At 44.6% G+C, this 72,089-nt stretch overlaps 2 long non-coding RNA genes across 2 annotated transcripts; both read left to right on the top strand.

The window, feature by feature from the left end:
* The first annotated feature begins 21,510 nt into the window (after nucleotides 1-21,510).
* On the top strand, nucleotides 21,511-24,008 carry LOC144180753 (uncharacterized). Its single transcript, XR_013324539.1, has 3 exons — nucleotides 21,511-21,566; nucleotides 22,892-22,968; nucleotides 23,774-24,008. It is a non-coding gene; the product is annotated as an uncharacterized LOC144180753 (long non-coding RNA).
* Nucleotides 24,009-46,085: 22,077 nt separating this feature from the next.
* On the top strand, nucleotides 46,086-50,387 carry LOC144180752 (uncharacterized). The gene is made up of 3 exons (XR_013324538.1): nucleotides 46,086-46,831; nucleotides 48,425-48,547; nucleotides 50,256-50,387. It is a non-coding gene; the product is annotated as an uncharacterized LOC144180752 (long non-coding RNA).
* The last annotated feature ends 21,702 nt before the right edge of the window (nucleotides 50,388-72,089 follow it).

The raw sequence follows: 72,089 nt of genomic DNA, 5'->3' as shown, positions 1-72,089 counted from the left end.
TCGTGGTGGCAACCTTCTCTAACACATGTTATAGGGCACACCGCTCCCTCACTAATCTATCCAGCGGTTCCCTACGACACCTTCAGCAGTTGCTATGACGCAAAGGTGGCTGTGAGGGTCAGATGTCAAACGTCGGTGCCTAGAACGCACTTGAACTACCTCCAGCGCTTCATCTAGGACTGGCTAGCATCTGCGATTCGCGCGCTTCCAAGCTAATGAACAAGACCAAACGCTGTGGTCGTAGAGCTGCACTGTTGCTTTAAAATGTATTTTTCTTATTTATTCATTTACATGCCTATTCAGTCTCTACATAAAATAAGAAAACCAGAAAAGGGCGTAAATGCCAGTAATTCCAGAATTGCCAGAAGTACTTGCCAGAAATCGCGACATTGTAATTACTGGCACTGCAGTGGATAAAAAATAAACAGCATCTCCCACAACTCCATACCTCCTTTGAACAATTATGGCCAGAACCAGACAACCAATAAAAAATTTCGCAAAGAAAGTTGAAAAACCTTCCCAAGTATCTAAGTGTGCCGACATGCGCAATGAGGAACACTGAAACATTTCAGCTTACGTCCCCATATTATTCCTATCACAGTTAAACAGTCAGCGGCGACAAATAATACAGCACAAAATGCTAAAAAACGACGTGAATTCACTTGACCCTCGCTATTTTTTTTTTGTTGTTTGAGTTGAAGGTTAGATTCTATATATTCCCTGGATGCACCGCAGTACGCGACCATGCAAGTCGTACCGCTGTTCAAAAAACGGCGTGTTTCGGCGGGAAATATATAAAAACAGTCGCTGACCTGTGCCTGGTAAACCAACAAATAGGGCACAGAGCGAGCGTAAGGCGAACACTACTCTGCAGGCACACAGGCGGAACAATCAGTCTGAAACTTGAACTTATTGCCAGGAAGGCACGTTTGTAATTTTTTACAAGAACATGTTGTGTAAATACCAAGGAATTTACCGCGTAAAACCTAACAACCAAAAATTCTTGGTTTGTTTTTTTTTGCATTTTTTTGCGTGTTTTAAAGGAACACTGAAGTGATATGTAAACATTGCGGGATTACTAGCGCAAATTGTAGTCCGGAGTCCCCAGGCCATGTTTCGACCACTCTGGGCGCGTTTACGCGGGTTTATTTAGTAGAAAAATTAATTCGAAAATGCTGTCCTCCTCTCTTTACACTCGCCCATTTTCTGGGGCGTTTTCGAGTGACGTCAGGAGGTGCCGAGCTCGCAATTGGGTGCGCTACTGCACGGCTCGCCGACCTTCCGCGCGAGTCAGTCGGCCCAGCGTTTCGTCCGCCGGCCGCCGACGGGTCGTCGCAATTCGTTGGCTCAGTTGAAACGAAGCCAGGACACGTTTGTGAATGGAAGAATGTGCCTTTCTTAACTTGGTTAGTTTGTACACTGTATCTGGCTCCAAGTCAACGTCGCTTCACACAAGCGCTGCACAAGCCCACATGCGACGCTTCGCTGACTGGTACGCCAGTAGGAAAATATAAGGCCTCTTGAAGGCGGGAGAAGAGTCAGCGAAGTCAATATAGCTACTAATGAAATAAAATCAACTAATATTTTTACCGTACAGCGTAAAACTAGGGTGCGGGAAGCACTTTTTTGCGCTGGGCGAACAACCACAGCGGTCAGCAGCACGACTACGCATCTGCGAACGCTTTTCCGTCTACGAAATGCAATTGCTCGACGTGAGCTATTGTACAAACTCGGGGTACGCTTACTGCACGAGCGCAATACAACAAATAGTCACCTAAGCTGCTTGAAATGCCAAATATAAATAAAAGTGTAAACGTATTGTACACTATATACCTTATATAACCAAGGTCGGCTGAGCCGGTCTCGTGGCCTAGTGGTCTGGGGCGCTAGGTGTGTTGTCGCAAGTGTTTTGCAAGTCACGAGTTCGAGTCCCCGCGGGTACGTGCTTTTTTTTGTAAGTTAACTTTTTAGTTTTCTGACGATGTTTTCTACATTGAGTTCACCTTTTTTTGGGCCGCAACGTTCATGGCTCCACGAACTAGTTCACAGAACGCGCGCAGGCTGGCACTGGCGCGCTAGCGAGTTCTCGTTGGCGTGCTGTTGCCATAAGCACCGACTGCTTGCGGGCAGTGGGCACAGGCCAGAATGAACAGACCCTTGGCCTGGTGCGAACACGCTTTTTACCGTACAGGCATAAGTGAGGCAAGCTCCAAATATGGGGAAAAGCGCATGACATTTGGGCGTCTGCGGGTACGCGGAGGGCGTCCATGCACTGCGTAGGCCTCGGCTAGTGAATGCTACGATTCCAAGCCGTCCTGGGAGGCTTATCTTTATGCATTTTGACAGCTGACAACATGGCAGAAGCGCGGTACGATGATTACTGAGTTATTGAGAATGCCCATCCAACAACCCCACCAGTTGTGTTTTACAGAACCGAAACCGAAACCGAAACTTGTTTGGTTGCTCACCTTGGGCATCGTCCAATCACGGTGCCCGCTCCTCCTAACGTCACAGCTTTAGTTGGTGCGGCCGCCGCAAACCGCGCATGGTAGTTTTTCTTCTTTCGCGCTTTGTAAAATAATTACCGATTTGTCAACCAGATAAACGATGAAAAGTGTGCTACTATGAGCCAGTCTACGCAGTCCAAGCAAAAACGGGAGCTTGACAAATTCACTTCAGTGTCCCTTTAACACCTAGGTTTGTTATGTGTTCTATGTACCTGACTATAAACTATGGTCAACAAATCATAAAATAAAGCCCGCAATTAGAGTCCTAAATTTTCCTGCAAAACACCAATTCGACAAAAATGGTTCGCCGTGCTCGTCTTACTGTGGGCTGCTTGTAAAGAGTTCTTTGTACTGGAAAAAAGATTTATTTACTTTCAACAAATTCGTGCAAGGCTGTCATACCTGAATCTTGTGATGTAATACGTCGTGTTCGATTCATCGGTTATTAGACCTTACTTTCATTCAAGGTTACTACAATGAAGCTGCAAGTGGTTCTCCTTGTGCTGCATTTCCGGTCTTCTCCTCGTGTCGGGTGAGAACGTTTACAGAAAAATGTTTTTTTTTCGTTGCCCTAGGTATCCTAAACCTCCTGCTAAACAGTTTAATTATGGCTTGCGGCGATTGATGCGAGATTTCTAAACAGGAAAAAAGGGTATTCAATTACACACTTGAAAACATCGTGGCCTAAGCAGGTACTCCTGAGAACCACTTGTTTATATTTCAAAACAGTGGGATTAAACGTTTAGACTCAAGGTGCGTCAAATATGTACATTTAAACATTCTTTCATGAATAATGATTTAATTGGATCGAAGAGCTAACTGGCGGCTTTATTATTAAAGGAAAGGAAATTTCTGAATCTCTCAATAGGGGCCCCTAACGTATACGTCAACTCAACCTTTGGAATTCAGTTTCGCCTAACGCGTCGTTAAGTTCGCCAGAAAAGAATATCCGCGAAGAATCAACAGATAAGGCAAGCTTTGCCGGCTATGAAATAAATCTACTACAGGTTTTATATATTTGCTATTTGCGGTTACTCTTCCTTACTGCACTCGATTGGTAGATTAGTATTGCTATAGTGTACGCTAGATACTTAATGCGCGCAGGGTCCCTCGAAGGACGTGTTTTATAACAGATGAGAGTGCAAACCCTCGAAAGTCTCATGCCGTCCACATCGAGCATCTGCAGGTTGACGACGATATTTACTCGGATATCTGCTAAGGTAATTCGAGCTTCTTGTAGTCCAAAGGAAGCCCTGGCATACTGCAACAAACAGATGGCGTGTTTTGAATTTGCTGCTGTAAGTAAAACAGGAGATTGTATTCGAGCTAAACAAAGTAATCTATAATTTTATCTGTGTGCAGATACTGAAACATAAACCTTGGTACCGTTGTAAAAGAACGTTACTCCATTAGCTACTGCACATTTAGACAATATAAAAGGCGCACACGACTTCAAATATTTTAGCGCTGACGGCTCTTCTGGAGCACTTTGTTTATGCCTTATCATGCTCATTACTCGGCACTAAGACGCGCATCACTCACAGTTTGCTGATATCGCGCTCTCTGTTCTGTTCTTCTTCTTCAGAAACTGCAATGGAAGCTGCTCGGAAGCCGGGATCTGCGAGCCCAGCCATCGAGTGCTCCGATTCAGTTGCATCCATCGAGCAGGAGTGGGCCCCTCTTCCAACGGGCTGCATTCAATCCCGGGGTGGCTAGAACAAAAAAATTTCTAGATGCAGTGCTCTGTGCGCGCGCACTTCCCTCGTAATCGCCCAATTATGCTACTGTTGCTGCTAAAATAAAGCAAATACTGCTTGCCTCAGGCTGTTCGCGGCCAGATAGTTGTCATCCCGCAACAATTACCATGATAGACCTTTATTCCCTGAAAATATGGGCATTAAAGTGTTGTTATCAGAACTTCTAATAGCGCAAATTGGTCCACTTTGCGCATCGTGTTGTCACATCGTGAGAGAAGCCTACAGCATATATTTTTGCTTCTCTTGAAAATGATGATGCGCAGCAGCGAAAAAGGGTTAGAATGTATGCGACGACTTTCATGTTAGGCCTAAGGATACTGTTTGAGGTTGAACTTCGTCATTCCGTTCTTTCAGCTAAACACAGAATGGGTGTGAAGGTGCGTGGCAAAGTATACAGGATAAATTTCAACGTTTCCTAACGTTGAGATAAAACTCCTCCGTACTCCATGCTTTCAGACTTTAGGCGCCAATGATGCGAACCAGTAGCCGTAGAAAAGGTATCCATTGTACATGTCGCGGTATATACTAGAGGCGCCGTTTTACGGCGTATGACTTCCAGACCCAATCCAATACTAAAGCTCGTGTAGGCCATTACCCTTTTTGTCCGTACTGCAAGTTTCATGCAGTGCTCTCCTGTTATGTGACGGAGCCTACCCTCCTCATTGGCGCCTCTTGCTTGCGGTGAGTGATGCCGTTGCAGCTAAAAACACTAAGCCAACAGATATTCACGTAAAGACACATCCCGATGAAGCGGACGCTGCAGCTTTGATCTCTTCTTCCCTCTCTCAGACTCAACCAGCGCCGCTACTGCCCGCCCCTTGGGGACCCGTGAAAGAGCGTTGTGTGTGTCTGTACTATTTTCGTACTGAGAGCGCAGAACGTACGCGCAGCCGTTACGGCTTCTGTGTAGCAGCGCTACTGCCGGCCTCATGAACTCGGAAAGAGTGATGTGTGTGTCGCTAGTGTTTTCGAGGCTTTTGCACATAATCGCTGGGTTCTGTTTGTAAAACAAGCTGTCTCGGTGAATGCCGCTGGCTACCAGCCCACCTCACATGAAGGAGGCAACATAGCACGGTTCGGGTCGATACCCCGAATGTAGCACTCGTGAACCCCGACCTATACGTACACCACCACTAGTTATTCTGGTGTTGGTGCTACTAGTTGACCTCTTACTGCTGCTTTAAATTTAGAAAATCCTTTAAAAGCGGCAGTGTATACAATTGGAGCACGCCTTATTTGAGACGTTGCTGCCCGTGTCGAATGCTGTGGCTTGCACAAAGAAATCAATGAATAAATCAATCAATTGCTCTGAGAGCACTGACAAATGAGGCCGACTGCAGGAAATTTTTGCCCAAATGGCAAAGGCGGTACTCACGCTATGAAGCATAGCGAAGGCTTATGGACCGATACATTAACTCGTACGCGCACTCTGGTATTATAACAGTTTACAAGCAAGAGTGTACATTTTTGTCTCATGTAAATCATTACTAGAATGTGACGTTTCGTCTATTTGAAATCATTACATCAGGTTTTTGCCAAAATTTTGCTTCGGCATTTTTTAGCATGAGTCATTTTAAACTACGCCGAGAGTAGTCAGCCCAAGAACGCCCCACCACACACAGTGCGGGTAAAGGCGAGTGAACGGACATTGTTAAAGTGAGAGTGGAAAGAGATTAAGGAGAACCACTCACTTACAAAATATGGCTGTCGTGTAATGCTCCTTCTGGCAGCCCGTAAAGTGGGCCCCGATGAGATATAAGCGCTACGCCTTCAGATCGCAAGCCACTTAGATACTGTTTGTCTTTAAAGGAGCAGTTCTAACCGTAAGCTAGGGAAAGCTCAGGGTTTATTTTAACACGGGTTTTTACGTGAAAGGCGAAAACCTTGTTTGATGGCTAAGAAGTAAGGTTCATGGTGTTCCAGTAGTTATCGCTGTGGGTGTAGTAGGTCTAGCCAAGGAAGTCTTTAATAAATAAAAAGGAGGCAAACTTCAAAGAACTTCGTTCGGGCACTGAGGCCATCTGATGAGCACTAAGAAAGAAAGCCTGGCGACACTCTTCTAGCATCTTCACTGCTTCTTCGCTTTGGTTTCTTCGTATTTTTTATAAATACTTCAGCCGCCAGACTGGTAATGCTTCACGACACAGCTTTCCAGCTTCAACTATCTCAATGGCGGAGAGGCACCTGCTTCTCTAATGAACTGCCGCACTTACGTGTCGTACGTGTCGAGCGGAACGCACTAGCTTTCTTTTTTACCACGTAGAACCTCCACCTTCCCTTATTTCGTTTGCCATAGCAAATAAACATTACCAGATCCCCGACCTGTAGCCCATACTCAACCTTGTACGCCGTACCCAATGCAACGCCAATGCCCTGGATGTTTATTAGAGTATCTTCTCCGCACGCCTATTCTGCGAAACGACCTCTCTATTTTCTAATCTCTGACTATTAGCTTAATCATTCAACTTTACGTGGGTCATTGGCCGATGTAATTTACTTTTCAGGAACGTCAGCAAGACTCTTAGCTTCCACCTCCTATGTCATCACTGGAACAACACGTGTATGCATCCGTACTTTTAGCTGAAAAGCTGAGTTAGAGCAAAAATTTTTAAATCGTTCTTAAGTGATCCCAGCCATAATAAACTGGTGCTTTATATCGGGTATAATGACGCGCCCCTGTGGCTCAGTTGCTATGCTGTTGTGCTGCTGAGCCCAAGGACTCGGTTTCCATTCCTGGCCGAGGCAGCCGCTTTTACGATGAAGGGGAAAAGGAAAAACTCCCGTGTGTTCGAGTTATTAACCCGCTTTTAAAATCCGCAGGTGGTCAAAATTATTTCGTAGCCCTCCCCTACGGCGCATCTCATCATCTGTGCAGGGTCGGTGCGTTAAACCGCAGATTCAATCAACGAATCGATCAATCGGTTACCACGATTTAGTACCTCCCATACATCTGGGCTGAGGGAGTTATAATACTCTTCGTGCGCTGATTATCGATTCGCGGTCTTGTAAGGGGGGCGTTTCGCGAATTTCTCTTTGACGTCTTCTTGATTTTTTCAAACTCTGTTGCAGACAACTTTCCGTAGATTCATCAAAGCTATTTGCGTAAGTGTTCCAGGCATACCTCGGCAAAGTTTGCGCGGCTCACTCAAACTCACTCAGATCTTTTTTTTTCGAATCACCATTCACTCAAACTCAGCCTGAATGCTGAGCAGCCCATCTGCGCTCACTCAACTTAAAACTCACAGTGAGCGAAAAAACAAAACTCACTCGGAATGAAACCTCAAAAAGTACTGAGAACTAAAATTTACTCGAACTTGAAATGTACTCATACTCAAAATGTACGCAGTACTCAAAACGTACTCAATCACAAAATGTACTCAAAACATAATGTACTCAAACTCAAAATGCACTCAGTACTCAAATTGTGCTCAAACTAAAAATGTACTCAAACTAAAAATGTACTCAGCACTAAAAATGTACTAAAGCTCCTCTCTGCTTTCATCTAATAAAGAGCTCTCTCTCTCTCTCTCAATTTGTACTCAAACTCAAAATGTACTCAAACTCGAAATAGACTCAAAACTCAAAATGTACTCAAACCTCAAAATGAACTCAGAACTCGAAATTGCCTGAAAACTCAAAATGAATTCAGAACTCAAATGAACTCGCAACTCTCTCGTGCTGGGGATTTACTCGGGCTCAGATGGACTCTGATTTCTTAAGCATTGAGAGTTTTAAAATTCACGCCTGGTAAAAATATTACGTGTGCACATTCGTGAGCTCAAACTCTTGCATTCGGTTTGACATGACACATGTAATTTCTGTGAGATCGGAAACACTTTTCAGTACAGATTCAATACAGCTATACATGCTGGCAATAACCATTAGCGCTGGTTGCAAGCAATGGTACGTATATATTGGATACCATACTCTTGATGTAGGCCCCGTGTTCGCGTTCATGATGGGGGCGGTCCAGACTGAGATAGTGTGCTGGTGCCCTGGGGCGAAGCAAACAGGATTGGGCGAGGGGACGCGCGATGACTGCTCAGATTATTTACATCGAAGCTGCTTATGGTGACGGTACCGTGCATTCTTGCTCTGCATGCTGAAAAACGCCGTGTGTCAAAGCAGACTGTCCCAGCGAATCTCTGCAACGCGAGGCGTTCATGGACATGCCTCTGCTTTTTTAATGCATTTATGGCCGAGTACCCCCCTGTGATTCCCCTGGCCAGTATCGTGTTACTCCCTGCATTTCCACAAAGATGCAGATATCATGGAAGTTCAACCTGTAATTATTATAAAAGCGTAAATGTTAAACACAAAAATTCACCAAACAAAATTTTTAAAAAATTAAAAAGAAATAACAAGAAAAAAATATCGAAAATGGCGAACCGCGTAACACGGGAGTCATGAATAGCCACAGATTGGGTTAAAATTCAAAGTGATATGCCGCTTGGGCGTGCGTCGTATCAAATTGAAGGTCTCGAGTAGAAAAGTCACGAGGTACAAACAAAAAATGCCTCGTGGTCATTATCATGACTTTGTTATCGTGAGTTATAATTATACAGGTTGGACTTCATAATGATGACCCGTAGGTGTATCGTGTCTCAAATTAAATGTTTCGATTAGGGAAATGACTTTGCACAAATAAGAAATACATCCTGGTAGGAATAATGACATAGTCACAGTGAATCGTACAATGATTTAAAATTCATTTGGAAGATCTCGATGCAGGGATTCACGTGGGACAAAAAAATGCTTCCTGGTTATAATCGTGACACAGCCACGGTGAGTCATAAGTATGCATAACGTTCAAAGTTATTTTGCGCTAGGGTGTGTGGGATGTTAAATTGAAAGACTCAATGAGGGAAAACACGTCAGACAAATCAAAATTCCTATAGGTCAGAATCATGACAAAGTCATGGTGAGTCATCAGTTGGGTTGAAAATCAAAGTGATGCTGCCGTGAGGTATTGGGTATCAAATTCCCTTCATCAAGTCTTCATGAGGGGAATCACTTCGGATAAATAAGAGACGCTTCCTCGTTATCCACATGCGATAGTCATGGTAAGTGATAAATTAGGTTAAAATTCAAAGAAAATCTGGCAAAGTGTATGGGGTATCGAATTAAAGGTTTTGATGAATAAAATAATGTGGGGCAGACAAAAAGGGCATCCCGCTGATCAATACTAGTTAGGAGTAAACAGTGCCAATTCATCGCGGATGCTAACATGGTAGCACAAAAGGAATAATGGTGTCAAAAGGATGGGTTTGAGGGGGAAACTTTAAACCGGGCAATGACCGCATCGTAAGATCATTATGTGCACTCACTGCATAAGTAAAAATTCGGAGTTGTGCCGTAAGCTCATCGGGACTGAACAAATATTGGTTTCCGTGTCGGGATTTGCGTGTAGCTAAAGCGAACATAGGCTACTTAATAATGGCAACTCCAGTTTTGAAGGACGGCAATATTGTAAGCGCGAAGCTCCGAAGCGTGAAAATTCATTTATTTCACTTTCACATTATCCTCATCATGAAACACTTTTAGGAACACCTCGCCTTCTAACGGGCTGATCATCATCATCGTTGGTACCTGGACCGGTATTCGGAGATGGCTGTGTCGTGGAATAAATGTCCTACATCACAAAGTACCCGAGGCCCCTGCAATTCAAAAACCCTTATTTCGTGCGTCAGAGGGATCAATCGTGCTTGCGGCATTTTACCAGGCAATCTTTTATTCGTGGCTTGGTCGACACCCTGCGGCTCCCAGTGTCTGGAAAAAAGCCCGCGTAGCCACCAAAACGACGCTAGTGAACAGCCACAGAACAAGATGGAAATGGAAATCGAGGAAACTTTTTAAATGTCGGGAAGGGTCAACAGCCAAGTCAACCACTGCTCATTGTACCCCGCTTCTATAACTTGTATAGACTAGAATTTTGCCGGGTCGGCCAATTTCTAACGATCAAGGCACCACCTGGTGGACATTTCTTGAGGACTGTGGGGCGAGCAGACGACGTTGCAGTCCCACACTGTTGCTTCGTGCCGCGCGTGGATATTATACTTGCAGGCGGCATCAAAAATCGGTAAGTGTCATTTATTCGGTACGTAAGTAGCACCTAATTGAACAGGGCTTTAAAGAGAACGTTCAAAGCTCCCCAGAGCTGTCGGATTTGCCCATAAATTCTGTCCCCAACCCGCTAAGGCGGCGGGGCACCATACAAGGGCTTTGTCCTGACGGAGGTTGCCTGTGAGGCTACGTTTAACCGTGGAAGCTGGACGTCCAACTTTTCATCACTAAGTGATGTTTATTTTTTTAATTAGGGGAAGGTTGCCGTCATTTTTTTTTAATTGAAACGAAGTTTATTACATCCTGGTGAATGTCATACAACACAATATACAAAAAGAGGTCCCAAAGTAAACACTTTAGTGGTACCTCTTGTTAGTAAACGTGAGAAGTGATATAAAAAGGTACAGAAAATGCAGTCGTGCGTACAGTAGATAATGTGAAAAACACGGCAAACAAGTCCAATAAAACAATATACGTTTGTGTGACAGAAGTATTTTCGAAGACAGAATACATAATTATACATGCAACAGATTTAAAGGTTGGTCATGAAGAACATAGGCGTAATAATGAATTTTTTAGGTAATCACAGTAAAAAACACACCACAAGAATTAGCGGGATAAAAATGTCCTGAGTGAGTGTTTAAATGAAGAAATAGGCAACAGATCTTTACGTTCAAGAGGGAGGCTGTTGCAGTTCTTTATAGCAGCAAATTCTACCGTTTGTTTTCCATAGTTTGTGCGCACTCTTGGAAGCAGATAGTTGTGTTGAAGTGAGAACCGTGTATTTTATTTATTTATTTAAACATACTGCCAATCTCATCAGGGATTTTCGCAGGAAGGGCTTGAGACATAAAGTTACAGAGTAGGTGTACAATAAGACACACACATTAACAATTGAAATCTAGTAACAGAATCGGTTTAACAAAACAAAATCGGAACAGGATTCACACATGTGGGTTACTAATAACGTGCAAGTACAAAGCAAATTCACATACTGAAAAATTGTATCAACTATTGATAAATGTAACGCAAACAATGATAAGCAAGAGTACTGCATGGGTAAAGAATTCAGTAAGAGAAGTTTAATATAAGTACATAAAGAACATGATCTGAAAACAGAGTATTTGAGCTCAGGAATAATTTTTTAAGTGCAACGTACAATACTGAAGGGTATTTCATCTTAAGCGTAACTTAAGAGTACATAATCAGGGATGTAAAATATACACACAAATACACAAAACGAATATCACCTAACTGTTTCCCCTTGCATTTTGTTAAGTTCGTTTTCAACCAGTGTTAAAAATTTATCTAATTGGGTACTGCTCGAGATATTCGGATCTAGTTGATTCCATTCAGTAATTGCTAACGGAAAAAAGAGTACTTAAGCAATTTGTGTTAAATGAATATTCGTTAAGTCTCATTGAATGTTTTAGGCGTGTCGTTCTACTTTGATCAAACGTGATGTAGGCAGATAAATCAATGTTGAAATAACCGTGAATCAGCTGATGCATAAATTTTGCACGTGCCAATCGCATTCGATTCCTTATGGTAAGTAAACCAGCAATTTTTAGTAGTTCGGTGGGTGAATCTGCAAGTCTGAACCGATTGTATATGAACCTAGCTGCTTTTCTTTGTATTCCTTCGAGTTTAGTTATTTGTTGTTTAGTGAAGGGGGACCAAATGATATTACCATATTCTAGTAATGATCGCACAAGCGAAGTGTATGTCAGGTGCTTCAGTGGAGGCGGCGCCTGGTGGAGCCGATATTTAAGTGTGAACAAGCGCCGCAAGGCAGCTGAAGTTACATAATTTATGTGAGAATCCTATCTTAGTTCTTCAGTTATAATTACTTCAAGATATTTATGCTGATTTACTCTAGCTATGGGAATGTTGTCAATAGTGTAATGGAAATTTGACCTTGTTTTTTTTCGGCTTACCGACAAAATGGTACACTTGTTTATATTCAGGGACATTTGCCATTTACGACACCAGCGGGACACGTCTTTTAAAGCTGTATTTAAAGGTGCGTGGTCGTCGGGGGAGTTGATTTCACGATACAGTACAGTCTGCAAACAGTCTGCAAACAATACAGTCTGCAAACAGTTTGACTTTCACATTAAGGTTCGTAGGCAGATCATTAATATAAAGAAGAAACAAAACGGGAGCCAGGACGCAGCTTTGCGGGACTACAGATGTGACGGGGAGTCTGCAAACAGTTTGACTTTCACATTAAGGTTCGTAGGCAGATCATTAATATAAAGAAGAAACAAAACGGGAGCCAGGACGCAGCTTTGCGGGACTACAGATGTGACGGGGGTAACATCTGAAGTCTTATTGTTAAATTCCACGTATTGAGAATGGTTAGTCAAATAATTATCGATTCATTTAATAACGGTTGAATTTCCTAGTGCTACTTCGAGTTTTTTTAGTAGCTTCTTGTGTGATACTTTATCAAAGCTTTCGCAAAATCTAAGAAAATCAGTTCTGTTTGCTTTTGATTGTCAATATTATAGGCTACCTCGTGTTAATTCTAGTAATTGAGTTATGGTTGATAGACCTCGACGAAAGCCATGCTGATAGGGAGATAATATACGCTGTTCTTCTAGGTAAACGGTTATGTGTTTAAGGATGATATGCTCCAGGATTTTACAAATTGTACAAGTTAAAGAGATTGGTCTAAAATTACCAATATCATTTTTGCACCCTCCCTTATGCACAGGAATTACTTTTGCCTTTTTCAATCCTCGGGTAGCGAACACGTTAACAGTGATTTGTTATATATGAGGCATAGATACTTAGCCAGTAATTCCGCATATCTGACAAGAAAAATGTTGGGAATGTTATCGGGGCCTGCTCCTTTTTTCGTGTCCAAGTTTAGCAATAAGTTAAGCACTCCCGTCTCAGTTACGATGATAGATTCTAGGGTAGCTTTCACGCTAGTGTCGATGGCCGGAATGTTTCCGTCATCTACAGTGAATGCCGATTGAAAGTAGCTGTTCAGAGTGCTTGCATTGATCGGGTTTTCTTCTTCCAGGGATGTGTTGATCCTATTATTTTTTGCTGGTTTGAGGTAGTTCCAAAATTTGCTAGGGGAACTTTTTAGAAAGTTAGGTAGTGTTTTATTAAAATAATTGTTCTTAGCTGATTTTACTTTCCTTTTTAAATCCTTCAGTGCAGAGTTAAGTTTATTTACAGCTCCTGGTTTCTGCTTAAGTCTCTTTCTTGTTCGCTTTACTTTGCGTTTTGCGTGGATTACCTCGCGCGTAATCCACGGGTTGTGTTTCTTAATTTTTTTCACTCGAGTAGGTACATAATCATTAATGCACTGATGAATAATTGTTTTTATTCATGCCATAATATTTCGATGGTCGTGTAACTATCGTTTGACAGCACTTCGAAGGGAGAAAACTTGAGAATTAGGTGTTTAACTATGCTGGTATCGTCAGCAGAATTAAAATCTGGGTATGTAGTTTTCACGTTTGACGGTTCCTTTCTTTCTTGGAAGGGTACAGTGCACAATGCAAGCTTGTGATGTGATATGCCATCCATTATTTCTACTTTAGTTTTATCGGCTAGGAAGGGGTTACTTATGAATATAAGATCAAGAATATTTGAAGTTGGTCCCTGAACACGTGTCGGTTGATCTATGACTTGGTGAAGATTAAAGCGCAGCATTGTGTCGATGATAACCTCTGAGCATGCGGAATGAAAATTCATAGACTGCCAGTCGATATCGGGAAGGTTAAAATCACCCAGCAAAATGAATCTCGTGTTCTGTATATTTCGTTCAATATAGTTGTAAAGGGATTGCAGGGTATCTTCGCCAGTGCTAGGACTGCGATAGCAGCATCCTACAATTATGGTATGAGGGCCAAATATTAGCTTCGAAAATACTGCTTCAACACCCTCGACATCTGGCAGCGCCGTGAACGGTATTTTACGTTTTATCAGTAATCCTACACCACCGCCTCGTGTCGGTCTGTCCTTTCGTATTATGTTGTAGTTTGGGGGTGTTAGTTCACTATCTACAATGTCATTATTTAACCAAGTTTCTGTCAGTGCAGCGAAGTCAGGCTCGATGTCGAGGAGTAGGCATTCAAGAGATTCTAATTTATTCACAACGCTTCGACAATTCACATTTATAAATCTTATTTCTGGCGATTGCGAGAACGTGTCGCCGTTCCTGCGCTCTGATGGTTTTTTTTTTATCGTGTGAGGAATTTGTTGTCTTGTTTACTAAAACTTTATCGTTTATGGAATCGTCCCAGCGGTAAAGAGTACGATCTATACTTATTTTGTCGTAAACTAGGTGCACCTTCTGTCCGGATTCCTTGTTTGGTTTGGCCGAGTCCCACAGTTTTTTTCTGATATGGCGTACGCGCTGCGAAAAGTCTTCGCTAATTGATATTTCAGAACCCTTTAGTTTGTTGCAGTTTTTCAAAATCTTTGTTTTGTCGCGATCATCAAGAAGTTTGAGGATTATCGGCCTGGTTTTATTCGGGTTAGGTTTTCCGAGTCGGTGTATCCTTTCGATTGGAACGGGTTCCATTTCTAGAATAGTTTTAGCAATTTTGTCATTTATTACTTGTTCTAAAGATTCCTCATTTTCTTGCTCATCTTCAGGAATGCCATACCCAAGCAAATTTGATCTTCGCGACCGGTTTTCTAAGTCATCCAGCTCCAGTTATAAGTCTGACACGGTTTTTTGTAAGGCGGAAACTTTAGTGGTACAATCCATTATTTTTTTATCCATGGCAGCCAAGCTTTCTAGTTTTGCCTCGATAGCCGTTAGTGGTTCTTCTTTGATTTCTTTAAGGTCGGTAGCAATTTGCGTCAGTTGTAGAGAAATTTGAGCTAAGTCGGGACCGGGGTTTGTCTCGATATCACCTCCCAGCAACAACAGTTCCTTCAAATACAACGCCAAGTTACACAGTGGTTCACAAAGCGACCGTGGGCACGGCAGCACAATCAAGCAGGGGTAGTCAGACCTAGTGCATTCGCCGTAGCGTTTTTTCACCTGTAGAATATACAGGAACGGATTAGCGTTCTGCATCCTTGCGGTGCCGCCGTGCCCGTTGATCGCCGTGGTTTCGGGAGCCGTAATTATGTCCAAAGGTGTCGATGTTGAGTGGAATACCGCGGGGGCGCTGAAGGCTGCGTCGGCGCAGTACACCGCAGGACCGAGGGGATCCAGCTTGTAGGGCCGAACCATCCAGACCAACCGGAGCATTTGGCACGTGGCGGGCTTTCTCGTGGTCTGGATTTGCTGTCCACGCTGTCGTCGAGTTGCCCGCTCCTTCACGCCCCGCCGGTATCAGCAGCAGAAAAGTGCCGATCTGTAGAATATACAGGAACGGATTAGCGTTCTGCATTCTTCTTACGGTGCCGCCGTGCCCATTGTTAGGATTGATAAGTTGCTTTCTATTGATTATGTATAAGTATTCCGAACTTTTGGTTAAACGGTAAGCAAATATTCCCCGGTTACACAGAACGAGTTTGTCAACAGTAAAAAGGTTTAGTTTCCGAAAAAGTGGGGGCACATGCGCGTTGTACTGGCTGGATGTTATCAGTCGAACCGCTTGGTTTTGAATGTGCTGAAGGAGGGTGAGGTGCGAATGATAAATAAGACCCCAAGACACAATACAGTAGTTGATGTGACTATGAACAATTGCACTGTACAGTGAAATGTGCGTTGATAAGCTAAAATATTGACGCGCTTTTAGCAAAACTATAGTACCATATGCCGTCTTCTATTTTAAATACTGAATGTGTGCAGTGAATTTAAGGTAGCAGTCCAGTTGAACACCGAGAAACAAACATTGGTTGCTTGGGAATATGGGGTGGGAGTTAATGAGTACGGTCACATTATCGTGCCTAAGCTTAGGGGAACTAAATAACATGAATTGTGTTTTAGATGGAATAATTACTAGCTTATTCCTGTATCACCACATGCTAAGTTTCGTTAGGTCGTTATTTGGCTGCTGTGTTATTTCATGGATATTTTCGTGGGCGGCGTAAATGGTTGTCTCATCAGCATAAAGTAGGCAGTCGGCTGGAGTTGTTAGGCAGTTTGGGAGGTCTATAATGTAAATTAAGAATAAGATTGGACCAAAGATAGACCCTTGTGGTACACCTATATTTACAATTTTTATATCCGACATTGCACCTGATAGGTTAACGGTTTCTTCTCGATCGAGCAAGTACGTCCTAATGAGGTTTAAAGGGGGACCAATTATACCGTATGAGGATAATTTTTGAAAAAGAATGTCATGATTTATGGAATCAAATGCCTTACTAAAATCTATGAAAAAGGATCCGACTATTTTAACTTCATCGATTGCCTTCTTAAATTGATCAGTCAGGGCTATTAGAGCAAGAATAGTGGAGTAACTGGGCCGGAAACCGAACCGAGGTAGTTTAAAAGATGTTGTTCAATTAGCTTTTCAATCACTTTACTAAAAAATGGAAGTATAGAAATTGGTCTGCAGTTATTCATGGCAGTCTTATCCCCCTTTTTGAAGACAGGAATTAATTTACTTCTTTTCAGCTCTTGTGGGAAGACGCAACTTTTGAAAATTAAATTTACAATGTAAGCGATTGTATCAGATATAATATCAACAGTATCCTTGATGTAGCGCGCATGAATGTTATCAAGGCCGGCACTGGTTGTTGTAAGATTAGTGATAGTAGAACTAACTTCACTGAATGAAACTGGGAAAAGGAAGAATGATTGGGAAACTTTTCGTTGTGCAGAGGTAAAGGAGGGTGCATTCGTTACATTAAATGTTGTCGAAAAAAATGAGCTGAAGGCGTTAGCGATTTCTTTGTTTGTGGTGAGCGAAAGACCGTTGTGTTGTATTTCTGAGATAACATTCTGAGGAGCATTGTTATTCGGAAATTCGTGAATGATACGCCACTGCTTTCCGAGGTTACTACCGGTTTCACTTATTCGTCGTTCGTAATAATTCTTTTTAGCGGTTTTTAGCAATAGCGTTAAAGTAACAGAATATTTTTTGTACCGCCAGAGAAGCGCGGCATTGAATGGTTGCCGCTTAGTTTTTTGTACAGGTTTTCGTTTTTACGCATGCTTTTGAGCAATCCGGGAGTTAACCAGGGGTTCTCAGGGAATTAGTAGTTTTTATGACACTTCACTGTAGATGTAGACGACGTTCTGCACTTGTTTATTATCGCGGTAAATTCACTGTACGATGACTGAGCATCTTGACACGACAATATTCGGGACCAGGGAGCGCATGACATCAACTCTCGGAATTGCTGTTTGTTGAATATTGTTCTGTATGACTGATCTTTTGAATAGTTTTTGCACAGTGAAAACGAAGGGCTATTGGATAATTATCAGTAATGCTTGCTCGAATGATAAACGCTTCAGGTGGGGTAAGGGCATTTGTTAGCGCATGATCCATAAGTGTCCCTGAGTTGGTGCTCGAAGAACGGGTCGGTGCGTGAATTAGTGTCTCATATCCATAGCAAAGAAAGCAATTATTGTATTCATTAACATGCGTGACCGAGTCATCTAGAAGGTTTATGTTTATATCCCCTAAGATCACGACGTGTTTGTTTTTGTTTGACAGAGAATACATGAGTGAAATAGAAGTGGCGAACTACTTCAGACATGGGGCAGCTTGTCTTCTTCACGGTTGCTTTTATAGTTCTGTTATTATATCTCCCCACGGATGCACAACGGTGGTCTTTATTGTGGTAATAATACGAATACTCGCTAGGCATAGCAAGAGGAGTTCGTCTTTTTTCTCGTTGAAAAATGTGTTTTTGAAATATGTGAAATCAAGGGAGGAGATAAAAGCAGGTAGTAGATGCAGCTTCCTTTATAGGTAATTTAGTTCTACACTTTCTACTGTTTGATAACATTTCAAAAACTATTGGTCACTAAACAAAAAAATTATGGATCATTTCATCTTTGCCATCATCAGTGTCTTCAGCCCACCCAACACACACACACGCAAACACGCGCACACAAGCAAGCAGAAAGATTATAATGCCGCATTTTACCGTGTGCCACATGGCGTCGCAAAAAGGAATTTTATTTTATCTTATGATATCCTAAATAACTATTGTTGGTTAGTGTGTGCGTACAAGATAGCATGGTGGCCAGGGCTACAAATGGCACGCTTTCTACTGTGGGAAAATTTTGCTTGTGTAACATTGCTTTCACAAGGTGAACAGTATATGGGGTACAATGGCAGGTTAGGTTTTCGGAGTCGGTTGACGCGGTGGAGGTCGGTAGGCAGTCTAGTGCTTTGCTAAGTTCCATATTGTCTCATTTCGCAGGGCTTTTCCTAAGGACGTGGCTCTCGGCCGAAGGTTCTGGACCTGTACCACTGAAGAGTATCTTCTTTTTAAATGATGTCAAAAAGCATGCCACATCTCTTCGTGAATGTGTGACGTTATCAGAAAATTGTGGAGTTATGAAAAGATGTTGGAGTGACAGTGTTTTGCAATCTATCAGCAGGATCTGCTTACTTGGCAAATTAAATGACGTGTTCGAGGGTGTCTTCCTGCTAAAGTAAAGGTGAAAATCCTCAAAAGCGGTTAACCAATTTTGCCGCACCAACAACCAAACGAACATAGAAAACGAAAATACTAGCTGGAAAGTACAGGAAAATGCTTCCTCGAACTTTTCTTTATACAAAGTACTAGCGCATATGAAATACAATAACCCAGTGTTTTGTTCGAAAATAGGGATCTGAAATATTTTGTGCAAAAAAGGAAGTTATGGGCCAGCATGAGTTCAATCAAAAGCTTGTTTTATGCACATCGGGAGAAATAACGGAAAGCTAGAAGTTTTAGGATGGTTGGTGCTGGGGATGAATGGATTATGAAATAACGGCCATGAACATGCGCAAGCAATTCGAGCAGTAACAAATGCATCGCTTTCACAGGGTGGTGTGATATCCACGGGGCAGGCTCCGCGGTGAGCAGCAGGGTGACGTTATCTCCTCGTCTCACGGCATCGCTGCGGTAATTTGGCATTATATGCATACTCTGTACAGAAAAATGTGCTAGTGATCAAGTCTACAGAACTGCTGCTGAATGCATATTGATACTTATGCCTACATTTATTCAAAACTTTTCGCCACGACCTAGCATATGAGAAGTCAGAGGTTGCTACGATGTAATCTGTTTTTCTATTGGCGTTATTGTGCCAACGTTTCGTAGCATTCGTTACTTTTTAGGTTGCACTTCTAAACCCTTTTGTAAAAATATGCAGGGTAAAATTGACGTGAGGATTCTGAACCTGGCATCATGACGTTGTTTAGCAGCATCAATAAAACAAAAAAAAGTTTTTACGTTGGGCCAGAACACGATACTCCGAGCTGTCGAGAAATCTTTTTAGGTTGTAGGGTACAGGCGTGCGATACGTAGATGAGACATTTGTGATAATGAAAGCGCTATTCATATTGCGGGAATAATTATTTGGACATGGTAGCAAGATATCCAGGGGCTGTCACGAGGCACAAAGAGACAGCAGATATAAAGAAAAGGGAACTACAAATATTTTCACATATTTACTGCAAACGTAACAAGAAGGCAATGCGCGGCTGTTTTATTATTTGATTTCGAAAGGCACGAATGCATATTAGAAACGCTGAGACAAACCATCTCCCAACATGTCAGTACAGGCTATGTTGGTACATGAAGACGCTGTATAATAGCCTGTTTGGTATAAATGGAAACAGCTTCACTGAAAACGTTGGCAAACAATTGTGTTAAAGTTCAAACGAGTCCAAATAGTCCAAAGCTGCTTCAGCGATTCCAACAATTTCCTATCTTATAACTGGCTCAATTCGTTCTGATCGTACCTGCATATAAGCTGAACGATAACTACAGTAAAACATTCGCACGGTCTTCGGATTGGGTGTACTGGTGAACCGCTCAATTTACAAGTTTTTTCGGTTGAGCCCAGTGTTCTGTTGATTTATCTATCGGCATGTTGACAAAACAGCGTCTGCAATTGGCTCTTACATTGCCAAGTGCACATATGTTTGAAGGAAGCGGAAGGAAAAACGAAAAGAAAAATGGGTGATGGATCTTCCTGTTCGGGCAGATGAGTTTGTTTGATGGCTGAAGAAACAAGGTATAGTATATTGATGTACCGCGATACCGCTAGTAGTGTGCTGTACTATTTACCAAAAGGAGTCCTCTACTCCAGCGAAAAATGTAAATTAAGCTCACTTGACTTTGTGTGCACAGGCTGGCATGGCTATTTGCCGACAGGGTTACTCTGAGGCAGGGTTAGATCCGCACGGCTGAGAAGTGCTTTGCTTTTCGAAATTTGAAAGGAAACGTGATACTTGATTTCTTTACTGAAACTCTTGACTGCCAGTGTTCAAATTCTTAATTATTTTTTGTCTAAGCTAACACTGTCTGACTCCGCAAACAGTAAACAACATTCGGACGCCCAAAAAGATGAAGTGAGCTTGGTTATAAATTAATTTTGCAATGAAATCAAGACTCTTGTACAAATACGTGATGTTGGTGAAGAACAACGTGTCCTATATCGGTGACCTTTACTGCCAGCCGAAATTCCAAGGGTACATTACTTCCTGTTAACCGACATACAATTTTTAAAACACAACTTTTGTTTGTTACCGCAAAGCTGGCGCACTTATCATCCGATACAAAACATCACAAAATGTACAAAGTTTGGTGCGTGTTCAAAGTTATATACATGGCTTAATAAATGGTATGGTTTTGTTTGTAAAAAAACGTCGCCGTAGATACTTCCTTTCTTTGACATGTTTTTGTCGCAAATGTCCCGCGGGCAAAATCTTACTAAAATATTTCTGGTATTTGTGTGCCCAGCTCGGTGGAAGATAAAGCAAATGGAAGATAGATTTCACTCATTCTTCACGGCGTACAGGGCCTTGAAAAATAAAGGTACAGCTGCTTTGTTCATAAGAGATGTCAAGCCCAACTTTGTGATATGTCCGTTTTCAAAACATCATGGCATTATGATATATTAGTGATTTTTTTAAAATACGCTAAACGAAATGTTTTGTAATCTTGTCCGCCCCGGAAATATTCTGTAATTTGATGTAAGGGTGATATGTTGTCACTAGATGAAAAAAAACATCAGGAATTTGGGTTAGTCACGTGTCTCACAATGCGAGAAATAAAAGAGTGCCTCCACTCTTGCTTTCCTCGTTGAATTTTAGGCCGAGCCTACAGGCGACGAGAAACCTATCTTCCTTCGCCGAAGGTAAGTTTTGGAAACCTATATGAGCAATGGTCATTCAAAAACACGCATTTCTTGAGAAAAAGCGTCCGATTCCAAGAACGCTTTTCGAGCTAGTTGTTCAAACCTAGGCTTGGGTAGTTGTAAGTAGAGCAACTCTGTCTTTTTACAATATTTTTTGTAAAATTTATTTCCGCACACTACTGCATTCACACAAATAATGAGTAACAAACGTGTTTGTATTTCTAAAATCGTGAATTGGGCGTAAAAGGCAATATTACTGGAGGGAAACTCAAATATTCTCACATGGGTCTTAGTGGATCTTAACTCAAATTGCGGTACGTAATTCTAACAAAACGGATTATAACGGTCTCAGCATTCAAAATAGATCATATTTTGCCACGTTGCTTCTAGCAGTACAACTGTTAGGCGATATGTCGCCTGAGACTCATGTGCAGCATTAAGGGCTTAACAAGTAAAAACGAAATACCTTTGCCAACTGCCGCACATTTTGAAATTTTGCTTACAAAATATATCATATCACTGCAAAAACACACCACAGCTCTTTTCCATGCTCAGGAGTTTATATGAGCAAGTCTGTGCGTCCGGTACTACTTCAATAAAACAAGCGAGCAAATCAGGAGCGTCTTTTTTGAGATTTGCATGTGGCAAGGTTGAATCTTTGCCAACCTCGCATAAAAATGTCAATTATAATAAAGGACGGTAGTTTGCAAGCATTTCAAATGGCCGTTGGGCTCAAACCGGAAACAGTTGGGCGCACGCGCTCTCGCAATGAGCCAGTTGCGTCGATGGCAGGAATTGCAGAATTCGAGCACCCATGAACGCGGCAAGCCAAAGTTCAATAAACAGTTGGAAACAGAGGTGGAATAAACAGTTCCCGGCACAAACGTGGTATATACAGTTTCATGCCAGTGCCGTCCGTGCGTGCTTCCTTCCCCATTGTGCAGCGTCTTTGCCACTGGCTCTCTCTTCAAAAACATGAACCAACAATTCCGGCTTTGATCTTTGGGCAACGTATACATCTGTACCTTAGCTGGAAAGGGTAAAAATATGTGGTTGTAGAAGGCTGCACGAATCTTCTGCCAAGGTGCCTCCAATAAATAAAATCAGTGGAGTTTAAGTGTACATTTTTCTTGCTCTTTAATATTCCCGGAACCACTTACCACAAAGCACTGGCCGCTAAAAATTGTTACATAGAATAAAAATTGGAACGCTCCTTTTCGAAAGGGACAAATATTGTGTTTAAACTATAAAAGCTATATTTAATAGTATGTTTTTAAAAACTTTTAACTGGTATAAAAAACGCGAATGCGTTTTTTGCACTGCAGTCTTTTCCAGGTTGTCATCATGAAGCTGCAACTCTTCATGCTTCTTGTGGCTGTTTTGGGCCTTCTGCTTGTGTCCGGTAGGAAGTCTTACAGCACACACTATTTCTTCAATGCATTTTCTTCATAACCCGCGTTGTGAAGCGTGCACATCTAGCTTTAAGCGCCAATGTTAAGTTCTCTCTAACAACAGTGCTGTCGATCAAACATGTACACAATATTTTTATTACAGTAAGTTGTCTAAAATATCAGTTTCTAGAGTGAGCAATGGCGACCTTCCCCAAGGAGTGCCAATATGCGGAAATAGATGTTGTCTTCCATTTATTATTAAAAGAATTGAGCTTTTGAATTCTTGCCCTCTACATAAGACGAAGCGAACACTGAGAGAAAGATTATGTGTTTAATAGTAAAGCGATGTTCGCAAATCAAAAATGTTTACTTTGCTGCGCCATTCACGTAGACAACAAAATAATGTATTTGTATTTAAAAAATGGGAATCATGCATATTTCGGGCTTCCCATTTTTTAACGCCCTTCTTTGGGGTTTCTGTGGTTGTAAGTGCAGCATGGATGCGCGTTTGTCGTTTGGTATACCCTGCTATACATGATGTAGTAATATTGTGATGTAAAATAAAACCTTCGTTTTCTTATGTTTTGAAAAAGTAGGAGAGTAATGGTTGGTATAGCTTATGTTGAAGCGTTCCCGTTTTTTATTCCCAAAAATTTTCTTACAGTCACTTTCCTCATTATGGGCGGAATTTTGGGGTGACTATTTAATTGCCTCTTGAATTCTTCTATTTTTTTGTAGGGTCGTAATCGGTACCTTAGAATGAGAGGACGCGAAGCTTATTAGCTCCGTATTCTCCATTTCCACCCATTTTTTCAGGACAACCCGTACTGAATGATGCTCCTGATGCTAGAGCTGACATGCAAGCCAGCGAGCGGGCCGATGGCGATGTTGCTGAAGAGCGACAGGGTTTTGTACCCCCGGAGTGCCTTGCATCTCTTTGTGGCTAGGGGGGTCAAGCTGGACAGAAACAGAGCTCAACCATGGCAGTCTTTGTTCGAGAATGCCGGGTATCTTTGGCTCTTGATATAAAGCTTGTACCCTCTACTTTACCTTGCTGAATATTTGGCCTCAAATTACTTAACCACTTTTATTGGGTGCATGCATTTTGTGAGAATGTGTGTGTATCTTTTCCTTTTGTTACGGTTAGTAAAAATGCTTTCGGATTTTATGGCAGAATGTACCATTGCTTAGATTGAATAAGGCCTCAGTGTAGGTGAGAAAGCGGCATGATAAAGCAACGCCCTATTAATCTTTTATGCTCTCATTTAGCTTTTAAGGTATCTTAAAAAAATAAATTACCCGCCCATTGTTTGAACATGTCAAAAACTGTTGGGCTGGAATCTCTGGGTTCACCGGCTAAGAAGCTCAACAGCGGGGTTTAAAGAGTCTTTGTACAGCGTGCTTCTAACGGTAGGTTTATCTGTGTGGTGGTATCCACGTACTTGTACATGCTATTTACGTTCTTGAACTGAGAGGCCAAGCCAACGATTGCAAAGGACTTCCAATTTGAAGGGAATATTAGATGCATAGTGTGTTGTTGTGTTATGAAATCACCGTTTTTCCTCGGCAACGTCATGTCATCGGCATAAATAGTAGTCCTTTCTACGGAACCTTTTGAAGAGCCCATAAAGATTACGCAATCGAGACATCAGTTAGTGTCGGGCTTTAAACGGCACAATGCGGCGTTTCTCGATGTGCCACTCAAGGCGTATTGAACTCCTCATCCGCTGAACTGTTTTGCAATGCTCGAGCAGAAAACCCCCCAGAAATGGCCTTAGCTGCCAACTCGAGAAGACGTAGTATTTTTGGCCAGGCAGTGCCGAAAGATTTTTCGATGTTCACAACAAGGAGAATACTGGTCACCTGGCTAATTAGAACCTTCAAGATCATAAGTCATCATTATCAGGCTGTCCAAAATTGAAAGGTAGGACAGAAACCATGATTCAACTCAAGTGAATGCATGGTGTTTATACAATTGTGAATCCTTTATTACGCGTGCAACCACACGTTCGAAAGGTAGCCCCATGGTGAGGGTCAGATATATGGGATGAAGTGCCGCCGGACCATTAGGTGATTTTCCGGGAATAGGAATTGAATTGACCCATGTTTTTTCCACGCCACTAGGAGGTCTGCTGCTATCAAGATGACGGTATAATAAAGTGAAAGCTCGTTACTTCAAATTTTATGGTTCCATCTAACGAGTTACAATTAACGGATATTCGAACAAACAAAATGGGGTAAGACAGCAAAACTGGAAACCGAAATTGAGAGCGGCCCCATGGGATACTTCTTTGGGAAATGAATTCGGTGAATTTTCTTTGCTTTTTTTCTAAATCCCATCGCCTTTGTTTGATCTTCGAGAACTCTAATGGGCTAGAACATGTCTTCTTCCCCATTCTCAAAGCTTAAGAACAGCCGTTCGTAACCGAGGCTTCCCATTACTATTGACAATGAAGGTCTTACCAATGCTTCATGTTCTTCACTCGCGTCGTCATCGTCCATGGCAAGTTCGTCTTCGCCGAAGAAATCCGCGATAATTACGTCTTTTGTGACAGCCCCGCACACAGCCGCGCAGTTGTCTACAATCATTAAATCGCCGAAGTCATTTCCCCGAGCTCAGCTCGGACATGAAAGGGAACCGTCCCTGGAATTTTAATGGTGTTCGTGTCAGCGTCACTGGAGGCGCAGTGGTGGAAACTATTTCTGATTATAGCCGTTGTAACAAGGCCCCAGGCGCGCACGAGTGGGCCCAGGTTGCTGAGAAGCGCAAAGAAGCAGTCCTTGTTGTTCTCGGAACAGGTAATCACTCGAACAATTGGCGACGATAAAAACTTTCTACCAGCGATACCTGGTCGAGTTTTTATCTACCCAGCTCCAATTTTCGACAGTGGCTGCAACTATGGCGATTCGCAGTACCAATTATTAGAGGCGGACTAAATTGGCGTCAGTATTACAAAATTTTTTAACATCGGGCTTTATAGGGCATCGCGGCACCGCGCCATTAAGTTTGAATCATCCGAAAATACAAATAATCTAAAAATTCTAATTAGTTGCTCTATGCTACCGTTTTCCGTGGTGTTCGCGTTAGTCTTATGTTGTGGCTTTGTGGTCGTGTTCCTGTTTCAATCTTTTCGAATAAAAACCCCGCGGCCTGATAATTTCCCCTCCACTACAATGCTGCTGCTGTTCGCTCCGCAGTGAACAACAATAAAAACATGACCTCCTGTGTTCAGTCTCAGTGCCAACGGCTCTTTTTGAAGACTTGTGCGAGACGCGGGTTGCATTGTTGAACAACGTATACACAATGTAGTGTCTACTTTGTCACTCATGTGAAAAAGAGGTGGAATTTCCATTAACTTCTCGAAATATTCACGCCAGCTATCTTCCCTGGCATCGACACCAAAGGCACCTTACTTCGTTGTTTATGAGCGCGCAGCAATAGTGTCATTCGGGGAGCCCCAGTCCACTTGGCTCAAGTGCACTCAAATAGACACGTTTCACAGGGGTACTAGGTTGTGAATTAGAGTTCTAACACTCTCCTCGTTCTCAACCGTTCATGAAGCAAATTTCACCTGAAGGATTCTGGTGTCTTAGCTTTACCTGACTCAATAGTGAGTTTTTTACGTTTCGCTTATTTTCGTCTTCGTCTTCAGAGATTAAGCCTCATTTTCACGTGCCTATCCTACAATCAATGTTGGAAAGCTTGCCTAGTACCTCCATGTCCCACACAACACATGAGTTGACAGTTAATATTAAGTAGACTTGGTTATTTGACATTCCGTCGAAGCTTTTTATGTCAATTTTCTACTCCTTTGTTTTCGAGAAAATGTGTTCCGCAGCCTCAGAGTATTTCTGTGCCCATATCTAATCAGTGGTTCTCTGTCGCGAGTGCATATTCCAAATATCTCATTGATGTTTCCCCTGCTGTGCTTCAAGCTACTTTTTGGTAAATTTTCTTATTTATATCGTGTAGTGTGTTGTTTCATTATTTATTCCACACTTGACATTTCGTAGAGACGGTCTATGCCCTCATCTTCGTAGCTAGCATTTGGTGCATAGGCTTGTAATGTATCTAACCTTTATTGTTTTTTGAGCTTGACTCCCGCGAGTCCGACATGTTTGTGTACACTGAGTTATTGTTCCACATTTCCTTCTATCTCCCTGTGAATGAAACATACCACCCCGTCGTCTCCTACTATTTTCCACAATATCGCTTGTTTAGGTTGATCCCAAAGACTCTGATTGTTTCCTTGGCGCAAAGGAAACGAAAAGGCTTAAAATTGCCCAAGTATTAGCACTACAAGCCGTAATCCCGACAATACTTGTGCAGAATACTCGATAGGCTCGAGGAAATTCAACATGCACATTCTTCGTGGTCATGGCGGAATGTCACTTTTCATAGTGCGTCTTAATATTTTTTTTATTCATCTAAGCTTGTTTCCCAGCCACCGAATGACGACAGTCACGTGCATAGTATTACTTTTTGGCACAACTCATTTTTAAGGATGCCAGTAGAAGCTGGTCCAAAGCCCACAGACAACGATTGCAAATCACGTTGGCATTCACAAGTATCGACACCTGCGAATGAGCAGAGAGGTCTCAGATTGCACTTTTCGTAGCGTCTGTGTTTGGCCGGACTAGGAAGCTCGGTGAAGAAATCCCCACCAACGAGCTGTTCTCCCTTAATTGCTGTTTTGTTTTGGTGGCTAAAGAAAAAAAATCCTCTGTATCATTCCCACTTTTTGACTCAATGAAATTCTTGTATTACCTCCAAATCATGCAACCAATTTTTTCGCGTGGAATAGTACCGAAACTGCATTACTAAATGAATAATAATTGTCCCACTTAGTGTGAAAAAACACAAAGTATTACAGGTGACAATGTCAATCATTTTTATGCATGTTACGAACTCTGAAAGAAGCAGTAAACAGTCTAATAATAGTGTCAAATTCCAGTGGCGGGTCCAAATTACCGTACCAATTTAGGCATTTTACGTGAATACTCACATTCGTAATAATCTAGAACACATGCAAAAATTTTCGCAAGAAAAAGTTTTGTTACGTGTATTACACTAGCGCATTCGCCACAAAGTTAGCGTGGAGAATAGTGAAATTGTGAGTGTTCTTCCGGGGTTGGCATTAGGTGCTCTATAAAATGTCTCTGCGCTATTGTTGATAACCTCTTTCGATCTTTCTGTTGTCGTTTTGTATTTTTGCTTGTAAGCATTATTTGATGAGTTCCCCGTTCCCCCAAACACCTGTTCATCGGTTCGTTCGTTCGCCTGCTTTAGTACTCTCCGCGAAAGTATGGCATTTATGGGAACACAAAGCCATCAGCATAAAGGAAATGTAATGCGAAGTGCATGACCCGCAAGTTTGAAAACAATTTATTACTGGAACTGCTTTGTCTGATGCTGGCTATGATTGTAGACAAAGAGACGAGCCGCCGAGACCCCTCCTGATGATTCATTTAATCCTGTGAACTCATCATGATGATTATGGGGCACGAGAGAGGCAGAGCTACTTCTTTTAAAACAACCTCCCCCCGCGCAACCGAACGAGCATAGTCCGCGTCCGAATAGTTTAGTCCATGGAGAGATCCTTCCATGTCCATGCTATCCAAATGAGTTAGACATCGTGTGGCTTCCATCTCCATCGAGGTTAACTATGCCTTGGGGTTGGTTGGTTCATGAACCGAACTTCTGCGGCCCCTAGAAACAGTGTTGGGGGGACACCAGTTGAGCTTGTTTTCCCGGTCTTGGTTGCACGAATTACTTGCTGTTTCCACCCTACGTCATTTTTCTTTGTGGCAGCCGGATGAACGTGGAACGCAGTGGACGTATGCTGGCTTTCACAGAAAATGAGGCGCGTCCTGGTGGCTAACTCATCTCTGTGTCTTCGCTCGCGGTGGACTGTACGCCCTTTCGCTGAAAGCTGCCGGTGCCAACGGGTATTTTTCCAATCCGCAACATTTACCTTGCGGCCACCATACTTTCGCAGTGGGGTTGAAATGAGATTTAAAACAGCTTCCTGCTCCTCCATCTTCGCACGTTTTCTCTTGGCAGTTTTTGCTGTGCTAGTCTTGCGGACCTTTTTTTCGTAACCATACGTGTTAACTCTGGAGGACAACGAAGGTCACGCAATAACAAACATTTCCTTCCGTCTTCGACCGGCGAATAGTTCGAAATCACCCTGGGGTCTCTACTCGCACATTTCCGCGGTGGTCACTTGAGGTGCAGGAAAACTATAAGGCTCCTTGGGTGTTGCATGTGACGGTAGGTCGTCTATGGTAGAGTCGTTTCTTGTGTCGTTCGCTTGCGCTTGTCCAGCCGTGGAAAAAATCCGTGCCCGTTGATCTGATACCTTATTGCCAGCGGTAACCTTGATGGATTTAGTCTTTTCACCATTAGGCATGAAATCGGCGGTTGTCAGTGTTGCTGCACCTTGCCAATTCACGTTTGTTTTTGTCGTAACTTGGGCCTTGCAATTCACTGCTCCACTACTCTGATTAGTGTCTGAAGTATCGCTCTTTCTAAAGTATTCTTCCGTATTTTGTCGGACGTCCTTTAGTAATTCGTAGGTTCGATTTCTGTAGGAAGCAATTAGGTTTTGTCGGGCTCTCTGTGCTTTGAACATTTTAAACTCAGTCCTTGCCTTTGCCGTACAAACTTTGCCGCTTCAAACAAGTTTCTTCTAATATGAACAAAGACTCAAAGTTCCTGCGAATTCCTCATCGGGAGTTTACTGTACATATCGGGAAGATAACAAGTGAACAAACGAATAAACAAAAGGCAGCGAAGGGATAGAAAGCACAAAAACGTAATAGAAAGCACCCATTTGAATGAACAATTGCGACAATTTGGGGCCAGAAAAAAGTTGGAAATCCTGCGGGAGTTCTGGTAAGTCCTTGTTGCGCGCGCAGTCGTGCTGCACTGAATACAAATGCATTAATCAATATTATAGTATGATAATAGAAACACAATTTTGTGGAATAATTGCAAAGTTGGGTGCAAGACACAATCAATTCTGCAATCAAGCATTTTTTTAATTACTTCTATTCTGGGTTCATTTGGGGCACTCACACATCGTGTAAATGTGGAGGTTTTGTTTTAAAGCGTGTAAAAATGATGATGATGATGGTTTGATTTTATTGGCGCAAGGCCGACATGGGCAAAGAGCGCCAAACACAAAGTGATTTGATGAGGAGAGAACAAGAAATAAAATCAGTTAAAAGCTATGAGCACGGCTGGTGTAAATGGCCAGGGTGAAGAACAAGAGTGGTTAAAAATAAATAAGGTGGCTGGTGTATAGGACCAGGGGTAAAAGCTATGGGTGGTATGAGATGAGTTGTAAAAAGTGAACTTCTGATAGGAACTGAAAGGTGCGTTGAACAGAAAACATGGCATCCTCTCCTAAGAAGTATGACGGGTGTGGTGGAATATGTCGTGTGTGTAGTTGAGGGAAGTGTTTGCGTCGTGTAGGGTCGAGTGCCTTACATTGCATGAGAATGTGCATCACGGATAGGGCCTCTCCGCACCTGCTGCACTGGGGTCTAGATGATCCCGTTAGCAGATACGAGTGCGTCGCATGGGTGTGCCCTATCCGCAGCCTACCCAAGGCGACTTCCGTGTGTCTGTTGTGTGAGTCAGTTGTGTACCGTCCCAAGTGTGGCTTTATTACATGTAGTTTGTTGTCTGTCTGTTCGTCCCAGTGTGTTTGCCATGTTCTGCGCAGGTGTTGTCTTATGTGTGGCTTGAGGTCTGTGTAGGGTACCGTTGTAATGTCCACAGTGTTCCTGAGTGCAGCCGCACCGGCCCTCTCGTCTGCCAACTCGTTCCCAGAGATCCCTGCGTGTCCTGGGACCCAGCAGAGGACCAGCTCATGCTTTTGTGCATACACGGACATGATAGTGCAGAATACAAGATTAACTATGTGGTTTCTGGGGGGTGTATGCGATGACAGTGCGCGAACAACACTCAAAGAATCTGTATATATGATGGAATTGGGAATGTGATTTTCAAGGATGTGTTGTACAATCAGTAAAATTCCATACGCTTCTGCTGAAAAAATTGATGTGTGCATGCTCATGGTTCTGGCTGCATTGAAATTAGGACCATGAGCAGCGACGACACCATACTGGAGGTTTTAGAAGCGTCACTATAAAATTCTGCACATGTGTATTTAAACTGCAAAGACAGAAAGTGCTGCAGTATTGCAGCTCGTGGTACACGATTTTTGTCAAGTTTCATAAAAGAAAGGTCGCACGACACAGAGCGAACTTGCCAAGGCGGTAAACTGTTAGAAAAGGATGACCTGTACACATCTAAAAACGAAGCACTGAGATCCGAGGCTCGCTCTCTCACTCTAAGTGAAAAGGGCAGAGGAACGGATGGGCGATTTGCAAAGAGCAGAGATGTTGATGTATCGTTAAAGACAGGATAAAAAGGATGACTATTCAGTGATGAAATTTTAAAAGCATATAGCAAGTCCATGTACGTTCGCTGGTTCTCAAGGCTCCACTTATTACATTCAACATATAGACTCTCGACAGGGCTAGTGCGAAAAGCACCCGAGGCGAGACGAAGCCCCAAGTGTAGCACTGGGTCAAGCATTCGCAACGCTGTTTTAGTCGCCGACCCATATACCACACTGCCATAGTCTAAACGAGACCCAACCAAAGCAGTATAGAGCCGTAGTAGGAGTTCTTTGTCGGAACCATAAGATTGATGGGAGAGAACCTTAAGTATATTCATTGTTTTAAGACATTTATGTTTAAGTTCCTTGATGTGTGGAATGAATGTGAGTTTGTGATCAAACACCACACCTAAGAACTTGTGCTCCTTGTTCACAGGAAGCGACATGTCATTAAGAGTAATGTCTGGGTCCGGATGGACCCCGCGCTTCCTGGAGAACACAACGCAGGAGCTTTTGGCAGGATTCAATTTAAACCCATTCTTGTCTGCCCAGCCGGCAAGCTTCTTGACGCCGAGCTGGACTTGACGTTCGCAGATGGACATATTACATGATTTAAAAGATATCTGCACGTCATCTACATACATGGAGTAAGAAATTGTAGGCGGCAGTGCCTTCCCAAGGGAGTTCATTTTTACTATGAAGAGAGTGCAGCTTAGAACTCCGCCATGCGGCACGCCATTTTCTTGCACGTGTACCTTTGACAGTGCAGAACCAACTCTGACGCGAAAGGTTCTCTCAGACAAATAGCTAGCAAGGGTGTTAAACATATTACCAGAAACACCGAATGACTTCAGGTCAGTAAGGATCCCGTAACGCCAAGCGGTGTCATAGGCCTTTTCTAGGTCGAAAAACACAGTTAAACAGAACTGTTTATGAATGAAGGCATCCTTAATATATGACTCTAGTGCCACAAGTTGATCATTCGTGGATCGCCCCGCGCTGAAGCCTGCCTGGCAGCTCTCGAGAAGGCCGTTATACTCCAAAAAGTACACGAGCCTCCGGTTTATCATCTTCTCGAGAAGCTTGCACAGGCAGCTGGTCAGGGCAATGGGTCGATAGCTAGCGGGAGAAGAAGGGTCCTTCCCTTCTTTCAAGAATGCTACAACTATGGCATCCCTCCAAGACTTTGGAATGTGCCCCGAAAGCCATATCTTGTTGAAAAGCTGAAGAAGTGTTACAAGAGTGTCTGCGTGTAAGTTCTGTATCATTGTATATGTAATGTTGTCTGGGCCTGGAGCTGAGGGTTTACACGTGCTCAGAGCACCCCTCAGCTCATGAAGCGTGAACTCGGAGTTATAAGAGGTGGCTGACCTGTCATCGTCATGTAAAGGTTTCTTTTCGGCCACGAGTTTGTGTTTCATGAAGGTGTTTGTGTAGTGTGCTGAACTAGAAACGTGTTGGAAGTGTTGTGCGAGTGTGTCAGCCTGGTCTTCGAGTGTGTCCCCTGTTGTACTGACCAGAGGCAGGCTGTGTGTTTGATGTCCCTTGAGTTTGCGTATTCGTGTCCATACTTTCCGTGTGTCTGTGTAGGAGTTTATTGATGTTATGAATGTACGCCAACTCTCTCGTTTTGCCTCACGGCGCACACGTTTTCCTAACGCCTTGGCCCGTTTGAACAAGAGGAGGTTACTCGACGTGGGGTACCGGCGAAGGATACCCCACGCCTTGTTCTGGGCCTCTCGCGCCCGCCTACAGTCCTCATTCCACCACGGCCTCCGCTGGTTGCGCGGGGCAACAGAGGCGTGGGGAATGGACTTTTCGGCGGCGTCGAGGATGTGCGCCGTGAGGAGTTGGGTAGCTTCCTCAACGTGTAGGTGTCCTATGGATGTGTGGTGTAGTTTGGATGTCTCTGTAAATGTGTTCCAGTTAGCTCGTGCTTCATTGAACCTATTATGGGAAGATGGACTGCTCGGGCCTTTACCTATATACGTTAATGAAGTGGGGAAATGGTCACTGCCATATGGGTCCGTGCCCACACCCCACTCGAGAAGAGGAAAGAGAACTGCGGAGCCAATAGCCAAGTCAAGAAATGAGTATGTGTTGTGACCTATGTTATGGTATGTAGGCTGTTTATTGTTGAAAAGGCATGCTCCAGAGGATGTAAGAAACATCTCTATCAGGCGACCTCGGGCATCCGTACGAGAAGAGCCCCAAAGAGAATTGTGAGCATTAAGGTCGCCTGTTAGAATGTATGGTTCGGGCAGCTGGTCAACCAGCGCCTCGAAGTCAGAACTCAAAAGTGTAACATCAGGAGGAATGTATATGGAGCATACCGTTATCAACCTATTAAATATTATTAAGCGTATTGCTACAGCCTCAAGGATAGTGTTTAAAGTGACAGGGTGGCATGCTAATGATTTCCGGACGATTATGGCCACACCGCCAGAAAAGTGTGTGCAGCCATCCCTGTCTTTCCTGTATACCAGGTAACTATTCAAGAAATTTGTGTGTTTAGAATTCAAATGTGTTTCCTGAACACACATTACACTTGGCTGATTGCTATGCAGAATCTCATACACGTCGTCAAGATTATTCAGAAGGCCTCTGCAGTTCCATTGTACTATGTTCTCTCTTCCCATTATGAAGTGTTCGGAGCTACTGGAGTGTGACTATTTATGTAGGGTCTTTCGGGGCTTGCACTCTTGGAAGGGGTTTTCTGACCTTCTCTACTGACCTGGACGTCGCAGCCCGTTCCTTCCGCTGCGATGAAAGCCGGAAGGGCTCGACGTCCATGTCGTCATCTGAAGGTAAGGGGGTGCCCAGCGGACTGGGCCCCCTTGACATGGTACCCTTTCGGGTGTTCTTTGCCTGCACTGCCAGTGCCGAAGGCGTGGGGAGCACCCCAGATGGCACAGGCAGTGAGGAGGGGGAGGGGGTCGCTGCGACTGCCTCCGTCTCCATCTCGTCCGGGCCCTCGCGTGTGCTTCGGGCCGGTGGAGAGGGGGAAACGGTGGGTGCAGTAGCATCCCCACCGGACGTGGATGCCACCACAGCCGCTGCTGACTTAGCAGGCGGTGCGGTGGCGGGTTGGGCTGCCAGAGGCAACCCAGGGGGGGGCGGAGGCGGGACCAAGTCCGACTCGCGGTACTGGGTCCCCGCCGAAACAAGACGCCGCTCCGCCCCCCGGCGAGCTGCGTCGGCGTACCTCCCCAGGGGGAAAGAGGCGAACCTCTTCCGCGCCTCTGGGAAGGTGATGTTCTCTGTTACCTTCACATTAATTATCTGTTTCTCCTGCTTAAACTTTTCACATTTTCGCGAGTACGCTGCATGGGATCCCTGGCAGTTGGCACAGTTGAAGGTTTCGGATTCACAATTTTCTGAGGGATGGTCATGCTGACCGCACTTAGCGCAGGTAAGCCGGCCACGGCAAGAGTTTGTGCCATGCCCGAACCGTTGGCACTTGAAACAGCGCCGTGGGTTCGGGATGTACGGGCGGACATTGCAATGTATATACCCGGCATTTATAGATTCTGGAAGGATGGATCTATCGAAGGTCAGGATAATGTGTTTAGTGGCTATTTGTTTGTCATCGCGGCGTATGAATATGCGCTTTACAGCCGTGACGCCCTGATCCCTTAAGCCTTCCAAAAGGTCGGCATCGGTTTCAGAAATGAGATCTGCCTCAGAGATCACACCCTGAGAGCTGTTGAGGCTGCGGTGGGGTGTGACCTTGATCTCCAGATCTGCCATGCGGGTTTGTTTCAAGAGGATTGCGGACTGCTGCTGAGTTTTTACTTCAACTAGTACTTCGCCTGTTCGCAGTTTTTTTGCCTCGAAAGATTTGCCAGTGATTCCTTCAAGGAACTTGGAGACAAGGAATACAGACTGGGAGGAGACGGGTTTCGATTTATCTACTGATTCAAGGACCAAAAACCGGGGATAGTTGTCAGGTTTCGGAGTGTTGATGGTTGGTAGGGATGGAAAAGAAACTTCGGTGCGGCCCCTTTTCGGGGGCCGATCACGTTTGGGGGGGGTTTTGAATTATCCATATGGCATAGAAAAAAGCAGGGAGACGGGGGTACTTTCTCCTTTGACCTTACCCTGGTAGTCAAAGAGGTCCCGGAGCTCCCTGCCTGGTAGACAGACAGGGAGCCCATCGGCCGGAGCTTGACCAAGGCTCCGACGGCCACCGTTTACGGCTTCTACCCTTCACCTTTAAACACGTCGCCACGGTTGGACACGGCTTATGTTGGGAGCTCGGGGTCCGCGGTGTCGCTGCTCACCGTCACCATGAATACTCAAGGTGCCCCGTGCGGGGAAAGCGTGTAAAAAAGTCACCATAAATCGAGTGATGAATACACATATTTAACATCTAAAATCCATAGAATAATGCGCACAAAACCGGCATCAATTCAGGAAAACTCCATATTCGTGTATTTATTTGCGGCGTTTTGCGCAGCTCGCAGTTCTAACTTCTTTTCTGTCTTGAACAATTAGGTGTTTATATTTTCTATCGAAGGTAAACTCCTCTAAAGAGGACTTTTGATTGACTTAGGCGAGCTCTTTTGAGCTATTATTATCATTGCTCAAAAATAAACAATTCTGGAGGTTTACCCTTAAAATGGTTCTTTAAATTTGGCCCCAAAGCTATTACGAAAGGAGGCCGGATATCTAGTACTCCGTAATTTGGTGTCGTTGAATTATTGATTGCTGGGGTATAAATCGACGCTTCGACGCAACGCAGTCGATGAAGAGCGCCGTAGTGGAAGGCTCCTGATCAATATTGACCACCAGGGCATCTTTAACGTGCGCTGAAATCTCACACGCACGGACGTTTTCGCTTTTCGCCTCCATCAGAAAAGCACCCGCCGTGGCCGGGAATTGAACACCCGTACTCGTGCTAACAAGCAGAACGCCTTAGCCACTGAGCCACTGCGGCGGGTAACTTGATGTGGTACCTCTAGTTGCTTACGAGGTCCCTTCATAGTTAGCATATTTAAAAGAGCCATTGTTATAATGGATATATTTACTAACTTTTACAATTGCACGGCTATTTCAGCCGAAAAAGCTCGAGGCCTCAAAAAAAGTTTGGGTAACAGGTCCTGGGGAATCGAACCTAGGACCTTTACGCCGTGAAATCGGCAACCAAACAAAAGGGTCTCCCCAGAGCCTGAAGGGTATGGTTGGTTTACATGTGCAGCCAATTGGAAAAAAAAATGTTTCCCGTCTCTGAAATGGAAACAGGATATCTGGCTTTAGGATACAGGCGTCTAACTGATTCCGGACGAAATAACATTCCATTGGCTTCATAGCTTGGGTACTCGAGCTAAAATTGGCCGCGTCGTCTACCGCGTGCGGGCGCGGTACACTTTGGGAGTTGTCTGCAAGTCACGAATAATTTCCAGCGACGAGTTCAATAATAAATTGGAAGGGCAGCAGCCGTGTCTCCAACGAAGTTGGGATCCGAACCGACGACCTCCAGAATAACGGTCTCGTGTGATGACCACTACGCTACTGGCGGGGCTACTTTAGCCTCCACTTTCTGGGGTATTTATGTTCAGGTGTTTTTGCTTCCTGCGCTTGGGGGTGGTAGCCAGCGCCACTCGAACTTAAGGCAGTTCTGCTGTTTCTACAGACTTGTTCCACTAAAGCAAGATGCGCCAATGTTTCTGCAATAATGCAAAGTAGTGATTTTCTATTAATTCCGCAGTCATCCGGGTAGACATACGCAAATTTGTTTTTGAAAATCACTTACAACGTCGATTCAAGCTTATATCATACACAATTACTTCCACCATGCTTAAAATATTTTGCATGAAGTAGATGGAAGATAGTGCTTTCCAACCCAGACCGCACTAGATATGTTAAAAACCTCTATGGTAGGAACTTATGAAATATTGCCCCGATATATTTGTCGGTCCTCTACCAACCTACGGATCGCTTATAAGAATGCCTCTCACAGGCCACCGAGCTTCCCCAGAAATGGTACCGCCAAAACTACACGCGAAAAACCGTAACAAAGAAAGCAAACCATTAAGTAAACCGTAAAAATGGGCTTCTCTTGAGTGAACGTTACTTTGGAATTGTTGCCGCGTCTTAATCCTTGTGGTTGACACAACAAGGAAAGATATGTTATGGTGTTGAAACTTTCTAGGTTAGCTATTTACCATTTTTTGATTATAACAAAACGCATTCAAAAGCTAAGACGTATTCACTTGCTGAGAAACAAAATAGGATCCGTATGCCCCGCCACCAAGTAGGGTCACTTTGCTCAAGAGGGACCCATTCGTCCCGCTGTCTCCTTGGTGCAGGTACCATGATGCGAATACTCTCCCACACAGGGAACGTTTCTTACGTTCAATGTAGGTAGCGAGTACTTGTTTTTGCTGGTTGAGCACAAGCTGTCCCATCAGAAGGCGAAGCTCTCATTTACGGGAGCAGGCGTGCTACGTGTCACCTTATCTGACCGCAGCTCTTCCATTGAAGGTATTTCTTGGGGCGGTGCATATATCTTCTCCCTTTTATACAAAAATAACACTAGTGCAGTAGGAAGTCCCCGCAATGTCAAAAAGCTAATAGCAGTTCACGTAACGTTATTTATTATTTTTTTATTTATTTACATTACCCTCAAGGCCATAAGGCATTGGAGAGGGGAGTGGTTTAGATACAATACAGCAATCACAAAAGCAGTAAATGGCAATTAAAAGGTTACAAAATAGCCTTCTCAACATACAAATATAGCTGACGCATAATAAGGCGAGTAGGGAAATCAGAAATTTGAGTCTAATTATACAGTGTTAGCTAATGCGCGATGAATGGAAATGACAACAAAGCAAGCTTTAAATATACAATATTAGCTACAACATGTTCGAATAACTCATGATCAACAATGGCAGCTATTGTGAAGGAAGGTGGTTCCATTCCATTCCATCCCATTTTTGTTTATGTATCTACGCTCACAAACCACAAAATGTAGCTATTGGTGGTTTATACGTACTAACTGTGGGCAAGGAAGAGAATATTTGTTTAACAGAATTTTGTTTCTCATGCTTCGTCGTAGATAAAAATAACACAAACATTGAAAAAATGAACAGAGAGAACCAACGGATTTTGCTCGCTTTGCAGCGTGTTTCCATTCAGCAGCAACATTACCAAAATCCATGTGGAATGCTCTGCTACAGTCGCTAGTTGTAACAAGTGACCAGTACGCAATCATGCGAGCTTCCTCCCGGAGCAGCAGTGCAGAAAACATGAAATAGAAAGTGTGTCGTATATTGTCCTAATGCCCAACCAAGGGTTAAAGGAGCTTTTATTGCTTCGTCAATTTCTTCACCGTACCTCCATCAATGCGTTGGTTATTAGGTTAGACATTTGTCATTATCTTCTGAGTGGACAGTCAGCTTTAGCGGAGGGGTATTATCCTCGATATACAAGGAATAATAATAATAAGTAGAACCTTAAGGTCTATCTCTCGTCCTTCTTGGCCCAAAACAATTTTACTTGAAATATCCAAGAATATGCAATTCTAGATGTTACTGGTGCATTATCGACTGATGGTTGATGTCAAAAGAAGCACTTCTATATAAAAGTATCCATAAAATTTCAATTTGGCTTCTATTTCTCACGCTGGAGATGCCTTAACACCCCACAAACTATCGCCAACCACATCTTCCTTGCGTTCTAGCAGTTGGCCTAAAATGATTTGCGGAGCTGTCATTTTCTGCGTGTGATTACTAAGAAGCTGATGATGCTAGTCGCCCGACACTAGAATAATGCATAAACAAAATTCGAATGCTCCAGCTCTTTTTACATACTCTGGCATAGCACTTACCTGATAAATGGGCGGTTTATATGCCCGTAGAGTGTGTAAATTGTAGACTAGTTTTAGAAAGCAGACAAGGTGCGAGTTCTACAAAATGTTTATACTTCAAAAAGAGCGGTACTCTCCAGAAGCATGTCGACACGCCAGAATAAAGAAAAGAATGCAGACGCAGCACATCTGAATAACAAAAGTTCAAGCAGCTATATGGACTGCAACAAAGCGTTCAACATACTATAAGCAGGTACCGAATTTTATCTTCCTATATTCGGGAGCTCGCAAAACGTTTCTATGCACTACTATATACTATGCACTACTATATACTATGCACTACTATATACTATGCACTAATATAAAAAATAATCTTGTTGCGTAAAGTTTTTAAGATTACCCTATCTACTCTGATCGGACAAAGAATATCAGTGTCTTCCATTCTGTGACGATGGATGACCTGAAAAGGTAAACGCCGTGGGCGTAAGACACTAAACAAACAACTTTAGTTTGCAATTCGCGACTGAGCATACCGTCGATCCATTCAGCTGAGTGAAACTCAGAATGACTTTAGCTTTACAACAGCAAACTACTATGGGGCTCTCTACTTCTCTCGCGCGTCGTAGGCGTCTTAGTTTCTATTTAACGCCAAACACAATCCATTGGACTAGTGAAGTCACCAGACAGGTGGCGTGCTTGACGTCCACGTTCAAGCATCCCGCCAGCACAACGGACATCAGTGACGGAAAAACCTCTACCTTCGTGTACCTGCTCCCGCTCGGGTGCTTACATGTGAAAGACAATGGAAAAATAGGGGCCGCTCTGTCGAAATGGAACGAAGGAGAGGCGACTAGTAAAGCGGCTTCAGCAAAATGAAAACTGTATAACAGACATAAACTTCATCACAGTAAAAGACTTCGCAAGCTTTTTTGGTGGCCTATTCCGCCAACGCAGAAGCGGTTTTTGCATGGTGGCCCGTGGGCACCCTGGGAACCCTCTGTATTTATGCGTGGATTGACCTCATGAAGTAAGAAAAATTGGTGAATTTTAAAACCATTAACCAGAGGATGGCATTGATGAATCCTGCAACGTGTTCGGGCGCTGCTATTATGGGTAGGTTGCTATGTATTGATCAAGTCTACGAACAAAAAAATGTTCGCCAGCCTTCGCAATAGAGATTCCAAGAACAAAGAATCAGCGTAGCCGGGGATTTAAATATCTTGATCTTCGCTTTGTTAGGTACCCCCATAATGTCGGTAAATCAGACACTGATGCCGCCGAGCACACGCGGTCTCTCTCAACAAAGAGCGCAACTGCACGTCAGAGCTGTTGCGACAGTGAGGGCGCACCAGAGCCGAGCTCCGTCACCTCCGACATAGGTGTGCTAGCGTGGTGTAAAGCGAGGGGCCAGCCGCTGTTGCAGCAGTGAAGAAGTCCAGAAGGCCTGGGCTTATGTAACTGTGTACTTCATAGCGAGAGGTGAGCCGAAGCCAAGGAACAATGCCCCGACGGGCGAGGTAACACTAGACTCGAGCAGAGTGACAGCAATGATTCGCTGCTCAAACAAGAACGGATGTAGCGCTTGGGCTGGGTCTATTTATACCCAAACGCGGCAACGGACAAAACAGCGTTCCCTCTAAAATCTGCACACGCCACGAACGTCACAGACACACACAACGCTTTTTCCAGAGTTCGTGAGCAGTCGGTAGCACAGGCGCACGTTGAGTCCGAGAGAGGGGGGAGAGAGGATTCTACTGCAGTAGTGGGGCCTCTGTGTCCTTGGGCGCGTCTCGATGTGTCGCTGGTACCCACCGGAGTTTGAAGCGCGCCGAAAGCGAGGTGTCCGACCCAAGCTTGTCGAAACGTGAAAACCTGAGTCACCGACGCAGTAGGGCTTGCGTAAAAGGCGCACGTAGTGGAGGCTTCGCCGCACAGCCGAGAAGTGCTGAAAGAAGCCCGTCGGCAGGCCCATAGGTAACAGCTTCTCCGCCGGGGGTCCGAGATCCCGATGAATAAGGGCCTTCAACCATTGTCCGGACTGATGCTTTCGGAGAGAAGTGGTCGCCAGATGCTCGACTCCAGGCCTGGGCTGTACGACACCGTGCTCGGGCTTCACCGGCCGATCACTGGACGAATGCTGGCTTGCCAAGAACGTTTCTGGCTTGGTCAGGCAACCAAGCGAACAACACAGGAAGACACAACCGCATCGCCGGCAAGTGCGAAGACAAATACACACTGAAGCTGTAACAGGCCTTTAGTTGCGAAAAAATACGCTAATGCACTACTTCGCTAACTGCACTAGTTATGTCTTAGTCCAGAAGTACTTTAGACAAGCACACAAACCGGAAAGGTGATCTTTCGCATGATTGGAAATGTCCAACACAAAAAGAAATGTAATAGTAAAGGGTGAAACCTGCTTCAGGAAAACAATGAAATCGAGCTCTCATGATTGCCCTGAGCTCTCCCCAATTTAAATCGCATATTTGGTGCGCATGCTCTCTGAAAGCGACTGCGACCGGTCGAGAGGACTTCGGTCTTCTTCCGAGACGTATCTCGAGCGAGCGGAGGACACTGCTCTAATTTCCACGGCTCGATCAAGGCGTGCGCTTTTGTTCTCGGTCGCTCCAAGATCCGTTGAGACACGGCGCAAAGAAAGCGTGCGGCGCTGCGACTGGGCAGGCGCGCATGAGACCTCTTGTTATATTTGTTTGCGACACTTTCGGCAAGCGAACACCAAAGGGTCTTTTTGCTCCCCTTTCCTGCTGTCAAGGCCAATTTTAGCATGGGCGGCCCGGTATCAGAAGACGGCTCAACCCTAGGCGACACCGGAAGGGCTACGTGCACGGCTGGCCGCTTCCTGACATCGAGTATCTGAGTTTTAGGTGGAACGCTAGCGACTCGCGCCGTGTTGGCGCCGTCACTACGCTTAGCTGCACCGTCAACATCGTTCAGTATCTCGACTGCCGGCTCTGCCACACCGTTGCCCGGTTCAAAACTCTCGTCCGGAGAAACAACCGCCGTTTCAACTCGCGGTGCCCCCTTTCGCTAACGTCCTGGTTTGGGCTTTGCCGTGGAACGCCGTTAGCCCGCGAACTGCGCGCGTTTGGGTCGACAGCCGTTTTCAAAGCCTCCCGTGAACCTGCGCACTTCGAACACGACGACACTGACAGATCTCTGCTCAAAGGGGCCTTACACACAGTGTACTTACGCTGCCCTCTCTCGTGAGCCTCCGGAAATGTCCATCCTCGCTATCTATCTGAGTTTTGCCGCGCCTTTTAGCGGTGACGACACTATTGTTAGTCGAGCTCTTCGACGCGGTCCCAGCTGGTTATTTCCTTGGCAGTTTCTCGAAATTGTACCCCTTGTCGCGTAACAGCTGATCCGACCTGTTCGAGTATAGGTACCTGTATTCCAGAAGAAGTCCACATCCTGTTCATACACCAAACAAAATGTTGTGTAGCGTGTCGTTTCCTTCGTCGCGGTGTTCTAGGCAAACGTCACGTATGGCAGTATCTCGTCCTACGCTTTTTGTTGTGCATCTACGTACATGAATAACAAGTCGGCCAATGTTATGTTGAGTCTTTCCGTCAACCCATTGGTTTTCGGATGAGAGGATGTCGTTTCCCTGTGTGCGGTACGGTTGAGTTCTAACGTTTCTTGCATCATATGGGTAGGGAATGGCGCTCCCCCTTCTGCAATGACTCACGAAGGGGTTTTATTTCGTAAGACGATGTTTTCCGCGGAGAATGTGGGCACTTGAGGTGGTGTCCCGTGAGATAGAGGTTTTGTCTCGGCGTAACGAGTCACGTAGTCTGTTGCGATTACGATCCATTCGCTTCCAAACGCCGAAAATGGCAAGGGTCCTAGCAGGTCTATTCCTATCTGCTCGAAAGGCTCGGCGCGCGCTTTTATAGGCTGAAGCCCGCTGGCCTTAATGGTAGCGTTTTCTGGCGCTGATAATGACGACACGTTTGGACGTAGCGTTTTACGCTAGTGTTGAACCTTAGCCAGTAGTATTTCTGACGCACTCTAGACGCTCTAAATCTAGGTGCCCCGCTGTCGGCTCCTCGTGACATGCAGAGAGGATGTCCTCGAGGAGGTCTTGTGGTAAGACAAGAACATATGCCCTGTCGCTAACTCACAGTTATTGTTGTATAGGACTACGTTTTCTAAAATGAAAGAGAGTGCCCTAGAGAGGTGCCGCGGTATGGTAGCGCTTCTACCCTCAAGGTGGTCTATGAGCAATAGGAGATCTGAGTCAGCGCGTTGTTGGGCCTGGAGTTCGGACGCAGTTATTGCCAAAAGAGAAGTTTCATCATCGGCGTTTTCGCAAAGAGATTCGATCAAAGCACAAGACTGACTGTCGGCCTTATTGTGCTTGCAATCTGATTTATAACCTATGGCAACGTTGAACTACGCACGAGCCCGGACTAGCCCGCACTAGTTCCGCACTAGCCCGCAAAAAGTCTATACGTTGAATGTAACAAATGGTGCCTTGAGGACCAACGAACGTACATGAACTTGCTCTACGCTTTCAAAATTTCATCGATGAACAACCATCCTTTTAAACCTGATTTTAATGATGCATCCACATCACCAGTGTTTGTAAATCGCCCGTTCGTTCCTTTGCCATTCTCACTTAGAGTGAGACAGGAAGCTTCGGATTTCAACATCTCTTTTTTAGACATTTACACATCGTCTTTTACTGACGTTTTACCACCCTGGCAGCTTCAACCTGTGTGTTGTGACTTGTCTTTTATGAATATTGATAAAACCAGGGTACCACAAACTACAATATTGCAGCACTTCTTGCCCCTGCAGTACAAGTATCAATGTGCAGAGTTTTATAGTGATGCATCAAAAACTGCAACAAGAGTGTCTTGCGCTGCTCATGCACCAAACTTTGATGCATGCAGAACCATGAGCACATACACCACAATTTACACAGCTGAAGCATATGGCATCTTACTCATTGCACAACACATTCTTGAACACAAAATCTCGAAGTCCATCATATATACAGATTCCTTCAGCGTTGTGCGCGCATTGGCATCATACAAGCCATGCAGAAACAGAATTGTCCATATGGTTTTCAACACTATCATGTCTATAAATGCCCCAAAACTTGTTCTGGTGTTGTGCTGGGTTCGAGGCCATGCTGGGATTGCTGGCAATGAGGTTGCGGATCAGAAGGCCGCAGTTGCTGCACTAAGGAACACAGTAGATATAACAATACTACCACAGAGTAACCTTAAGCCACAAATTCGACAACACCTTCGTAGGAAATGGCAAGCACAGTGGAATGAACAGACAGATAACAAACTACAAGTAATAAAGCCACACTTGGGACGATACACAACTGACTCACACAACAGACACACTGAAGTCGCCTTGGGTAGGCTGCGGATAGGGCGCACCCATGCAACGCACTCGTATCTGCTGACGGGATCTTCTAGACCCCAGTGCAGCAGATGCGGAGAGGCCCTATCCGTAGTACACATACTAATCACATGCAAGGCACTTCACACAACACGTCACAAACACTTCACAGAACTATACAGACAACATATTCCCCTACATCCATCAATGTTTCTTGGTGACGATGCCATGGTTTCCGTGAAACGTGTGTTTGTGAACTTGTCAGACGTCAAGTTTTTAAATCTCATTTCCTATCACGCATAATCAAATCTGGCCCTATACACTAGCCATCACCATTATCTTTAATGGATTTTACCATGTTCGGTTTACACGTTGTTATACATACCCTTCTGTGGTAATCACTTCTTTTTATTAAATAACCTCTTCTTTGCGCTCTTTGCCCTCGTTGGTGTTGCGCCATTAAACACTAACCATTATCACCATCAGTCGCAAGCTAAAACGCTGATGGCGCCCGGAAGGGTCCTTCAGGTTGGCTAGCCAACACAGGGAATGGCGGTTCGTTATTACTTTAAAAGGACAGTCGTAAAAATACGGACGGAATTTTGTTCTTGCCCAGATCACAGCAAGGGATTCCCATCCAGTGATGCAGTAGTTATATTCCTCTAGCGAAAGCACACGACTTGCAAATGCAATGGCCTTCTCGGTTCCTTTATTGCCACCGAACTAGCACCGCACCTAGTACCATGCTGCTGGCACCAATGTAGAGCTTGGTTTCAGCCTCCTCGTAGTAATGAGCGAGCACGGGGGGTGACTGTAGGCGATGACGCTGTTTTCTGAGGGATTCCTCTTGTTCCTCGGTCCACAAAAATAGGACGTCCTCTCTGATTCGGTGCGGTAGGTGCTCAGCAATCTTTAAAAAGTTGCTGGTGAAGCGGCGGTAATAGGCGTAAAGACCAATAAAGCGTCGCTCGCCTTTCTCATCTCGTGGGGCCTGATAGGAAGCCACAGCAGCTGTTTTTTCTGGGTCCGGTCGCACTCCATCTGCGCTCACCACAGGTCCTAGGAACTCCAATTCGGTGAACCAGAAGTGGCATTTTTCCAGCTTCAATGAGAGGCTAGCTGTCTGAACCGCTTCCTATACCTTTTTCAGTCACTGTATGTGTTGTTCAAAAGTTTCGAAAAAAGTGACGACGTAGTCTAAGTAGACGAGAAACCTGTGCCACTTTAAACCGGTGAGGACGGTATCCATAACCCTCTGGAAAGTGGCTGCCCGATCGCAAATCCCACCATAAATTCTGCTGGGAAATCAGGTGGGCATCCTGGGAAATCAGGTGGGCATGGTGATCAATACTGGAAACTTACCTGGGCAACGTTTTTAAAGCTGGGAGTAGGTGGGAATAATGGCGGTAGGTTAGGTGGGCACCTCGGCTATCCTGGGCAATACTGGTAGCCTTACTGGTCAACGTGACCCACCACAACCATGCTGGCGTTAATAGTGTTGACTGATCGTCTGCGATGGGGACGCCCTTTTTTCTCCTTGGCAATGCCCACCGTCGTTTGCCGTTAAAATGCGCTAACAGTGAATAGCGCCATGAGCGTTCGAAAAAAGCGGTATAGACATCGACAGCGCCCATGCAATTTGTTGTGAGCGGAGCATGTTTATATTCGCACGTAAAGTATTTGGAAGCTTAGCCAGTGATATACCTCCAGGCCTAGAAACGAAGCTTCACTTGAGTAAGCCGACCTGCGTGCGCACAGGCGTGCATAACGCGAACTTATCTAATATATGAACTACAAGATGATATGCCGGGCTCTGCATGTATATGAAAAGATGCAACACTACGAAGCCAGCGAGAGAACCGCCACCGTCGTTCCTAGCCGTTGTCGCCTGCAGCCCCCGTCACGCCATGAAATAGCTCATGGAACACGTACTGTTTGCTTACAGAACAGGCTCTCAACTCCTGCTGGATGTAAGTGGCACCTGACCTTACCGTTCACCGACAGCTTAGGCGTCCATGACAATGCTAGAGTTTTATTTATTTTTAACGCGTTTTGAACGGCGCGCGTCACTCGACTCAGTTGGCCGCCGGCAGGGGGGCAGCGCGACACAAGACGACGGCGGCGACGTTTCGGCGGCTCGCTCGGCTCCCACCGTCATGGCTGCGTGCAGTGGTTCTACGATTCGGTAAATGCTCAGCGGCGTGAAATTTCTGTTTACGTGATGACTATGGATTTATCTACCGGACGAACAAGTACGGCTGGTCAGTTAAGGTAAGTGAAACGTCGTTTGCTAGTCCTGTGTATTTAACGGAGCACTGTTGTCGAGCCGGTGCCGGCCCTTAGGACTGATGTTCTGTGTGTGCAACGTATCGCTCGCGTTGGTGTGCGATATCTATCATATCGGCGTTACGCAGATTTGGCATTTGACAAGCGACCTTTTCCGTCTTGTCACGTATGTTAGCAGCACTTGCTCCAAAGTTTGCGCCTTGGGTTGTGCGAAGTAGAATCATGTGTCACTAGTCAAATTGACCGCACCGAAAACGCTACCGCCTTGTTCTTCGCTATGAGCCACCCAAAAAATACCACTCCCCTCCAGCCTCCAGGTTATAAAAATAATGCGTAGCTGTGTAATCGGCTGAGTACTCTCTTTAGGGGAATTTAACACTAACAAAAAAAAATGTAAAACCCGGGGTGTGCCTTGAATTCAGTCTAGAGGCCCCCTAGCACGCTCCGCACTATGAATGTTTCAGTATTAATGTGTTCAATTATCAGCGTGAATAGTGTTGTGCGTCCGTCAGCCCCCTCGGGAATATGCATTTATACGATTTTTTATGCGACCACGTTGAAACATTGCGCGTATCGTGCCTCGTCTAGACGTTGGCGTGCTACGGACGGATAAACAGCGTTGTTGTAACGAGGTGGCCGCTGCCTTGCGCGTGCTGTAAAGGTCGAAACTTTTTGTAAGTGGCAATAAAATGTGCGTTTAGACTCTCCATGTCGAAAGGGGTTGGTCTTCTGGTTCTCCCATGCCCATCCAAAGTATCATATTCCCCGCGAGGCACTCCTTTCATTTCATCCCTAATTGTGAAAAGTTACCTTGCAGAAGCGCAAGTGCTTCAAAAGAGCATGCCTGTTTTATGTGCGCTGGCTTTTTCGGTAGTGATCCGCGGCCATTGCAGTTCTTCTGATAGATACAAAAAAGAAAAACAGTAGTGTCGATATGTCCGTGAATTTTACGAAACCAGGGTGGTTTAAATTGGGAGGATCCCTCAAATTCGCGCATCCCGTAGTCTAGGTGCAGATGCAGTGCGTGGAACCCCCAAACTAAAAAAGGGGTTCTCAGTTCTTTTTCGTGGAAATGAATGAGCAGCTGCTAAATGTCGTGCATTCCATCTGGGAACGTTTTACCTTCAGACAAACTTCGCTGATATGTAAAGCCCAAGTTTTGCACCCCTGTTTACAACACTTGTGTGAACAGACCACATTCCCGCATGCCTCTACACATCTTTCGAGTGACGTAGCTTCTGAATGCGCAGAGCGTGTATATTTCAAAATAAATGTTTGCCTTATCATTTTATTTTTTGTGCTATCATTGCGGTAAATGTTACTGTTCTTACCAATAATTGTCGGAGAAAAATTAGGATCATTTGAAATATTGATTGCTGATTTTTATGCCCCGTGGTTTTTGTCAGTTACAGCATGTTTACGCTCAGCCTAAAGTTGTATAGGAGTGATTTTCATAATCTACCCTACAGTGGGCAAGGCAGCCTGGTGATCTCTGCGATACTGCATTTTGGGTGCACTAGGTTCGAGGAAAAATGACTGCGTCTGGCATGTTGGTTGATAATAATATGCATTTTGCAGGCCATTGGCCGCTTGCAGGCAGAGAAGTTGCTCTGAAGATAAAGAACGGGCACGACGTACTCCCAGTCAATGGACGAGACTTCTCGTGGGACGTCGAGGGTGTTCGGGCCTAGTAAAAAAATGGTGACTACATTGCTTTTCTGCAGTTCTGAATTGTCTTGCATTATGTGCCTTCTTCAATTTCAGTAAGCTGAATTTGCCTATTTGAGTTTAAGAATTGTTTTAAAAAGCATTTGAGCCTTAGCAGTGTTACTACTTTGCTTATAATGTTTTGACACTGATAAGGTTGACCGATCAGATGGCTAGGTAACATAACGAAGTCTAATTTCCAAACTTGCACCATCTTTGCACGGATCTAGATAAGTTATCACTGCTTTCATCATATTGCTGCCTAGAACTGTTTCAGTTTGTAATTAAACGTAACGAGGCTTGGTGTTGGCTTTTGGCTAGCGTGATGGTGTCTGCTTATTTACTTCGGGGTTTGTTCTTAAGTTTTGGCACATCTTACAGCTTTTTAAGCCTGCAACACTGGTTGAGCAAAATAGTGAGCTTGATGTGCTCAATTTATTGTTAGTTTTCTTACCCTGTGAACAGTTTTGTTCCACCATGAACATGCACATAATTTAACCGCATTTTGAAGCAGAAATATAAGATGTTACAAGTGTCAAGTAAAAAAAGATGGAGGTAGTCTTGTATTAGTTGGCTTTGTCCAAAAAAATGAGGAGGAGAGCCGTCACGATACCACAGCCCGAATTGGGAGGCTAAGAGGTGTTGACGTACCTAACTAGCTTGTAATTAATATGGAGCTATAACTGCAAATTAGTTTTATGCATGACTAGGATGGCATGCACTTAATGATGGCTAAACGAAGTTATCGTTAATCTTCATGTGAGTGACCGCAAGCCTTTGAACTATAGAGAACAAGTTGCCAGTGGGTTATTCAGGATTAAGTGTTGCAGGTTTCAGGTTTCACATTTGAGCTGATGGGAACTGAGGGGCTCTTGGCCATGGCACGTTTTCTTATTTTTTCAAAGCAAGGCTTCTTTGGGCTTCATAATCACTCATGGCAACTTAAATTACTAATGTGGATGTGTTCCCCCTCTCATTGAATGGTTAGTCTAGCAGCAGACATCACATCTGGAAGTGCGGTGAAGCATGGTGATGGTGATGAACAGTAAAAAAGGAAAAAAAAAACATCAGATGGCCCACCATATTTTCTTTTTTCTACCGGGCCTCTCTTCATTAATGATCTCCACGTGTGCTCTGCTGGTTCGTTATGTCAGGGTAACGTGGGCATCTAAACAAACATGCTTATTCTCATCTCAGTGCTTAGAAAGCTTTTGCTGCTTTCCAGCTCTGCACTTTTTCCTCCCCACTTGTTTGGCAGTTCCAGTTAATTAGTACACGTGGACATAAAAAAAAAGCTTGCGAAGAATCGGACAAACATATTTGACGCTGACCACGCTGCAAGCAAATGGTTACCAATGAGGGAGTAGAGGAAAATAACCTTTGCCGGCTGCAGGCTAGTCTCGAGAACCTGCACCTGCTTCCAGGGCTTTCTCGTAAAACAAATTGGTGGCAGATGTGCGGTGACAATAGAATATGCTACTAAGATCCACTGCACTTCTGTCCTGATAATTAGTGCCTTCTGGTGCACAATGCAACAATTATTGCCCATAATAGCATTGCTTGGAGCAGCCAGCTAACCACACGGCTAACCATTTTTCTTAGGAACCTACGGGGACTTTCAGTGCATTGCATTGGGCCCTTATGTTTGCATTTGAACTGTTTCAGTATATTGAGCCTGATCCTCATTTGTATCTGCTTTTAGCAGTTGCAGTGCCGGTGCGACCACCACCAGGTTCGCTTGCTGGAGGAAAGGTGTTGCTGAAGCTGTGGTGTCCCCTGTTCCCTTCCTCCTTGAGCCAGTTTTGAGAATGTTTGCAGCTGTAGATGGACAGATAAGCAGAATTTTTTCCCTTGTCGTTGCTGTACACTAATGAATCATAAGGAGCCAAAAAAACAGAATTTAGCCTGCAATTTAAATCTCGGCAGCACTTTTCTTTTAACTTACAACTTCAGCTGGATGCATGCACAGCACTCAAGAGCAAAGTTCTATGAACAGTTATTTCTTAGAAAATATTGGTTCTTAAAGTACAACTGCACTTGAAGTTTTGGCCATGCAAGAAACGGTAGCGTCAGCAACTGGTTTAAAACCTGATTGCACACAGCACAGACGGTCCAATAAATTGGGGTTTTGGTAACCGATACTGAGAACGGCAGCCGCTCCCGACAGCCTGCAGATACGTGCCGGAAGTAGCTTGTTTCACACTTTTCTTTCTATGAAAGAACAATACTTTGTCGTGGCTAATTATGTCCAGTGAAAAAGCAGTGAAAAACGTGTACAGTAAGAAGTGTAACGTGTTCCTACCACACAAGTCGCAGTAGACAATGTGGCCTGTGTACTAGCCTTGGCGCTTCGAGTTTACGAATAGTGGCCTGATTGCAGCAGCTATTTGTAAGAGATGAATGACCTGGTTTCAATCGTGTACGCATAAAAATAACCCGCAAGAAGCAGTGATACAGCACTCCAGAGTTTTACCGTCGCACATTTCAATAGCTGTCCTGCAATAAGCTATTCTATTAACACTGTTTTCTCAGTTGCATGTGCTCGGTTATGGCTTACTTCAAAAGCATTAAACAAAAATTTTGGGTACATTAGAATTTATTTTAAGAAGCAGATTTGTTTGTTGCGGATGCGGCTTGCTACATTATTGTGTACGCGTAGGCCCGGCCAGAACTGGGAGCGCTGAAGACCAGCCGCCCAGGTGGGCAGTCGTGTTTGATCAGCCATTTCATACTCGTGGTGATGATGGCACTGATGATGATGATGGTGCTGGTACAAGACTTCCCCCTGGTGCGCAGTGTGATAAATAGAAATGAAAGCACGTTATGGTCAATCTGCCAGTAGATACTCAAAGACACTGGAATGCTGGACTACGGACTGGCTTTCATGCAGCATTTTTCTCCCATGCGCGCTGTTTGGACAGTGCAACTGTTGTAGCTGGCTGTTATGTGTGGCGCTAATGCGTTTAAAATACCCAAAAAATGCCGAGTGCTCGTGAGCGTGTGCCTCGAGTAACCGCCAACTGACCCCTGCATGCAGAGTGCCTTTAGCAAAAAAAAAAAAGAAGCAAATGTTGGAGGAGTGCCTCGGGTTGCCTAGCGACCAGTAACGCCACAGTTGCTAAACACCTGCTCCATGAAACCTCGACGCAAATCGAGGAAAGCAGTGCATGAGTCGTGCACGTAAGCGCACCACTGCGCCCCAGCTGTTGTCAAGTGGCGCATGCAGTGCTCCTCAAAAGGACCACGACGATATTGTTGCATATGATGACTACTACTACCACAGTGCAAAGCATCGACGGAACATGTAAACAGACAATTTCAAACTTGTACAAACGTGTGCTGCTGGGTTCTGCAGCGTTCGCGTAGAAAGAAATCCTGCAGCTTCACTATGGCTCAATCCTTGCATGACTTAGTGCAGTGAAAGAAGCCAAATGTCGGTGAAACATTAACATTAATCAACTTAATTAGCATCCCAGACACCAGACCACACAGCCAAATGGTTGAGAGCAAAGGAGTTCAAAAAGTTCTTTAGCAAACGATTGTCCCTCTGTGCTCTCCATTACCCTTCGAGCTGCATTAATTGATTGTATGGTGTGTTCGCCGACGCTACAAAGGCGATGAGGCACACTGTAGTGGAGGGCTCCAGATTAATTTTGACCACCTGGGGATCTTTAATGTGTGCCAAAATCTTAGAACATGCACGCACTTATGCTTTTCACATCCAATTAAAAAAGTGGCCACCGCACACATTGGGCTTCATTGCAAAGTTGGTTGGCATGCATACGTTGTACATTCTTTCATCACTGAGTGGTCATTCCTCTTTTGGGGTCTAACGACGACACCAAGCAAAAAAAATTGCTTCCAATCCACGTTTTAAAGGTGGTTGGAAAGCAAAGCTGTAAACGACACCCACAACAATTGCCCATGCCGTCACTTGAATTCACAAACGTGGCAGTGCAAAGAGTGAAACCACATATTCTGCCAGCCGTTATCTGGAATTCACGGGGGTGGCGTCCCGATTGCAGCAGTGTTGGCCACGGCCGGGCTAGAGCGCCGGACGCCGCTGCTGTATCCCGGCCGTGCGTCAGCAAAAAGAAAACGGTGACGAGCGTCTTTCTAAGGGTGAGACAGCGGAACCTCGTCATTCTGATGAGATAGCTAGGGGCTACACCACCGCACGACACAAGCGCAGACACCGAAGCAATTCGGCATGTGAGCTTAGTGATTCCCATTTATACCGATAACTAGTTAGCTTAGTAAGGTTGAGAATTGCGAGAAAGCTGAGGGAACTTTTATAATCGCTATTTATCAGATCCTGTTGATTCTTTTGCCTTTTGTAATGCCTGTTAAAACATAACCAAATTTGTATTCAGTAATTTAGAAAACAGAGTCCCATTTGTGGCAAGCACTGCGCAAAAGGTAGCGTTTCTCTAGTGACCAGATGTCTGTAAAGGGGTCTGTACATTTTGTTTTCCTGCCCTCCAAACCAATCCTAAACGTATCTTTGGTGTATGGCCACTTAATTCTGTCGGATCTGGGTTACCCAGGAGGTGCTGTAGAGCAAGTTAAAAAAGTCGTGTGAAGGAAGCGTGCAATGTACGCGAAGCTGCACAAGAACAGGCCCAAACAACCGTCGCTAAAGCAGATGACAAAGCCAACGGAATGGTTTTGCCAACGTGCCCGCCGGGGTGCACAGCTCCGAAAGCAACTCCGGCGTTCGGGGAACGCTGGGTAATAGCGCCCTTCGCCGCTCCATCTACACAGTGCTCCATGAGTGAAAAGGGCCCTCCTCCTCCTCCTCAGCCACGTTGGGAGTTTCTTGTTGAGCACTCCACGAAGAAACCGTTGGCTGGTAGAGGCAGAAAGCTTTCTTTAAAACTTGTCCGTATTTCGAAACAACTACACATAATACTTGGCCGAGTTTCCAAGCATAACCAGGTTTTTGGGTACGGCGCCGCATCTGGGATGGATCACTTACGCCCACTGATGTTGCAGGCTGCGGTCACCTGGGCTGTCTGCTCCTGGGTCCCCGGATCCTGCGAGCTGACTGCTTCCGACCGCCCGCCTCTTGCTTGGCCGACTTCAACCCTCCCGATGCCAAACTTCGACGAAACGAGCGCTTCAATCTGGCAACGCGGAACGTCCATATCAGCACGTGACGTCACCGGGGAAGCATATAAACGCCAGCCATCAGCCGCCTACTTTGGGTACGGCGCCGCATCTGGGATGGATCACTTACGCCCACTGATGTTGCAGGCTGCGGTCACCTGGGCTGTCTGCTCCTGGGTCCCCGGATCCTGCGAGCTGACTGCTTCCGACCGCCCGCCTCTTGCTTGGCCGACTTCAACCCTCCCGATGCCAAACTTCGACGAAACGAGCGCTTCAATCTGGCAACGCGGAACGTCCATATCAGCACGTGACGTCACCGGGGAAGCATATAAACGCCAGCCATCAGCCGCCTACTTTGGGTACGGCGCCGCATCTGGGATGGATCACTTACGCCCACTGATGTTGCAGGTTAGTTACATGAAGGGTGCTTCCTGTACCAAGTGTAGTCATCCATGTCTTATTGCGGTGTCGTGCCCACCAGAGTTTTGCGACATTTTGAAGCGATTACTGCGTGTATCTTACCTGTGTTCTGACGTCTTGAAAACATTGCTCATGCTTTCGGGCGATGTCGAATCGAACCCGGGGCCAATGAGCAAAGCCGAAGCTGATGCCTTTACTTCAGCATTAGAATCATTGAAAAAACTTGAAACTGACCACGCTGCGTTGTCAGCTGATATGAAGCGGCTAAGCGGCGAGCAAGAAACTGCTAAAAATGAAATCAAATTACTGAACGCTAAAATCGCTGCCCTGGAGGCAATGCTAGCTTTGCGAAAGAACAGCGAAGGACCCAGTGAAAATGCTCTGCTTAAAGTATCCGATCGGCTGACTGAAATCACTTCTAGATGTGACGATGCTGAAAATAGGCAACGTCGTTCAAATCTTCTTTTCTTTGGGATTGACGATAGCGATGCGGAGGAATGGGACGAGGCAGAGGAGAAAATAATTACCTTCTGCTCTGAACGACTGGAAGTTCAGACGACCAGTCAGCAGTTTGAACGCGTCCACAGGCTCGGCAAGTTTACAGAGGGTAAAACTAGACCCATTATCGCAAAACTAACTTTCTTCAAAGACAAACAACAGATATTGTCCTCTGCAAAAAAACAAAAAGGAACGACTTTTTCCATAGGCGAAGATTTTTCGCTGGCGACGCGACAGGCTAGGCGCAAATTGGTGGGGTTTGCCAAGACCCAAAACAAGCCATTCATAGTAAAAGTTGACCGCCTGCACATTGATAAAAAAACTTACGTCTATGACATCAACACTGATGCAGTTGTACTAACAAGTAGATAGCTAGATCTGAACAAGTGCATGCAAGATCCGAATGAAATTCCACTTCAAACCGTTCCAACATTATCGATATCATCTACTAATATACGTAGTCTAATGCCGAAACGGGATCTAGTCTGCTCGTTCCTAGACGACAGTGAATGCGACATTCTTGCCCTTACCGAAACATGGCTTTACCCTGATATCACTGATACTGAAATTTTTCCCGATCATAATGACTTCCACATTTACCGAAACGACCGTAAAAATCGACGCGGCGGAGGTGTACTTCTTGCAATAAAAAAGACTGTGCAATCATATGCAATAAATGTACACTCTGACATAGAAATTATCTGGGTAGCCTGTGTTACCAAGTTCACCACCTTACTTATCGGCAATTGCTACCGTCCACCTGATTGTAGCCATTCATTTGTTGACGACTTGCGCAGTAGCTTAACCGAGGCCACAAAGTTATGTCGCTCCGGTGCCATTTACATTTTCGGTGACTTCAATTTTCCCGCAATAGATTGGAATCAGTTGTCTTCCTCTTGCAGCTCTTCTACAGAATTCATCAATCTTGCCTTAGATTTTAACTTATTTCAAATTGTGAATCAACCTACGCGTGGTTCCAACATCCTCGACCTAATTCTTACGACGGCTCCTGAAACGGTAGGTCCCGTACAGCACATAGATGGTTTCAGCGACCACAGCCTCCTTCAAGTAACCCTCAACATTCCGCTACCGTTCTCCGGTACTGACCACAAAAAAATTCGCGATTATAGCAAAGCCAACTACAACCAAATTAACGCCGAACTCGAAACATTTTACACTGACACATTCCTACCATTTTTCGACCATCGTTCAGTAAATGATAACTGGGTGCTGTACAGAGATAAATTATGTGCTTTGACTAATCAGTATGTGCCGCTCATCAAAGTAAAAAATGATAAATCGAACCCCTGGTTCACGAAATCTCTCCGGCAGCTTAGAAATAAAAAGAAACGTTTATACCGCGCAGCTAAATGCCATAACACGCCTTCTGCATGGCAAGCATATAGAAACTTCATGAAAAACTACTGTTCCTCCGTACAGGCTGCCAAACATAAATATTACTCTGTCGATTTACCGTCCATTTTGAAATCAAATTCTAAAAAGTTCTGGTCCCTTATTTCCCCTGAACATGATGGCCAAGAAATATCCCTGCTAGACGATGACTATGTTCCCCTCTCAGATAGTCATTGCACATCAGCATTTAACGCATTTTTCTCATCTGTTTTTACCCTCGAAGACCATACTAACGTACCATACGTTCCAGAACTGGACACCGCATACATGGAACCAATTGAAATAACTGCCGAAGGTATTTCGCATCTAGTTAATAACCTCAAACTGTCCACTTCAGCAGGTATTGACAATATAAATTCTAAAATTCTTAAAAACACCGCCTCTGTTTCTGTTAACATTTTGTATCACCTTTTCAAGCAATCCTTAGCGACAGGTCAACTCCCCTCCGACTGGAAAATTGGTAAAATAGTGCCTGTTTTTAAATCTGGTAATAAGCATTCACCCGAAAGTTACCGTCCAATTTCTCTAACTTGTATCTGCTGCAAAATTCTTGAACATATAATTGCTTCGCATGTTTTCCGACACTTAGAATCTAATAAGTTCTTCTTTCACAACCAACACGGATTTAGGAAAGGTTTCTCTTGCGAAACGCAGCTTCTAGAACTAACAACAGAATTGCACTCCAACATGAACAATAACCTTCAGACTGACTGTATTTTTCTCGATTTTTCCAAAGCCTTCGATCGTGTAGCGCATTTCCGTCTAATTTCTAAATTGTCTGCCCTCCGATTGGACTCTTTAACCCTATCTTGGCTTCGTAACTTTCTTTTATTTCGACAGCAGTTTACTGTAATTAACAATTCCCCCTCCTCTCTTTCCCCCGTAACTTCTGGCGTACCACAAGGGTGCGTTCTCGGCCCTCTTCTGTTCTTAATCTATATAAATGATCTGCCAAGTAACGTTTCATCCTGCATGCGAATTTTTGCAGACGATTGCATAATTTATCGTCCTATATCCTCCCCCGATGACCACTTAGCACTGCAAAACGACCTTCATCAAATTAATGACTGGTGCAAAAAATGGCTAATGTCACTGAATAAGGAAAAATGCCACATAATCTCCTTTACGCGCAAGCAAAACATTTCTAACTATCGCTATACTATCAATAACCACCCACTGTCACAGGCATCTTCCTATAAGTACCTTGGAATCTATCTCACTCCCAATCTCTCCTGGTCTCACCACATTGCCACCATAAGCGCAAAAGCTTCCAAATCTTTAGGATATCTTCGCCGTAATTTACATAGCTGTCCCCCTCACGTCCGTCAACTAGCGTATCAAACCTTCGTCCGCCCACAGCTAGAATTTGCCGCTTCTATATGGTCCCCTCCCCACAACTATTTAATTAATATGCTAGAAGCGATTCAGAATAGGGCGGCCCGTTTCATTTCACGCAATCATGACTACCACAGCAGCGTAACTGAAATTAAGCACAACCTTTCACTTCAACCGCTCAGCACTCGCCGCGACATTTCCCTTCTCTGCCTCTTTCACAAATACGTATACAGCAATAGACAAACCCCACTTCACCTTGATGTTCCTTCCGTTACTTCACGTAGGTTGCATAATCACCTCAGTTTCACGCGGTTATATGGCTCAACTGATTCGTTCAACTCATCTGCTCTCCCTCGCGCCATACGTTTGTGGAATGATCTTCCAGACAGCATCGTATCAGTATCAGACAACAATACTTTCCGTCAATTACTGCTCACTCACTTTTTACAATAAGGTCTTGCCACTGTTTTCGCATTTTTTTTTTCTGCCGTGTCCTGTATCCCTTTTTTTTGCCTCCAATTTTTTTTTCTCTGCTGGAAGACCAAAACAATCTGTCTTAGCTTGGGCTTTCTATTTTTCTTTCTTTCTTTTTTTTTTTTTTGCCAGTGTCGCACTTTGTGCCTGAGTACGAACATTTCATGCCGACAATGTCTCTTTACGTGCGCAAGTATTGTTCTGCGTTTTTTCCTGTTATCTTTCCATTGTGCATACTCGAGACTGCAGAAACTGATTGGTGCTATTCGTCTGCGCATATTTGGGTATCTTTGGTTGTTCTCCTGTTTACCTACTAGCGTGTTAGCATTCAGTATACTTGCAATGTTTGTGCGCAGTTTACGTGTGTGCGATATGATATTGACTTTTCCTTTTCTTGTTATCGTTTTCGAACTTGCACGTGTATTGCGAACCTTGTCATAAGTTGTTCTGATGTTTTTTTAACACGTGATTTTGTGATGATTGATCTGTAACTTTTTCCTTTGTTACCCCCCCTTACTCAATGCCCTGAACAGGGGCCTGTAAGGTATTTTAAATAAATAAATAAATAATCTTAGTTGAACCAAAAATAAGCTAGGTGGGGCGGCCGGCTTTGCTCTTTGCCCATCTACGCGCCACTAGGGTAAAATTGGCTGGGAATCCAACCCATGCCCTTGTGCTCGGCAGCGCAACGCCTTAGCCACTGAGTCACTCGACGGGTGTGTGTTATCTTTTGGCCTACCAAAACTTCAATAGTATAGCAGCACAGTGGTTCGCAGCCATGACTGCCCCAGGGACCCCTTCTTGGCATGCGAAACAGTGGGGACCCCACGATTGAGCATATGTTGATCGGTGTCATTATGTCAAACAATTTGTACTTGTATGTACAAGTCTTTGAACAGTTATATGCTGCCTTAGGTAGGCCTTTTTATCTCTTGTCATAGCTGGCATGTTGTGCGGAAAGAAGGTGTTAAAATATGCACTATGCAGAGAAACTAAACATACATGTAATGCAGCGAGGCCAGCTTTTTGCATATCAAGAAAGTTCTGGCAAAATCGAGAAAACAGTGGCAGGGGAAAAGTTTTGAAACAGGCTTCACGGACCCCTGAAGTGCTCTCGTGGACCCCCTTGGGGTCTGCAGACCCCCATTTGAGAACCAGTCGTATAGCATGTTGCAGAGCACGACAACATTTATTTGATAAAATCTTTGGATTTATGTGACCAGTAAAGTTTGGTTGCGAAATCTTTGGATTTATGTGACCAGTAAAGTTTGGTTACATTATTTAGCTTTCTAATAAAGTAAGGTACAACCTCAACACAGGATATAGTACTTTATACCTGATTCAAAGAGCGCAAGTTGATCAGTTGGGATTTTAAAATTAATTGCTTTGTTTTCTAATTGCAAGTGCAGATTGGTCCAAATGTGGATGTGCCTGACGAAAAATGGACGTGGCTGATGCGGAACACATCCTATGGAGACTTCTGCCTCGATCTGGCAACCCTACAGAAGCGGCGGTACAGGATGGACGGGGCAGACCTTCTACAGCATGGCATGGGCGATAGAGAAGACAGCATCTTTCATCAATGTGGAACTTGAAAAAGTATGTGAACATCTATATTATCGTGCGCTTTTTAAAAAAATAGGTCAAGATTATATTGTCAATTCATGTAATATTTAGAGCATATAAGATGTTTCCAACTGGCTGACACACCGGTTTTGAGTTGGTATTTTTACTGGGGAATAGGTATTAATTACAGAAAAAAAACCTGTTCCCAGCTCTTCAACTTGAGTTCAGGCTGAGGGGTAGTTTCTAGTTAAAAAATGGGAGGGGACTTCAGACATTTATGATTGTGGGAAACAACACGCTGGAAAAGAACAGGACAACAAAAAGGGGCAGAACACTAGTCCTGACTCGAACTAGTGCTTATTAGGCAACAGAAAGAATGCGCATATACATGCAACTACGCACCTGCACAGAGGGAGAAGAAAAGACGGATGCAGCTTTGCATAGGGTAATGCGCTAAAAAGACAAAGTTGGAAGAAAAGGGGTGTGGAGAGGGGCTGACAAGTCACGTGAGCATATGGCCAACTAGCTTGGCTTTTTTGTGGGACGTAATCGAGGTCTGGCTTATGCAGTCACCTTTATAGACCATAATTGCCTGGCTCACCTTGGGCGCAGCATTTTTCCGTGATCAGTGTGCTGCCATGCAAGCACTTTGTGGGGGAATGTGGGCACGCCAGCTGCCGCCCCCGCAGCGTGGCATCGCTCGCATCGTGGACTGCATATCGTGCGTCTCGTGTGGCTTGAAAATTGGTAAGCGCCTTCCCATTTGATGTATCATGCCACAGTTAGCTTGTTCACCAGAGAGCACATTCAAGGAAAACGAGAACTAATTCTTATGCGAGGCTTGACCATGCTGCACAGACTGTGAATGCAGTGTGTGGCATGTTGTTTTCGACAAAATCATGACTTGTGTGGCTCTATTTTGTAGTGCTAGTCTTCTTGATGCCTACTGTTGTACCGGGGTTATTACAGCCGCTTGCTTTCTTTTTAAATCCCACCTCCAAGTCACCATGCCCTGCGTGAAATACACTATGTATGGAAGCTACCCGTTCAAGCATGACTGACTGACATGACTAACAACCAACACAACTGCAAAGTCTTCATGCAAGAACTAACCCACAGAAATAGGCGTATAGATATCGTACGATGGTGCAAACACACAGAAGCATAAGGAAGAAAAGACACAGAGCTTGCATGTTTTTCCTTCCTTCTGTCTGTGTGTTTGCACTGTTGTACGAAATGAATTTAAGCCAACTCCCCCAATTTAATACTTTACTCAAGCGTATACATGGTGAAGTCTATAAATTTTCTGGAGGCTTGCAGCGCTGCGCAAATGGGTCTTCATGTTGAACCGAAAGTACTTCCTATCCAGCAGCTTGGCACGAGCAGCAAAAAAGAAAAGGTGTGGCACGCCAGTTTAGAAAGCCCGTTTATTGACCTAAATGCAGTTGCAGTCAGAAAGTCAGTTTTTCTAGAAGTTAGCTGTGTTTATTTTATGAGGCCAAGGTCTGCGAAAATCAACCCTTTGCTTGCGTTGCAGCACGGGTATGTGAGAAGGGCGAGTGTGCAGCTAATCCCTCGAGTATGGCAAAGTCACCTACAGCAATTGACCACAAAAGGGTAGTGCAGCAAAATAGATCCTCACAGGCCACAATTTGAGCGAGAATGATTGACTGCACGCTTGTAAATACCCAAAGTCAGCAATGGACGTCAAGGGGGTTAGTAACAGGTTTCTAGAAGAAACATGCAGCCACACTTTTTTGCTCTTTGTGCCAAACTGCTTGATTCAGTGTTTTCAGTTCAGCGGGATGACCCATTTGCACAGCACCGTGAGCCCCAGGAAAATTTATAGGGTGATTAGACTTCATGTAGGAGTAAAGCAGTGAATGACACACTTGGAGTGAAGTAAGGAAAAATACGCAAGCGATGTGTGTCTTTCTATTATGCTTCTGTGGGTTTGTCTCATTGTATATCTATACGCTTATTTCTTCAGGATATTTTTGCACTAATATTTTGTGCTTGCATTGCTTGTTAGTGCAGTCAACAGCGGCGCTGTCACACTTGAACGGATGGCCTCTGTGCATGTGAATTTCTGTCTGAGCATGGGACTTGAACGTGGGAATTAAAAAGACGGCTAGTAGCTGTAAACACCTGGGTATAACAATGCACATTAGAAAGACTGGCACTACAAATTGTGGGCTAACGTATGGGATAGCAGAGGACCCCGGCTAGCTTCGCTAGAGAAAGTGCTACGAGCCGTACACTAGCCCTGAGGAATCCGAAGACTCGCGCACGGGTTCGGGTTCTCAGAGGCTTTATTGCCTGGCAGTTACAGGGCATATACCAGACAACATGACTGTCGCTTGTGGGGAGACAGTGGCTCCGTTTGCTCGCTCAAGCTGCGGGACCCAGACCTCGATAACGGTCATCACGGCTGCGGGAGCAGGGGAGGCATACCGTGCACCCGATCAGGGCAGAATCTCTGCAGAGTCCGTGGAACAAGCTAGGTTCCCGTCATCGGGGCATAGCCAACCGATTCCGACCAAATCGCCCAGTCCTTCCCCGCGCCCTCGCGCACAGATTCACAGCGAGCCGGTTCGGCGCATCGCTAGGGGTCACGAAGAGGTCATGGCTCACGCGATGCGCCGGCCGCCCAAAATGGCGGCTCCTGGTTCGCGAAAGCATGTGCAGGCGAGGCGTAGGGAAACACGGGTCCCCACAAAATCGAACCACACAGTTCGTGATTTTGACGAGAACGCGCAACACCCTTCATTCACGACATGCGACACGCTGTGACACACTGCATCCGTGTGCAGCGTGGTCAAGCCTGGCATAAGAATTAGTTCTCGTTTTCCTTGAATGTGCTTTCAGGCAGTAAGCTGTGGCATGAGGACACATCAAATGAAAAGGCATTTACACATTTTCACGCCATATGAGACGCACAAAATGCATTCCAACGTGAGCGGTGGCATTCGGCTGGGGCAGCGGCTGGTCTGCCCGCAGTACCCACAGGAAGCAGCCGGACGGTGCAGCCCAAGGAGTGCCGGAATATTTTGATTTATAAAGGTTAATGTTTAAGGCTTCTACTATATTCCTAAGCATCCGATTTCTATGCTCGAAGAGCCCCTCATTATCACCGAATCGAGGTTTGCATGCACACTTTTCTTCACTGTGCGGGTAAATTTGCATACGTGTGATGTTTTATCGTCTGTGGGTGCTCTTTTCAGCAGCTCCCATATGCCCCACGTACACTGTTATGCAAGAGAGCAGTATCTGGTAAACGACACGCATTTTACAAGGCACAAAAGCACGCGTGTGCTTGACTTTGGAAGTTGTAAAACTGGCGTTATGTGGACGCTTTTTGTTCACCAACGAACAAAGCCTGCCTATTTTGTTCTTAGCTGAGAAAAGGATTTGCACGCCATATCGAGACCTCACATTTTTCAGCCCATGTGCCATCTTGTGCATGTAGGGCATGACCGCACGTTTCACGAGTTCCTTTGCTGAGTTGTCTTGCCGTACATGCACAAAACGGCACGCAGGCAAAAAATGTGGGGTCCCTATATAGTATGCAACCCTTTTACTCAGCTAAGAACAAAATAGGCCGGCTTTATTTTTTTCATTGGTGAACAACAAAAAAACGTTCACATGGTGTAAACACACGTGTGCTTGTTGCCTTGTAAAATGTGTGCCGTTTACCCAATACCGCTGTCTTGTGAAGGGGAGTACATGGGGCAGGTGGAGCCCTTCTTAAATGTAAGACTAGAAGCGCACTCGGGGACGATAAAAGATCGCACGTACGCAATTTCACCTGCAACTTGCAATAAGTGTGGGTGAAAACCCTGTTTCGAAGATAGCAAGGGGCACTTCGAGCTTAGAAATGGAATGGTTAGGGAGATACTAGAAGCCTTTTACGTGAACATTTAAAAAGCTGACTGCGTAAGCCACACCTTGATTACGCTCCACAAAAAAGAAGCCAAGATTGTCGGCCATATGCTCAAGTGATTTGTCAACCCCCTCTACACACGCTTTATCCTGTGTTTTCTTGTTTTTCAGTGCAATATTGTTTGCAAAGGTGCATCAATATTTTCTTCTCCCTCTGCGCATGCGCGCACCTGCATGTGTTTTTCCATTTTGCTAATACAGGTTGTGGGTCAACGCTTGTGTTAGGCCTCTTACTGTTATGCTATTCCTTTCCACGCCCTGTGGTTTCAGTATGTTAATGAAAGGCAGAAAATATTTTTGGTGAGAACTATATTTCCCGTGGTTTTTTTTTTTTTTGTCAATGGTTTTCACTCGTTCATCCTTAAACCAGGCTGAGTTCATATATCAGAATAAGAAGGCGACTTAAAATGTTAATAAGAAGGAAATAGGACGTTTTATTGCGAACAAACAAAAAATGGAAGGTCTGTGTGAGTTTCCTTGACCAGATATGTGGCCTGCCTTCTACTTTCAGAATCCCCTGGTGAAATGTGCGTAAACTATGCCCTCAAGTACCTGTGGAGGTTATTTACAGAGGCGAGCCGCCGTGAAAAGAGGGTCTGTGCACAATAAAATGAAGCTGTGGTGTGAACGCACGGTTTTGCATTACTTTTTCCACATTAAGCAGCAAAAGTGCCCCGGCAGCCACGCATTCTATGCATATTCTGTCAAGACGGCTGCCATTCCAGAAAAATTCACGACCCACTATTCTCCCTGTGATGCCTATGCCCGCTAGACGGGTATGCCGCCATCTGTACCACCATGCCCCCCAAGTGACGCCTAAGCCCGCTAGACGGGTATGCCACCATCTGTACCACCATGCCCCCCAATAGTGCCCGCCAATGCCCGCCAGCGGCGTGCCCGATAGTGCCCGCCATTTGGCATGGCGGGGTCTCCACTACAATAATCCACTATTTTGACCGGCAGCAGCTTCCGCTATGCCCGGCGTGGCGGGATTTCGGACAGGGTGGTGCTCAGCATAGACCGAAAGGGAGTAGTTTGAACTCATAAAGCCCATCAGGGGTACCAAAGGCAGTATTCTCTCGACCTCTTTCGTCTACTTCGAATTGCCAATAGCCCCTCCCGAGATCAACGGAAGAAAAGTACCTGGCTCGCCAAAGTCTGTCCCACGACTGGACAATGTGCAGCAGTGGATACATGTACTTTTACGTCACGCTGTTCAGTTTTCTACAATCGACCCAGCAGCGTGACCTTCCGTCTTTCTTTCTAACGACAACCACTGGGGACGACCATAGGCTGCTTGACGGGTAAATGATGCCATCTTCAAGCATATCCTTTACCTGTGTTTCCATTGCCACTCGCTCCTTTGAGAACACGCGGTAAAGTTGTCGTATAGGGCTTGCATTTTCTGTTATGATGCCACGTTTCATAATAGGTGTTCGACGTAGTGTAGATTAGGAGTCGAAGCAATCTTTATATTTGGATACCAATTCCCAGAGTCTTGTTTTTTGTTCTTCAAAAAGCTCCGGAAAGCGACCATGAGTGGAGACGGCGTCCTTGGTTATTGGCACTGCTGTGTAAGTATGGGGCGCTGTTGTGCAATGTACTCAGCATTCTCGTGGTGTCTTTGTCCGGGACATGGGCGAAGAACGTCGATTGCAAAGCCCCGCAGTTCAAGTCGTCGGTAACGACAGTCCCAGTACAAGTGTCCGGCTTCGCCACAATGGTAGGAGAGAGGCTGCAAATCCGGAGTGAGATACACATTTGTCTTCTTTCATCGTTACTCAACGTACGAAGCCGACTGCGTAGACTGCAAACGCATGCTGGTTCCGGGTCCAGAGTACACAAAGGAGCTTCTGCGGAGTGTGCCGACTGCATGGGTATGACGGGTACGGATTATACAATATGAGCTGCTGCGGTAGAAGAACGCCGGAGGTCATCTGAATACACCATCCGCAGAGGGTCCGGAACCATCACTGACGGATCAGCATAAACAGGAGGCGCTCGCAGGGCGTGTTGCACTTCGTCACGAACGAGGCTAGCAATACACCCAATCAAAGGTTGGCAGATGTCGCGAAGTTTTTGTAGTTCCTCGCTGACTATTGAGCGAATCCGGTCTCGAAGTGCATCAGGGTTCTCGAGCGCGTTGCCATAGCCACCTGAGTACGACGCGAAATTAGCTTTGCGCTCATACAGGCTTGCACGCTGCCGTAGCGTCCTTTCCATCATAGTAATTTCGGTAATATATGCACTAACAGTCGTTGGCCGGCTTAGAAAAAGGCCTCTGAACAAGGCTTCCTTTATCACGCGCCTCAGGTGACATACCTTCCTTCGGTCATTGAGAGATCAGCTCTTCTCAAGAGGTGTTACATGTCTTCATCGTACATGGTGACGCTTTCATTCGGGAGCTAAACCCGCGATTTTAGCGAGCGGTCGGCATCCTCTCGGTGGTCGCTATTGCCACGTGCTAGCATAAACTCACTTCAAAAACCCCTCCAGGTCGATAACCTCTGTTCATTGTTCTGACACCACTTCCGGGCATCATTTTCTAGGCTCAAGTACACGGTTGTTATCGTCGCCGCTTCGTCACACTTATTAAACGCAGCTAGCTACTCATTCATACTGGTCTTGTCAATCTTCCGCGCCTACAAATAGTTCTCCATGAACGATTTCGGGTTCCGAGGATTCAGGAAACTGATGATGGGTGTGGTCCTACCTTGCTACTGGGTTTGCGGTGCACTGGTCCTGGCTCTCGTCCAAACTCTGGCGACGCTCCTTAGCGCAGCAGGCTCACTGTGTGAAAGGGAGTGTCCACAAGGGGAGACTTCGAAGGGACCGCAATGCGGCTTTTCGATGATTTTAGAAGCATGGGCTAGGAGTATCCCGCACATTACAATTTTGTAACATAAACAAAGCCAAGCAGGCCTAATCAAACTTTGTTTATAAGGGACGCACTTGGGTCCGCAGACAAGAGAACAAAAAGTAGCGCTGCTCGCGGCTCGTGCGTCTAACACACAACCCATGCGCCGAGCATTTTCGCAGACCTCCGTCCCGTCCATGGCGGCCTGATTCAATTGATAATCATTTCAGGGGTGGCCGGGTGTGGAACCGATGGCTCGTGCGTCGCGGCAGCACCGGCGTGCGCCTGTGGAACTAGCTGAGGTCTGGTGCGATTGGCGAGCATCCGCCAACATTACGGCCAACAATGATTACCCGAAACATATATCCTCTGCCTTTTTAAAGGGACATTACGCTGCTGGAGCGGTTCTCACCCTTACCATTACTGACACTCTGGGACTACTCTGTTTTCACTAGCTGAATTACTAGGATATTTATTGAAACTTTCCTCCGTTCGTACGTTGCTTCTGCATGATAATAATGTGTGCCGTACAATGTTTGTGAAGGCCAACTGCCCTCAAATTTTCGACAACGTAAAAATAAGGTCACATATTAGTACACATAAAAAGAGTGAGAAATGCAAAATACTATGCTCCAGCCATGAAGAGAAGCGACACGAACGGCTCACGACATTAGCGTTTTCGCCATCGAAACTTAATAGAAAAGGCGGCCATTACCGCTGGCCGGACGTGACGTACGCAGTGGAACGGAACCTGCCACGCTAGAACCAGCGACGGCTCAGAGCCGCCTTAAAATGCGCGTGGTTGCGGCGCGTTTTGCACTGTTATTTCCACAGACGAACTCCCAATACATTTCCTCAGGATAAAAATGTTAGGCGTAACTCAGACACCGCGTTGCTATCATTTGAAATGAAGTAGACCGTACGCAAGTTCTTTTAGGTGCAGAGCGCTTTAGGCGCTCACCTTCTCGTCGTAGCTCGCGAGCTAGACCCGAGTAGAGCAACAGGGTGTCCCGTTGTAACACTGTGGTTCGCGGCGTACCCCAGAGGCTTCGAAAGCCAAGCGGTTTATATAACCATAAGCGTTGGAAACGCGTGGGCCGCTGGCACTTCTGTACGTCTCCCCATTGTATAGCGCAAAGAAAACTGGAGGTACATTTGGGGGTAAAGGTTCGTACTCAACCTGCAGCTAGATAGACAGGCTAGATACACAAAATAGACAGGATGTTATCTGCAAGTCAGAAGCCGTCAAGGAAACAAGCGTGCCAAGTGAATCATACCTCCCCGTTTGTGCGGTGTGCGCCCTGTGTTGCACACCGCACACGCATCGAACACGCACACGCACACACACACACGCACACGCTCGCACACGCACGCACGCACACACAAACATGCACACAAAAATTTTTTCCAGCTCAAGTATCCTTATATTTTTTATCACAATTGATACATAATAAAACAACCAAAAAGCAGCATGAAATACAAAATAGATTCAGTATATTGTTTTCCATATTCTTGTTAATTCCTTGTTTGCTCTCTAAATGTATAAAAGACGTAGTAGCACGACAGTACGAAACCAAAAGAACAAGCAGCATATAAGAATTCTATACGCTCGAGATGCAGCCATTAGAAAGCGAAAAAGTTGCTAGCAGTGATCGAACAAAGGGCCACCATTAGGAAAGCACCATAATGCACCTACGTGAAACGCAATTCTGTCCACAAATAAACACTTCAGTACCATGGTGGAATTTGCCGGAAACCAAGGAGCGCAAATCCCCTCTCCCCACATTTTTAACAAGTGCAGCCAGATTGTAAAATACTCACTGTACCAATTGCTGGGTGTAATTGATTGCAAAACGCTTTCCTGCTTACATTATACGTTTGCTGTTTTTTCCGTATACTATGGCTAACACCCTTTGAAAATTATGAAGCCATGTTCAGTAGGGCGGTTTTATCGGTTTTTAATTACAAAAGTAGACAAACGCAGCAATATATACACAAGTTTTTTTTGCTCTTTCTGGTTATCTTGCTTTCCGTGTAAAAAGTTGGGCGCACCGGCAAAAAAATTTGTGCTTTTGGGACATGCTTTTAAAGAATGCGTCACAAGCGATTACTATCAAATTCTGTGTCTGTAACTGGCAGTACAAAGGGTAATTACCATGAAGTTTCAAGTCGCTATTCTCACCTTGGCCATTTTTGTACTTATTCTCTTTTGAAGGTCAGCGCCCTTATTAAAAGACTTACAGAAAAAAAAGAATATTTCGGGCTTTTTATTACGGGACTATCAAAAAAACAACGCAAATGACGCAATGTATTTTGCGCGTATCTTCCAGTAGATTCTGAGTACAAAATTATGACGGTTTTACAGGAAAATTCTTTGCAGCAATGTCAAACGAAACGTGTTTTTGAATTGTCAAAGATGTGGATATTTGTTAGCTTTTCGAAATAGTTTGAGAAATTTCCAAGATATCTCTTATAATATTAGATGCCCATACAAAATTATTTGTGCTGTACAGAAAGAAGAACGTATTAGACCAAGGTAAAGTTACACGATGTGTGATGTTTCCTATAATTCACCGTAGCAAAATAATCTGCCCAAATTTTCAGGTTCTTGTTAAAGGATCTTCCCGTCTGTGTTGAAGCGTTTCACGTATGTCCTTTCTGTGATCGTAGAACAAAAGGCAACACAGAGTTTTTGAATATGCTGATAATAAAATAACGGGAAGGTAGAAGTGTGGAAAATCTTTTATTCCCGTAGGCAGTTTAGACTTTCAAGTTATGAGAATCTGCGTCCTTACGTGCCAAGAAAGGTGTCAAATAAACCGAGAAGGGCGTTTGCCGACTGTACCGGCTGTACAAGTTAGAGCCATCAGTTCTTAGGTGCGGCGAATAGGTGTGATTGCAAGGTATAGCAATTAGTTCATAGGCAAACGTTTCTAACGAATCGCTCATTTACGTCCATTTGGAGAAACTTCTGATACGCCCTGTGTAACGCCATGCACCAAGAAGGGCTTGAGTTCGGGCTACAATTACCTGCATCTTTTACTGAGGGGGCGTGTTGTCGGGTACGTGAAACCCTCTTCGGTTTTTTCCACATAGTCCGGTCACCATTTTCGCCACTCACCCAGTTCAAAGCAATGCACTTGATGTGGCCGTAATACGACATCACCCAGTAAACACACAACAGTAACACACAAGTTTAGGAAAGCCACCTAAGGACTCAATGTGAAGATGACGAAAGAAGTTTCAGCTTTCAAATTCCCGACTTGTGAAAATAAATCACACAGCTTTAGGTTATATCAATTGTCCTAGGTGCAGATTTAGATACACTTTATACATCCGGCAAATGCAATTGCTGTTTAACCAATAAAGTACACCTAAAAAGGACAATTTGTAGGCAGTAGAAACGTTAAGGCAGCGGACGAAAAAACAAAAAAGATGGAGATTGGGTTTTTATCTTCTTTTATATTGGCATACTGTTTCGCTTTTTTTAAAAGACTTTAGAATGGCAAAGAGTCCTATGTACGACCTAATGTGGAATTGTTTTTACCGGGGAAAAAGTTTATCTAAAAAAAAAGAGAATGCGTATTGTGTGCAACCAGCCGCTCTCCTGGTTCCTGGCAAGAACACTTCAAAAAAGAACAACTTCAGCACTTAACCTGACAGTAGCTGTGGCAGCGTAATTAGGCCTTGAGTTGAGGTTTCAGCTCTTATCTGGAAATAAACAAGGATAAGTGCATGACACTCGGATTTATGGATTTGATATCTGAACCCTATTGCGTGGAACGCGAATACAATTCCTCGCATTGTCATTACAATCGCTGCAACACCACTGCTAAGGTATTCGCACACAATAGCAGCAAACATGCGGTCAGAATTCCATTTAGGACAGGAGTGCCTGCGTACGTCCTGTGATATTCAATTACGCTTGTGTTCTCGTAATAACAAAATTTATATTCATTTATTTATTTTTAACAAAGCAGAACTTAATAGCGTTGTTTGGTTTCTTTGTGTTGATAAGAATAACAAAAGTACCCAAAACCTGATGTTGTTAACCACCAGCTTTAAAATAGCGATTCTCCGGTGCCACGCAGCTTCCAAATGCAGGGCGTAAACGCTATCTTCAACTACATGGGGAAAAAATTAAAGTAGAAATATTTTGTAGAAACATATTAGCAACTATTCACACCGGGTACCATAACAATATTCCAGTTTGATGTACGATGTTTTCAAGAGAAAACCGTCCCCATATAAAAAGCTATTTTTGGAAGGGTCAGTATTCCATGCAACGGTTAAGTTTGCAAACCAAATATCGGCTGTTAAAGTACGTAAAGTTCTCATGTATTCTGACAATACAATTACACGGCGTCAAAGCATTCTCTTGAATTTTACGCACCCTGATTGTAGCACGCAGTACATGCAAGTCCTGTAAACGTAGTGTTTGGAACACTATCGCTTTAAAAAAAAACGTACCACAGTGTCTAGGCACACCGAAAAGATTTAAAGGCAGCACAGCGCAACAAATCGGGAAACCGCTTTATTAACAATGGGGCCCATCGTGGCTACTCAGAGAAAGCAACCTACAACAGGATAGACCTTTTTTAGTGGGTGTTGTACATAAACAAGCTAAGTGCGCTAGGCGGCTTGGCAGAGTCGGTGGTATTTCGCATTCTGCTTGCTTCTGCAGGAAAAAATGCGAGTTTGGTTCATTCAAAGAATTGGCTCGTTAGCATTATGCTGACGCCACTTTTAACGTAAACGTCGGCCAAATAAGCTGTATAATTAGGAAAATGGGGAATGGCCGTGTGACCCACTAAGTCATTTCCCGCAAACGAAACCAATGGTGTCATACCAGCCCGATCTCCGATTGGCGGAGGCCGGAAAAGCAAGCGCGAATTAGGCAAAACTGATTAGCTTGCCGAACGAGCAATTTGCGCTTAAATTTACGGCATATTCTTAATAAATCAGTAAAAATGGTGGGACAAGCACTCCAAGTTACGAAACCGCACGCAAACATAAAAGTACCGTTACGTGCTTCTGTTGGTACGGTACGCACTATGCGCGATGCACCGCACTGCGGGGCCATGGGGTTGTCTCAGACGCACTGGCCGATTGACGCAAGCTACGGTGGCATATGTGACCATATTTGTCAAGCGACACCCATGTTTCACTAGGCGACTTTTTTCACCATGAGCAAAAAGAATCCAGGTTTAAACACCGTCACAAACATACCAAAGGCGGAAAACAGCTTGTCGTGGTGTGGGGCTGCCATCTAGTTTGACTAGCAGTAAGCAAGTCTCAACTCCACACCAAGTTTAGCTGAAAGACTTGGTGTTATGATGTGATGCAAACATCGTTCAAACACACGCTTTGGCGCGAGAATCGATATTTTAGCTGAGATTGATTACTTTTGCAGTGTATAAAGCATTGTTTTCTTCCGGGAAACCACTGTGGGCACTACTGAACACAAAATCTTTCGAATAAAACATATTTTGTATTTTGTCATCATGGCCGCTTGAAGCGAGGAGAAGCTTCTGGCACCAATAGCCAGAGCAGGGATCCGGGTGGGAAGGTAAACGCAGGTGTTCTACCGCCATATCGCTAATTTTGACACTCCGATTTTGATTTTTAGACGTAAGTGGTTGTACCAGTGACCGCGCTTTGTCCACCTGCTTCACGACATGAGAACTAGGTGCGCAGTCGAATGCAGCAAGTGGTTCAAAAAATCACGTCGTGAAGTCGTGAATGGAGAACGTCTCTGAACCATAAAAAAAATAGATCATGCCGTTGTTGTCTGTGAAGAAGAGTTTATACAGTTGCTGTGGCAAAATTGAGAAAGGGTAACCGGTTTCTGTTCGTCACAACAGCTTAGAGACGTCGAAGCTAAGATCAGAAGGAAGGGAAAAATGTCAGGTTTTTGAAGAA

Source organism: Haemaphysalis longicornis, unplaced genomic scaffold (genome assembly GCF_048455015.1).
Source record: "Haemaphysalis longicornis isolate Haplotype H1 unplaced genomic scaffold, Haemaphysalis longicornis Haplotype H1 scaffold_4, whole genome shotgun sequence".
Classification (NCBI taxonomy): domain Eukaryota; kingdom Metazoa; phylum Arthropoda; class Arachnida; order Ixodida; family Ixodidae; genus Haemaphysalis; species Haemaphysalis longicornis.
This window is presented reverse-complemented; position numbering and strand designations above follow the sequence as displayed.